Here is a 70,677-nt window from a genome sequence, read left to right on the forward strand (position 1 = left end):
CTCCAGCTTCCTCCAGCTGCTTGTCGTTCCCACATATTCCGCCTTTTTCTTCTTCTCAGAGCCTCTGCCCGTGCGGGTGGAACGGCATCTATGCAGATTGCTAGTCTTTCCTCCGTTATCTGCCCCCCCCCCGCCCCCGCCCCCGCCCCCGCCCCCAGCAACAGGCTTGTGTCTGGGCGCCTGGCTGCCCAGCAGAAAAGCCCTGCTCGGCCTCCCGCAGAGCTGGGAACCATGTGACTAAGTGCTGGCCAATGGGATACGAGCGGAAGGGATGCAGGTCGGGATATTTTTTTCCCCTTCACGTTTTGCTCTTAAAAACTGGGGATGGTGAGAACAAAGCAATTGCCAGCATCGTGCCGTATGAAGGAGACGGCAAGGCCACCTTCCCCGCCGGCGCCACCGCCGTCTGGCCTGCTGAGGGAGAGACCTCCCTCCGCCTGGTTGGAGTCCCTGTATCGGGAGCTCTGTCGTCCCGGCGGCAGCTGAGGCCCTACGCTCACCAGATGCCCTACCGCCATCCGCAGTGCAGCTCTCCCCGAGCGCCAGGCTCCTCTGGGCTCGCTGGCTCGTTAGCACACCGTGAACCAGGGGATGGCCACCGTCTCTCCCGTAAGCCAGCCTGAGGGCCACCTCTCTCCGGTTCATCCATGCTCCGAACCACGGCTGGCTCAGGTGCGAATGCACAGACCCCACCATGCCACCCCCTCGTCCCTGCTTTTGAGTCCAGACCTCTGGGACTCTGGGCTCCTCCCTCCCCTCGGAGATGAAGCCCACATCGTGGAGCCACCTACCCCCGCAGCTGGCTGTCGGGGCTCCTTCCTACCGCCAGCCCTGCCCAGCCCCAGCGTGGCGGGCCTGAAGGAGCTGCTTCCTTGCTGCCTGGAGCCCGTATTGTCCTGCTCCTCATTTGGTACTGAGAACAGGGACCGAAATGGGAGTTTCCCTAATCTTTGTATTCTTCTCAAGTGGCCTGGGAAGTCTCACGGTGCGTAGATCTGTTCCCAAGGCCCTTCTCCCGCCCCACCGGGCCGTATGCTTTGCGAATGGCCCATGCTTACTCCTCTGAACTTCTAGAGGCTGTGACGATCCTAGCGAGGCCCACCCTTCAGCACCCTGGCCCAGGCCTGCAGGCCCATCACAACCGTGGAACACAGTGCATGTGGCCCAGGAACAGCCAGATCTCGGGGACTGCATGGCTATTTTGGGACAGGGAGGATCCTGGGAGGATGCTGGTGAGGTCAGAGTAGGAGGGGAAGGAGGTGGGTTTTCTGCCCATGATTATGTGTCCTGAGCCCTCTGGAGGCCGTCCAGGGGCCCAAGGCTGCCACGAGGAAGAACACACCCAGGACTCCGCCTTAGCCCAGCCAGCCGCAGAGGCGGACTGGGGGCAGGCACGGGCTCAAGATCCTAGGCTTGGATCCCAGCAGCCACAGAAGGCAGGAGGAATGCGTGTTTATGTGTTGTGTCCCAAAAGCAGTGAAAGATCAGCATCAGGCAAGATGAAGGGCAGTGTTGGGGTGGGGTGGGGTGGGGTGTGTGGTGTGTGAAGGAGGGGGAGGTATCAGAAACCAACCAGAGGGCAGATGGAGAACACAGGAAAGAATCTAATCGCTCAGGAAGGGTAATTAATGATCCTTTATTGGAGATGCATTGAGCATCTACTATGTACAGGCATGTTATGAGATGCTGGCAAGACAAAAATGATAATGCTTTGACTTTGTGGGTAGCACTTTCCAGTTGTGTAAGTCCTTCTGCAAATAACAGGAACCTCAAAGTGGTTCCTAAAGTGGTTTATAAACTCTGACCTTAAGGAAATAATCTGAGATGCATCATTTAGGCCCAAGAAGGAGAGAGGCGTTCTACTCTTGAGTTTGGAGGTTTGCAACTATTTTAGAACGTCAAAAACCCACTCTGCCTGTTTGGAGTGTTCTTGGAAAGGTCATCCGTCAATATGAAGTGCTCGGTACTGTTCCTGATCCGTAGCAGGTACTGGGTTAGGGGCTGTGGCGGAAGTGCAATGACTCACGACAGCTTGGCAGCCACCTGGGGGGCAGGCTTCAGTGTGGAGGAAGTAACTTCACCGTCTGGTGAGAACCCCCCGGTTGGGCAGAAGGGGCAGGTGCAGGGACCCACCCAACGGGACCGAGCCCATCCCAGCAGATGCATTTTACTCCGTGGTTCCATTGTCTGAGACGCCTCCTTGCGGCCCTTCCAGTCCCTTCCTGCTGCCTCTCCAAAAAGCTGGGAGAGCATCTTAGTCTTCTTCTGATTTTGCCTCAATTTTAGGTCCTCTGATTAAATTCTCCTGGTGCTACCCACCTGGCTCTGATCTCTCATTTGGGCCAAACTGCCCTTTGGGTGATTCTCGAACACCCAGGACACCCCTCCCAGGAGCCCTGGCTCTCTCCTCCCATCTCCTGCCAGCTGGGTCCCTGCTGGTGGCTCCTCCCCACAGAGGACCAGCGTCAAGCCTTTTTTGCTCCCCACTACGTCCCTCCTTCCCCCCACTTCTGAGTCGTTCACCATGGCTTCGCCACTTCCTCCTCCCTGTCCAAGACCCCCGGGGAGCCCACAGACTCCCAGAAGTGAGGAGAGATGAAACAGCTTTGGAATTTTCCTCCTTCCCACCACATCCCTCCCCAGCCGCCCAGCCTCCCAGGACCACCTGAGCCAGACTCTCCCAAGCACAAAATTGACGCCTATTAGTTAGACACCCACTTGGAGGGTGGGCGGGACACGTGAAGCCCAATCAGGACGGAGAGGGAGAAGGGCAAGCCTCTGCCTTACCATAAATGTGCAACCCACAGCACCCCCTGCACCAGGACACGGTATTTGATGGGATTTCTGTACATCTTTAAGTACAGGAGGAATTGAGGAAATAACAGTAATAGTGCTTCCTACCAATCAGGAACGGTACTAAGTACTTTCCATGATTAGCTCACTGGGTCTCCACCTCCACCGTACACCTGCAAGGTGGCCCTTATCCCCACTTTTCACACCAGGCAACTGAGGCTGAGAGGTTAAATCATTCTCTAAAGGTCACGCCCCTGGTAAATGTCAGGGTTGGACCTCAAGCCTCTATTTTCTGTGGCTCCAAATGTCCTGCCCTTCAGCAGCATTATAGACTTTGAGCGAAAGATGATTGCAATCGACTGAGAGCTACGGGTCAGGCTTATCTGAACGGACAGGCTTATCTGAGGCCCCGGCTGCCTTAGAAATCCCGATGCTACAGGAGCTCTGCCCAGGCCCTGCTTCCCTTCCCTCACCTTCATCCCATCTCATTAACCTTGGCATTCTTCTCCCAGAAGCTTTCCCGGATGCCAGGGCTCAATCTCCTGGGCCCCGAGGGAGGGAGGGAGCTTCCCAGGACTCAGACACCCTTTTAATTAACCTGGGCGACCCTCTCCCGACGGGCCAGCTGAATTCCGTCATGGCCCCACCGTTTCCCAGGGCAGCGCCCTGAACTGTGACTCCCAGCCCAGCTCCCTCACTCTTCTGAGAACGTGGGCCCTCCGTTTCCTATATGCTCACCACCCGTTGGCCTCCATTCCCTGGCCTGGGGCCCCTGGGTGAGGACTACCAAGGCCCCTGAGCTCCTGTGCCCTGTGGGTGTCCTGCCCGTGTCACATGCCCACAGAGAGTGTCAAGGGGCCTACCTAGAGCTGGCAGAGGCCCTCTGTGATTACTCCAAAGTGTCCCCCACCCCAAATCCTTTTTGGAAGTTTCCTCTCTCGCCCCCAAAGAAGGACAGTCCAGTCCAGTTACTTATGGGAACAATGAGACTTGCCCATCTGTCATTCTCATAGCTTAATCATATGGCCAGCAACCTAGAAAAGTCCTCGTGAGCTGTAACTTGTCACCGTTATTAATGGCGGACAGTGCCATTGAGCCCAACATCCATCAGGGCGCCCAGAACAGAGCAGGAGCTCCGGGCGAGACGCGGAAGAAGAGTACTGGAGCGGGCATCCTCACCAATGACCGGAGCCGAGAGGGCCGGTCAACGGCAAGAGCAGACTCTGAGTCCAGCTGACGCCCCGCATCACCTTGCAGCCTTTAGCTTGTGTGCATTAATGCATACAGCCTCGATGCCTCACCCCGAACGCACCTGAGCTGTCTAGCTCGGGCAGGCAAGTCTTACAAGGATGGAGTAATCCATTCATCCGTGTGACACGTTTGTACACCTACTATGTGTCGGGAGTTGGGGGCACAACTGTGAACTGGATGAGCCAGGTCCCTGCCCTCGTGGTAAAGCTTCATGATGTCCTGAACGTGGCCACACCCATCATCGTATCTGATTTCACCACCTGGCGTGCACCCCCATAGAAGAGTTGACGAATGAATGAACGCTTGAATAAATGAAACCCGCAGAGGGAAGGTAAGCCTCACAGATTTTGTCATTCCCGTCTTTCACGTGAAAAGGGACGCTCTGAGCAGGGGCGGCTACAGCACACCCACTAAGAGGGCTTCTGGTGCCTGTCCCCATCCTCGTCCGCTATTCGCAGAGCTCCTTACCTGGTGGACAGTGACACCCTGAAGACGGCTTCGGGAGGGCCTCCCGGCGCCTCCGAGAGTGGAGCTTCCATTTCTGCAAAAGGAGACAGAGGAGAGGAGTCATGGAAATGGAAGGCCAAGCCCTGGGAAGGGTCTGCGGGCTGGTGGGGATGGAGGGGGAGAAAGGGCCGCCTGGGGGCTGGCAGGAGGACTGTTCCGGGATCAAAGACTGGCCATGGGCGTCTGCGTAATAAGAAGCAGATGGAGAAGGTCCCATCTAGGGAATCTCAGTGTCTGATGTCTTAGGAGTGCTCTTAAAGAAATTAACCCCAACCCCAGGGCCCTATAAACCAGCTGTGGCCTTCCTGCACCCCACCATCATGGGCACAATGACCTGCTTTTCTCGGCTCTCTGCTAATTGTTTCCTGTCTAGGTCTGGGCTCCTGATTGATCCCGGTGTCAGGGACAGTGACTGTTTTTCTGGGGTCCCTCACAGCCAGGCCCAGGCAGGCTGGTCAGGGGTAGGGGATAGGGGGCTGAGCAGGCCGCCTGCCCCGCTCTCGAACCTCTTCTTTGCAAATCATTGAACCAATCAGGAAGGCCCCAAGGAAGTGGCAACAAGTAGACCGGGACACCTCCTGCTCCCCAGGAGCTGCCATTTCCACGGTGGCGGACAGACAGGTACACGGCCGCAAGCACCAGGGCCTGGGCTGCCTGCTTTTCAAAGGGCAGCACGCTGAGCCACACAGGGCGGGCCCCACTCGCACAGGGGTTGCAAGCAACGCGTCCAGGAAGAGGCTGCCGAGGTTCATGTGCAGTTGTCAGACCCTGGGCAGATTCGAGTCCCTACGTCACCGGGTTCATGGGCGGACTGGGATGGTCGATGCATGGAAGGGAAGGTGCCTGACACCCGGAGGGCACTTGTGATCCTCGAGTTACAGGGGAGGAACCCAAGGCGCAAGGCGGGGCGGGGGGCAGGGAGACGAGTACGGCCAAGGTCAGAGGTGGACAGCGGCACCGTGCTCTCTGATGCTAGCCTAGCAGCGAGAACCTGGTAGCTCCCAGGCCACGTTGGCCTATAGATGTATTTTATTTGGTTCCTACAGTGGAGGATGTATTTTATTTGGTTCCTACAGTGGTTTGTTTCCCCCCCCCCCCATTGGATCTGTTTCCAGCAGTTTGAAGTGACTGATTTCACATGTAGACCTGGCCACTGGGGGGCCTGTCCCGCGGCTCACAGTTATTGACTATGACCAGAATACTGAAGTCCCTGCCATAGGAATCGGCCACCCTGCCATAAACATTTCTCCATCATTGGCCTCCTCACTGGCAGAGCCTGAATTTCTAGTGACACAGACCCTTGACATTCCCACGGCTTCGTGACAGCCATGAGACTCTAGCACAAGTTAGATGCCATGGTGCACCTTCCAGGCCTCGCCCACTGGCCTCGCTTTTATTCACCGCCACGATCCAGATGAGAGCCCCGCAGGCAGACGGTGTCTCCCTGGCCCATCAGCTCAGCTCGAGGCCCCTGCTTCTCCAGCCTTCCACGCTCCCAGCCCAGCACCTCTCCCCCCACGCCCCTGTCAACGGACGGTCCTGAGAGAAAAGCAAGCAGAAGAGGCCTGCAGAGGCTCCCGCCACCAGGCGACCTGGCCACCTGTGCTGTGACCGCACCTGCCCCTTCTCTCTGCTCCTCCCACGCGAGGCCAAGCGTCCAGCTGCGCACGGGGCCTTCCCCACCCGCCTGCCTCAGCAATGGTCTCTGGACTCCAGCCCTGGCTCGCATCAGGCTCCGTCTTCTCTGTAAAGGGCCAGCGAGTGAATGTTCCGGGCTGTGTGAGGCACACGGTGACACAACTCCTCAGCTCTACTGTTGGAGGTGAGAGGCAGCCACAGAAAACTCGAAAACCAAAGAAGCACAGCTGCGTTCCCATAAAGACATATTTACACAAACAGGCTTCGGGCGGGATGCAGTGGTCACTTACCCACTCCTGACATCATCACTGGGCCAACATGCTGGTGTTCCTCCCACCATGAAAAAGAAAGGAAAAGAAAAATCCTCTCCTGACCAAGCTCTGTCCTGGGCAAACTCCTCCTCTCTCTCTCCTGGAGCACTCCCGCCGGGCTCCTACTCGCCCTCCGCCCGGTACTATCCCCCAGGTCACCGGTGACCTCGGTGCTGCTAAGCCCAGGGGACTGTCCTTCTCATCCCAGCCTGTCACAGTGTTTGCTAGTCCTGCCTTCTCCCTGACACACTTTCCTCACTGGGCAGCAGGATGCCCCTCTCCCAGTTTCCCTCCTGGCACTCTGTGCTCCTTCTATCTCCTCTGCCGGTTGCTTCTCATCTCTGTGGAGGCCGCAGGGTCCAGCCTCACTGCTTTCCTCTCTGCCCTGGCTCCTGGGGACCCTCACCCCGCCTCATGTCTTCAACGCCATCTGTAGGTGACTATGCCACCCTCCCTGCACCTCTAACCCGGATCTTCCTCCAGACCCAGACGCACATATCCAGCTGCCTACTTGACATCTCCATTGATAGGATCTCAAAATGAGCTCTGCAAAACCGGACTCCTCATATTCTGTCCCCACCACCCCCAGGCCTGCCCCTCTGCTGTCTTCCTTGTCATAGGGAATGGCGACTCCATCTTGCCAGACCTTGAGATCATCAGGGATGCCTCCTTCTCTCTCACTCCATGCACATTTGGTCAGCAACTCCGGCTCTCTACTTTCTAGACACATCTAGGATCTGACCCCTTTCCACCACGTCCACACTACACCCAGTTCAAGCCTGGTCATCTCTGGCCTGGTCACGGCGATAACCTTTTGATGAGTCCCCCTGCCTTTGCCCCACAGAGCATTCTCAACACGGCCACCAGGGGGCCACACAGGCTCCTAGATACTCCTGCGCATGCCTGGCTTTCTCCTACCTCAGGGCCTTTGAACTTGCTGGCCTGCCTACCTGGGATGTTCATTTCCTGGCTAACCACCATCTTGCTCTCAGTGAGGCCTCCGCTGCCCCCAGCGCCCTCCTGCAATATACTTGCTATCCTTCTTCCCTGTTTTATCTTTTTCCTCTGGATTTTGTTGTATTGTTGCTTCATTTATCTTGCTTACTGTCTACTGCAATCACTAGAAAGTAAGTTCCAGGGTGCCTGGGTGGCTCAGTTGGTTAAGCGACTGCCTTCGGCTCAGGTCGTGATCCTGGAGTCCCAGGATCGAGTCCCGCGTCGGACTCCCTGCTCAGCGGGGAGTCTGCTTCTCCCTCTGATCCTCCCCCTCTCATGCTCTCTCTCTCTGTCTCATTCTCTCTCTCAAATAAATAAATAAAATCTTAAAAAAAAATAGAAAGTAAGTTCCACAAGGACATGGATATTTTGGTCTGTTTTATTCACTGCCATATCCCCAGTGCCTAGAACAAGGCCTGGCATATGGTAGGTGCTCAATAAATAGCTGTTGCTTACAAATCAGGAGACTTCACATAAAGGTCTGGATTTTTGGTCTCTCTTGTACAGTGGAAGGATCTGGTGATACTGGGCCATGGTGATGACTGGGTGAGGCTGAGTGATAGCTGCCCCTGTTAGGTAGGTGGGTGTGTGCTGCCCAAGTCACCACAGTACCCTCTCCCTGGTCAGCTTCACCTACTTAGCCCACCAGCCTGGCCCCCTTAGGCATCTGAGTTGGAGGCTCCTGGTGGGACATGCCCAGGCTGAGGCTCAGGGTGGGTAGAAAACCTTCTAAGGCCCCGGTGTGGACCCTCAGCCACCCTGGACAGAGCAGCTTTCCCGCTCCACCCCTGCTGGCGGCCAGGGCCTCCTGGAATGCCCTGCATGGCCAGAGCCGAAACAGCACCCGCCTGATCTTTGCAGCTATTAAAATGCCTGTATCAGTATCAAAGGGAAAATGCCAGGCGGCTACTCACTCCCCCCAGAGAATGCGGAGAGGCCTGGCCTTGGGTTTCTCCCTGCGCTCGGTCCCAGGGCTCTTAAAGGGCTCAGGCTCTACCTGGGCCTCCGTAATAGGTGGGCGGCTCCAAGTCTTGGTGTGGAGGATGGAGCCCAGAGCAGGTGACTCTGCACTCCACAGCTGGGACCTTGACCTCTGGGGGAATCTGTAAAATGAGGCTGTTGCCCCCCAGCCAGCCGCCTAAGTGTTGCTGGGGAAAGTGCCTTGGAAACCATAAAGCACTTACCAAGAGGAATTATTAAATACGTTACTATTAATAATAATAGCTACACATATTGAGCAGTATGTATCAGGCACTGTGCTAAGTATTTGGGTGGAAAATGTCATTTAATAGTTAATTTTTGATATTATTAGTGTATGACTCGTATCAGGACCCACCTGCCCTTGGAGGCTGGGGTAGGACTCTATTTGGGGTTAGCACAGACAGCTTCAAACTCTGCTGAAGGATCCACTACACGCAGAGCTGGGCAGTGTTGATATGGGCCTGCGCTACATTTGGGAGTACCAGGACCTTGGGATCTGCTCCCAGCTCTCCTGCTGTGTATTAAGCAAGAGATATAATCCCTCCAGACTTCGATTTCCTCATCTATAAAATGGGGCTAATATCAGTTAACCACTAGACTACAGAGGACGGACGGAGGGATAAAACGAGATGAGATCAAAAAACAAAGAGAGTGTCCAGATGTGAAGAACGGTGAGCACCTGCTCTGCTAGCTTGTTTTCCTTGGTGGCCAGGTGAAGGCCCCTTCTCTCTTGAGCTGGTCCCAGGCCTGTCTCCTCCCATCTGCCACAGTGAGGCTGGCCCGGCCTCAGGCCCTGCTGGGGACATGTGGTCAAGTCTCCTGCCATGCTCCTGTTCCTGGGAAACACCGAACCCCTCTTCCTGGAAGAGGGAGGGAGAGTGAGGGTCCTACCTGCCTGCCACCCTGCCCTTTGAGGACTAGAGGCTGAAAAAAGGAGCTGCCCATTGAAATGACCACATCGAGCAAAGCTCCAGTCCCTGCAGCAGCGTCTGATTACAATGCCTGGCACAGAGTGGTGCTCGATGCCATCTGCTAGAGCCCTTTTCATTACCCCTCACCATACTGCTGAGCCGGCGCCCCGTGGGAGACCAAGCCAGCTTTTTGAGGGCAGGGCCTGGTCTGGTGTTTTGATCCACACTTGAACTGAATGAATCACGTTGAGGTCCGCCCCCTAGCACCCATCCCTGGGGTGCTAGGGGGACGTAGGCTTCGGGAGCATTTGGATGGATGGAGATGGGAGAGGGAGGGCATTCCGGTGAGGAGCAAAGGCTCAGAGGCAGGACAGAAGCTGTTAGGGGCCAGCCCCTGGGCCCAATCGCAGGGACGGCAAGAAGGGGCTGGCCCCACAGACCAGCTTTGTTAAGGGGACAGGCCCATGGGCAGCTGCATGCCCCGGAGCACAGGCAGATCAGCGCAGGAAAATCAAAACGGAGGAAATTGAGACACTCAACCCACATCCGCCCAAACTGGACTCACCCGGTCTGCCCTGGGGGCCGGGAGGGGGTGCCATGGGGTGCGCCTGGGGAACTGTCTTCTTCCTCCCTCCACAATTCTCTTTGTGCCACAGACCTGGCACCCGATCACAGACTCCCAGGGCCATGACACAGGGGCCCGAGGGTCCGCCAGTTGCCACGGGCTGTCTCTGCCCCTGTTTCAGCAGACCCACACAGCCTGTGGCTCCGGGCTCTGCAGATCAGAAGAAGTCGGGGGAAGGAGGTGAATGCCCCTGTGTGAGCTTTCCAACCTTCTTATGAGAAAGTCCTTCCTTTCAGCTAAGCTCCGGCCCTGCTGCTGCCTCGGAGAGTCAGGGAGTGGGGCCCTGGAACGATGTAAATGGGCGTGGGAGCCAGGCTGGCACAGGGCCGGAGACCACAGGTTCAAGGGGCCTGGGGTTTTCTCGCGACCCGGTGCAGGATGAAGCAGAGTCCCGGACACGGAGCAGTGAGGGGCTGGGGTGAGAGTGCTGGAGTGGAAGCCAAGAACCTCTTCCCTCCTTCCCTCCTTGCAGCAAATGGGTGTTGAGCATCTATGTAGATGGGAGCCATGCAAAGTGCCAGGACATGCGGGAGCAGAGCAGACACAGAGGCAGCCCCGGGGCCCTTACTCTCCAGGCAGGGGCACACGGAGTCTACAAACCACACACACCGACCAACTGCCACTGTCATCGAGCTCTGGTGAGCAGGGGTGAGGCTCTCCAGGCTGGTTCATCGTGGGGAAGTGACGGCAAGGTGGAGACGTGAGGGTGACCAGCAGCACACCCAGGGGAGGGCCCAGGCGCAGGGAAAACGGCTGACACCTGACACCATCATGGGCTTCTTATGACACAGGCAGGGCTCCTGCCTAGATGAATCCATTCTGCACTCCCAGCCACCACTCTGAAGGAGGAACTGGAGACAGGGAGGGACGGACTGACTTGCATAGTGACAGGCAGCCGGTGGGGGGTAAGGGGAGTGGGCAGAGGCAGGATCGGAACCAGGAAGCCGGGTTCAGAGCCCAGGTCCCTCCACTGCACACCTGTGATGGGGGGGGTGGTGCGGGGCGGGGGCGGGTTTGACTCTTTCCAGGAGACGGCCATACTGATTACTGGAGGGCCAGACACTGCTCAAAGCACTCATTTTACCTTTTTAAATTCTAAAAACAGCACTCAATAAAAGGGAGATACTCTTCATTATCATCACCCCATTTTTTAGAGGGACAACCCAAAGCACAGAGAGGTTAAACAACTCGTCCAGCATCACACAGCCAGGAACCAGCCGAACTGGACTTGAACCCAGCAGTCTGGCTCTGCAGTCTGTGCTCCTAACTATGCCAGGGTACGGCCACGTGGCTGGACTCTGAAAGCGGGGGAAGGGGAGCTCTGAGGCAAGAGAGGGGGCAAGGGCCCAAGCTCTTCAGGCCTCCTGGACCACATTAAGAAATTTATTTATTTATTTATTTATTTATTTATTAAGATTTTATTTATTTATTTGACAGAGAGAGACACAGTGAGAGAGGGAACACAAGCAGGGGGAGTGGGAGAGGGAGAAGCAGGCTTCCCGCGGAGCAGGGAGCCCGATGCGGGGCTCGATCCCAGGACTCTGGGATCATGACCTGAGCCGAAGGCAGATGCTTAACGGCTGAGCCACCCAGGCGCTCCCACATTAAGAAATTTAGTCTCTGGCCTGAGAACAATAGGAAGTTACTGAAGAGCTGTAATTAGGGGAATGTGGTGACTATTTAGAGCTTTTGAAAGATCACCCATGTTGCTGTGTGGATACTGAAAGGGACAGGGCAGAGTGAACGGGAGCAGGCGAGTTAGGAGGCTCCTGCCACAGCCCAGGAGACTGTGGGTAGCCGGCTGGGGAAGGGCACACAGTGACAGAGAGAAGGGGACAAGTCTGCAGGAGGCTGAATGGTGCAGGCGGCCGGGCCTGGAGTAGGTGGAGCTGGAGATCAGCACCTCTCCAGATGAAGGGGTCTGGGGAGGGGCGGGCTTCCTGTTCAGTTTAGCGTGTTGAGTTTGAGGTGCTTTCAAGACATGCTGGAGGGGTGGGGTGGTAGGTGTCAAGAAGGGTCTGGTGCTCGGGCGCCTGGGTGGCTCAGTTGGTTAAGCGACTGCCTTCGGCTCAGGTCATGATCCTGGAGTCCCGGGATCAAGTCCCACATCGGGCTTCCTGCTCAGCAGGGAGTCTGCTTCTCCCTCTCACCCTCTTCTCTCTCATATGCTCTCTCTCTCTCTCATTCTCGCTCTCTCAAATAAATAAATAAAATCTTTAAAAAAAAAAAAAAAAAAGAAGGGTCTGGTGCTCTGACAAGATGAAGAACATACACTTTATAGCCGGAACAGTCAGCTGCATCGGGTAGTGAGCTCCCTGTCACGGGGGGGGGGGGGGGTGTAAGCCTGAGAACCAGTGATGTTGTGGGAAATTCCTGGTATAGTTCATGGCTCCCTTTCCTCCAACACTCTGATTCTATGGAGTGGGGGAGAGGCTGCAGGTAGCAGGACCATCCTCTGACCTCCCATATCTCTGAGTCTTCCCCTACCCCCAGGAAACCACAAAGGCCAGCTCACAGGGACTAAGGCTCTTCCTGGAAGAGCCCCAGCTAATGCCCCTTTAACCAGCCCCCTTTCTGCATCCTTGTCCCCAGAGGTCCCCCTTCCCATCCTGCCATCCAGGCCACCTTGTCAGAGCATGACCCGATGCAGAACACCTCCCCATGACAGCTTAGTGGCACCTTCCTGGGGCATCTTCAGCGTAATAGGCAAGTCCAGGAGTGGAGTCCCCTGGATGGCAGAACCCCGGGCCCTGCAACAGCTTTCCTGGGGAAGATGTGTCCTCTGGGGCCAGCAAGGCCTCCCCTGTTGTAACTGAACCAACAGAGAGGCGGGAGCCTCGTGGCGGGAGGGCAGGCTGGACAGGGGAAGTCTGAGCAAAGGGCCTGGGGGCACTGAAGAGGCCAGAGGCTGGGGTGGGCAGGGGTGTGGAGGGGAGGAAAAGGGGCTGAAGAGGCAGCAGAGGCCCAGGCTGTGTGGGCTCTAGCCACGCGGGGCTTCAGGAAAGCCCACAATAGGCTCTAAGAGAGGAGACAGGGGCCCCGGGTGCCCCTGGAAGGCTGCGCCCAGCCTCTCAGGCAGGCAGTTCCTCCCCTTTGTGTGTGGCTTGCCCTTGCCCTTTGAAGGGGAGCCCCTGCTGCCAGCAGCCTTATCCCCACCCTTTTGGCCACAAAGAATTTTCTGCAGGGAGGCCCCCACCCAGAGCAGGGGGCATTTGGCATGCAGATGGGAGGTGGGGGCGGGGGGGGGGGGGAGTCAGCCTGGAGCTGCTGCCAGACTCTGCAGGCAGCCAGACAACACCCAGGAGAGCGGGGGACCCCTGTCTGCCCCAGCCTTCCCAGGCCCTTCCCAGATCCCGGCCTCAGTTTCCCGGAGAAGCCTGCTGACGTCCTTTACTCACTGAGGACTCTACAAGCTGCTTCTGAAAGGGGCATAACCCCACTGAAGTAGGTGGGGGGATTCCTGAGGCTTCTGAAACCTTCCTTCTGGATGGCAAACCCTCCGTTGATGTGATTTTTCAAAAACAAAACAGAACAAGCCCCCAGTCAACCCCCTTCTTTAAGCCCCCTCGACTTTCAAACTGTGCAGCGCGTGGTAGCGCTTTTATTGACACCTCTTGTGACCCTCGTGACTGCCAGCCCCGGCCTCTCGGCGCTGCTTGGGACCCGGGGAGGGGTCTGGGTTCAGATGCACAGGATGCCCGGGCATGGGGCCACAGCTAGATTCTGTGTCCTGCCGTCCCCGGGGCTGCCAGCCACGGGGCTTGTTAAACACCTCACTGCAAGACCCTTGCCACGGGGATTCACTTTGGGATTTGGGGCAGGGGGTCAGCCTTGGCGTGTTGTACTGCTCCCCAGGGAGCTGGGCCAGGTCTTTGAAGGTGTGCAGATGTGAAGAAGGGAGAGTAACTTTAAATAGAGTTTAGTTGTTGTAGAGCTTCTACTCCTGTTTTGCTCTAAGGAGGCACTTGGGTGCATGGACAGCCAGCCAGACATGGATTGTACCGTAAGGGAGTTGGGAGGTAAGGGGAACAAAGAGAAAGCAAGGGCAGGGTGATTACCAGGAACTGGGGTTGGGGCTTAGGCAGAAACTTCTGCCAGATGGACTAGCCTCTGCCACGGGGTGAAACCCAGATTTGGTGCTAAGCTTTCAGTGTCCAAGAGACAAGACCGATCCATCCCTCCTGGGAAGCCAAGCATTCTGGAAACCAAGGCTGGACAGGGATTTTCCTAAGGCTCCTCCTCACCGAGGCCTGATGTCACAAATGGTGTCCCCTGCGTCATTTTACAGCAAAGACCGTAATGCAGGCCTGATGCCAAGTCAGTTCGGTCACCACCACCTCTGCGGGAGCTGAACCAGACTGAACGGGTCCCTAGCCCCTGGTCTCTACGACCTGCCTCAGCTGACCTAGTAGGGAATGGACTTCATACAGATGGTGTATACTAGTGGCTTCAGAGTGTCAGCTCTGGGGCCAGACTGCTTGGGTTCAAGGCCTGGCTCTGCTACTTGGAGCTGTGTGACCTTGGGAAAGTCACTTCCCTTCTCTGGGACTCCATTTTTCTCTTCTGTAACAATATAAAATAAAATAGAAAATAGAAAAAAATATCAATATATAACCACTTCAGAGGATCATTTTGAGAATTAAATGAATCAATAGATGGTAGAAATCTTTGAACAGTGCTCAATAGATATTAGGTATTAATAAAAGTTATGGACAAGGTACAACAACCCCATCTTACCTCCTCCTCCAATGCTGAGGGAGGTGGTCATGATTACAGCTGCCATTAACTGAATGATTTCATTTAATTCTGCAACCACCCCGTGAGGAGGATGTTGGCATCCCCATTTTCCAGATCAGGACCCTGAAGCTCAGGTCACATGACCAGCGAGTGGCAGAGGTCCAAGTGACATCACATGCTGTGGGCTTGCCTACTTTACTCTTTTGCCCAAACCAAAAATGTGCCGGGCAGTCTGGGCAGGTGAAGAGGAAGCTCCCGACCGTTGGGCGTAGGGGATGGGAAGGGATGGACGCCCCCAGCTGCTCTGTCCAGTTGGGAACCCAGCCCACTGAGCCATCCCCACTCTCCCAGCCAGCACCAGGGTGCAGCCCTGACTTAGCAGGAGTTCATCCTTTCCTCTCTGCTGGTTGCTGGGAAACACCCACCTCCAGGGGGCGGCCCTGAGCAAACGCTGAGCCTACAGCTGGGTCTGGGGTCAGGGTGTGGGGAGGGCAGCCAAGGGAGATGACTTCACCAGCCTCTAGCAGAGGGACCTTAAACCATCAACGAAGTGGTGAGGGCTGCCTACTACGTGCAAAGTCCTGGGTGAGGCTCAGTAAGGGACCTGGTGACCGTGGGCCCTTCTCTCCCACTGGATTGTGTGTGATCAAATGCAGAGACAAGATATTTAAAGGCAATAGAGAGGAGAACACACTGCACAATGAGCTTAAGGCTGAGCCCTGGATGGCAATTAGATGCACATTGACTCTAACAGGGAGTGGTAGTCTGGAGTCTGTGTTGAGAAGGATTCTGAGGTCCATCTAGGCTCACGGGGAGTGTGTTGAGGGCTTAGGAATGGCTGCTTTGATTCTGGGACGAGAGAAGTCAGCACACACCATGTCTACATTTTCCTTCTCTGAGCTGGATGTTTGGCATGGCCAGCAAGTTCTGCAGGAAGTCAGAGCAGGGAGAGAGCCCATTTAGGGTTGGAGTGGTCTGGGGAAGGTTTTCCAGAGGGTGCTGGCGCAAGTTGAAAATGATTAGGAGTAAGGGGGAAAAGGCATCTTTCTGAGAGTGTCAAACAGTGAGACTATGCTTAAGGCAGATGGCATCTTGTCTCAGATGCTTTGACGTTCCCACCACCTTCCTATGAGGGGTGGCTACTTAATGAGGTCCTCAGTTTGGTTCGGAGCTACCTGCTAGTTTTAAGGCCTTCGGAGAAGCTGTAAAACGTTAACAACTCCCCCTGGCGTTATCTGTAATAAATATTGCTTTGTATTTTTCTTTTAACTGAGAGTCAAGAAATTGCTCTTGATCTTGAACACCAACTCTCACTACTTAGTGATAGCTTCCTGGAGCAGTGTTGAGAAGGATTCTGACACTGTACATAAGCTCAATGGGAAAGTGTGCTGCAATTGATTAGCAATGTCTGCTGAGGCCAGGGAATGGAGTGAAGCACACGCGGCATGCCCAGTCTTTACCACCACTTGACCAGACAACTAACTACATGGGAGGGAGAAGGTGTGGTGTGGAACCTGGTTGCAGAGACTTCAGACCAGTTTTCTTAGAAAACAGAAGAGAGGGGGCTGGGACTGAGGGGCTCTGAGGATCTTCCCTCCATTAACTCCCCACAAGATCACTCATGCACTGATACACGCAGAGTCAGACGCAGTGGAGGCTGGCTTCATGGCTGGCTGCATGCGCAGGTGCTTGGATCCAGGGTCTATCTGATTCCCGAGGCCCAGGTCACACCGCAACAGCACATACATCCCCCGTAAGGCCCCACTGCCATCCCCGTTCCAGCATTTCCATCCTAGGGGACTGAGATAGGACTCCCCCATCTGGAGCCCAGTCTTTCAGACACCGCTTTGATCTTTCCCATGAATGCTCCTCTGGAAAAAAAAAAATCAATAAAAGGCCCCTGTACACACCCTATAAATGGGAGACATTTCTGTTACAGTGGTGGGATTGTTGTTTTTAGGGATGAGAGAGTCTGCCCCAGGTTCCTCAACATTTTAGCCTGGAAGCTTCAACACCCCCCAACCCCCAGGAAATTCCTGGAGGTGGAAAACGCCCTTAACACCCAAAGGATTAGATCATTGATAGCAGGTTGGAGGGTACAGTGACATCAGTCTTCTCATCTGTAAAATGGGATGATGAGAGTGTCCACCCCTTAGGGAGGCTGTGAGGATTGGAAGAGGTATCACGCACAGCATTGGCTGCCGGATGTACCATATAAACGTGAGACACTCCCATCAGGGAAGGCCGTTACTCTTACTGTCAGGGAAGGGGAGTCTGCCGGGCATCCCCCAATGCCCACCTGGAAGGTGGCTGCTGACTCCCATTGCTCCCCCTTGGCCGACAACATGGACTTGGCTATTCTCAGCTCCAGACCCTTCTCTTTCACAGCACACCTGCTGCCCAGCCCTGGGTGACATCTGATTTCCTCCGTTTGGGACATTCCAGTTCCTTTCTTTACAGCAAGCAAACCAAGCAACAGGCAGCTGGAGCGCTCATTAAGGGTCCCAGCCCAGGAGAGAGGCACTGATGGGGGAGGAGTGGGGGCCTGAGGTCTGGAAGCCACACTGCCAGCTCCCCGCAAGCTGGCTCCCCGCCCCCGTCCTCCTCTCCCCGCCCTGACCCTCCCCTCCCAGTGGCCAGGCCGCTCAGATCCAGGCCTTCTGCTCGCATCTGCCTCTGGACTGCCTCCTTCCAGGCTCCTCTCCCACTGGGTCCCCTCGGCCTGGCCTTCCGCCCGCCTCCCAGATTTGGTCTCTGCCCGGCACACTGCTTTCCCCGCTGGGATGGGTGGTGTGCATGTGCCCCTGGGATCCGGCCTCCAGGCCACCGAGTAGGCTGTGGGCTTCCCCAGGACTGCCCTGTCCAATGCCCTTCTTCCGTCCTTCAGGGAGTGGCCCAGGTCCACCTGCTCCAGCATGGCTTGCCTGCCCCAGATCCTGCGGAGCCCTCTGGGAGCACTCCTCCCATCCTGGGCCTGGCCTTCGGTGGTGGCACCTTCTAGTGCATCCTCCTACCTGCCATATCCCGAGAGTCTCACAGCAGCCCCAAGAGAAGGAACCTGAGGTTGGGGGGTGGCATGGCTTGCCGAAGGCCACATGGCTGGCAAAGCCCAGCCAGAACCCTGGTTTGGGACCCCGACACTCCTGGGGTGCCTATGCACCCTTCAGAGAAGGAGCCCTCTGTAAGTCCGTGCCACAGAATCACTCTGTTAACAAAACTGCCTGCCCGGCTCTCCTCGGCCTTTTCTTCTCACTGGCTTTCCTCCGGTCAACCTTCTCTCTTCTCTGACTCTCCGCTTCCTCACCTTTGCTCTTTGCTCCGACTTGGAAGAGCACACGTAGGAAAGAGAAGGCCTAGGGTGGAGGGAGGCCTTGAGTTGCTCCAAGACACCTTTGCTGGCCCAGAAGTGGCTTGCTTCTAGTGCAATGCTGTCCTACAGAACTTTCTACGATCATGCAGATGCTCTCTGCCTGCACTGTCCAACTGGTAGCCACTAGCCTTGGGTGTCTCTTGAGCACTGACCTGAAAGGTGGTCAGTGTGACTGATAAACTTGATTTTAAATTGTACTTGATTTGAATTCATGTAAGGATAATGAGTCACATGTAACTGTATGGGACCGTGCAGCCCTTTGAGCGTCATTTCATGAAGCCCGGACTGTAGGTCCCTGTGCCAGCCTCTCGTTTGGCCTTCCTGCTCTGCCCTGCTCTCCCTCCCATTCTAGAGACACAACTGCCCTCCTCAAGCCCTTCCATGACTCCTCAGTGCTCTCACATAGATCTAACGTCTCCGAGGCCCCTGTTGACTCAGATGCCCTGGCCCTCTCCAGCCGAATCTTCCACCACTCCATTCCCCAAGGCCAACCCCTCCCTCTGGCTTCCAACCTTCAGACTCTGTTCCCTTTGTCCCTTGGAACAAAGCCCCTCCACTCATCCCCTTTGGCCTGGAAGTCTCCGATTCACCCTTTAAGACATCACTCGAAAATCGCTTTCCCAGCAAGCCTCTGCCCTCACGTAGGCTGCATGTTAATACATTCCCCAGACCTCCTCGGCTCCCGTCACCCTAGCATTTTTCACATGACAGGGTCACCGCCTGGGTCTTCTTTGTGCCCTATTTGCCCGTGAGTAGGAGGGCAGAAGTGTGTCCCCTACGATGCCTGATCCACAGCCGGCTCTCAGGAAACACTTGCTGCCTGACTGAATGAAAACGGACAGAGGAAGGAAGCAGGACATAGTGAAGAGCACTGGAAGTGGGGTCAGGAACTTGGGTTCCAGTGCTGGATCTCGCCATGTGACCGGGGTAACCCACAGCCCCTCTGTGGGCCTTCATTTCCCCATCTGTAAGATGGGGGTCAGGTCAGATGCTCTGGCAGATGAGAGGTCTAGAAGTCAGTGGGTGCAGCGGACGCTATGGTTGGCAGACGAGGAATCAGCACGTCCAGTAACACTGTCAGTCCCCAGGCCCTTCGAGCATGAGACTTGACAGGGCTAAGTCTCAAGGGGAGGAAGCAAGGATCTGCGGCATGCCCTGGCCAGCAGCGGGGGCCGGGGAGGGGAGAGGATGGAGAGAGGCACTGAGCGGAGCTCCCGGGTCAAATGCTTGCCCCTCAGCTGCCAGGGCCCCTGAGATTCCTGGGGGAGCCCTCGCTGCCCTGACACCATCTCCACCACCCTGCCAGTCCCACATGCGCTCTCAGACAGCTAGCAGAGGGCGCTGGCTTGCGCTGCTGAGTGCAGACACTTCCCAGGGGACTTGCGGGTGGCCTGGCAGAGTCCTGGATCCCCTGGGTCCTGGCAGGGCATGGGAATGAGCTGCCGGCAGCACTGGGACCACCCTCTCTGCTCTGGTCCTGTGACCTCCCTCTCCTTGACCACACCAGAGAGCCTTTGCCTGGCAGTGCAACCCTAGAGGAGCCCGGCTGCAGGGCACCGGAGCCTCGGGCCAGAATGGCCATAGCGCCCACCACAGTTAGAACTGGGTTCCCATGCTAACCACCATCGCAACCAGTTTGTGAGCTCAGAGGGGTGAGGGTGTCTGCTGCAGGTCGCATAGCTTCTAAGTAGCAGAGTGGGGATAAAAACCTTCTACCTGCTCTTTATTGTTCCACAGCCCCTCGGACGAAGGAAGAGGGCCCCCCCAGTTCTTCCTCAGGGAAACCTTCTTTGGCCAGCCCGTTCTAGAACCTCTTCCCAGACCACTGCAACCCTCGCCAGTGGGTCCTCTCCTTCATTTGGGTCCTGGATCCCTTGTGCTGTCCCGAGTCTCCTGAGTCACTAGGACTCCCATTCGAACTGGCCAGTTCTTCCTCTGGTGGCACCAATAAGGCTGCCTGTCCCTCCTTCCTGGGGGGGGGTGGGGTGGGGAGCTCTCTTCATGTACTCCTAAGATCGCCATGGCTAAGCAACACTAATGGCTTTTAAGCTACTTAGGTTCAAGGACATTTCAGAAGGGGGGAAAGCTCAGCATCCTCTTCCCAGAAAAACACACAAACATAAAATGATGGGGACCATTCGAGGGGACCAGGGATAGGAAATGTGGCTTAGAAACAAGAGGGTATGGGCTTATTCGAGCCCCAGGACAGCAGAATCAGGGAGACCCACACCTGGGCCCTAGCGGTCTGGGGCAGTGGGCAGGGACCAGGACACCACTCCCTGCAAGGACAGCCCCGTCTGTCCCCCTCGACCCCTTGGATGACTCACTCCCTCACTCTCTCTTCCCCGCTGAACATGGCAATAAAAGTCAGGCAACGCTGATCCTCAAGGGATGGATGCGAGGGCCGCGGGGGCCCAGCAAGCCTCCGCCAGGGCCCCCGGGCACACATCCGCCGCGTGGGCGCTGGGCGGCCCTCACACGGCCCTGGCGGGGTGCCGGGCGGGAGAAGCGGGGCCTGGCAGCTTCCGCGCGCCTCGCCTTCCTCCACCTGCCCCGCGCGCCCAGGCGCTCTCAGCGCAGGCCGTGGGGGGCGCCTGCGGGCCGCGGGAGCTCAGGGGTCCCACGCAAGCCGCCGGGGTCCTCGGGGTCCTCCGAGGCCCCGCAGGGCAGCGTCCTTCCCCGCCCCCACGCACCCGCAGACAGCCCCTGCGGGGCCCGGGCGCTCCGCGCCGCCGGGAGGAGAGCAAGCGCCCGCGGGCGCCCGCTGGTCGAAAGTTTGGAGGCTGCGCGAGGGGGCGCCGCGGGGAGGGATAAAAGCCAGCAACAAAGAGCACAGACCTCATCCAGCAGTTGGTTGACTCGTCCCAAAATAGCCGTCTCCATTTGCTGCTCCCCACGCTCCGCTTCCAGGCGCAGCACCCGGGCCTGCAGCTCGGCGGTCCGAAAGTGGGCGAGCAGGCTGAGCGCCAGCGAGCACAGGGCCAGCGCCAGCAGCCCGCACGACCCCGGGCTCGGCAGCCGCGCGCAGCGCTCGGCCGGCGCCGCCGCCAGCGCCACCGCCGCGGGCGCGCCCGGCTCCCCGGGGCCGCGGGCACCGGCGGCTGCCGCTCTGCGGGCGCGCTCCGCTACCATCCCCTCGCGTCTTGAGAACCAATAAATAAATAAATAGAATAAATAAAGGCGAGAGCCGCTTCCCCGAGGCGCGATCCGAGCTGCTGGCAGGGGGAAAATGTCCCTTTCCTTTGCTCCCGGCAGGGGATGGAAAAATTAGCGGCAGGAGGGGGAAAGCCGAAAAAAACACAACCAGCGGTAATCGGGGTGCACCCAGGTGAGAAGAAAGTTACTTCGAAGAACGTTCCAAGTCCAGGAAAGTTAGGGGAATCTGGACGGCTCTCCTTCTCTCCGCCCCGTTTTTCCCTTCAAGTGTCTGCAGAGTCCTGGAGTTGGTTCTGCGCTGTCCGTCCTTCTTGGTGTCTCGCGTCTCCCGGGCGAGCCGGTTTCAGTCCCGGGGCGAAGGGGCGCGCATGGAGGGCCCCATGGGCAGAGGTGGGTCGTGGCCGCTGCCGAGGAGCGTTGGGGCCGATTCCGGCGCCTCTGTAACTTGACACACTAGCTGCGGCTGAACGGATCGGATGAGCAATCCGTGCTACTTCCCAAACTAATCTCTCCCACCCCCCTCCCTCCTCCTCCTCCCCTCTTCTCCTCCACCTCCTGCGGGGCCGACGGTTTGGATTTATTTATTTATGCAAACTCGCCCGGGGTGGGGGGCGTGGTGTGCTGGGCCCGCTGCCCCAACCCGCCGGCCCGAGAGCCCCTCTCCCGCGCTCCCTGTCCCCTTTGAAGTGACACTTGGGGTTATTTATAGGCAGGAAGGGGGTGTGGAGTGGAGCGGGGGCTTTACTTCTCTCCCTTTCTCCGGATTCACACCGAGGGACCTCTGCCTTCCACCAAAGTCACGGGGCCAGGATCACTCTGCTTTCCGAAAAGTTGGCAAAGGCAGCCTTAGGGATCCTCCAAGGAGCGTGGCTGTGTTCTTGTCGGGCACCTGGATGGATTTCTAGATCTTCAGCAGGACGATCTAAATCCCTTCGGCCACCATTGCTCCCACCCCCAGGTGTCTTGGGTCTCATCCCCTCCCTCTCACCCCAAATCAGTTTCACATTGGGCTCCGTACCTCCTGCGCCCTGCAGCCCCAAGCCTTTGGTGGGGGCTCATTCCACCTACTACATCTTTAACATCTTTACTCTGGGGTGAAAAGTCAGCCCTCCAGGGGGCAGCGGAACTGACCTTCTTTTCTCTCTTTCAGGACCAAGACATAACAAGGTACAGGAGAATAAAACTGAGCAGAAAGGTTCATTCCAAGGTATCTGAGAGTCAGGTCCCGATTCCTCTCCTTCCTGCCTGGCGCTGATCTGAGACCCACTCCATCCCTCTGCCATCAGGACAGCCTGCCCAAACAGCCCAGCCATCGAAGGAAGGTGAGCACTTCTTACACGCACTCAGACTCCCTCCCCGTGCAAGAGTCCTTCGCTAACCCCGCTCCCTCCTGCAGTCATTTCTTAGGCTCTGGTCAAGAAAAACTGGTGGCTGGAGGGCATTTTGTAGTTTCCTCTCTTGTCACCTCCCCCACTTTAAGTAACATTGTATCCCAAGACCTTATCTCCCTGCGCCTCTTGACATTCCTGCAAATGAGGTGGTGGGACTGAGTTCCTGGAGAAAGCCCACCTCCCAGGAACAGTGGGCAGGGGATGAAAGGCTGGCCTTTGGGATGTGAACTGCGGGTGGGGGTGACAAGAGTGTTGTGATTCCATTTTAGAATAACAGCTGTGCCAACTTCACATTGTATATATTGACTTGGTGGAGCCCGATCTATGAGAGTATCAGGGCACACCTCACAGTGTGGCACATCTAATAGAGTAACGTGGTAAGGTAGTACTCATATGTAATCCATGCTATAGCCTCGTCCGCTGGGTCAGTCAGCTGCATGGAGGACTACAGGGATAGAAAGTGATGCTGTGGAAAGCGCTGGTGGCCAGGAGTTCCAGGTCAGTGCCAGCTCTAGCATTTCCTTGATGTGGGAAACCCATGTTTCCCCACCTGGGATAGATGTCTCCACTGGGCTGTGCACACAATCCCTGAGAGAACACGCTGGTGTTGGAGACCACCAGGGGGCGCCAGAGAATTTCTGCACTAAGGTTAAGTGCCCGAGATTGGGGGACTTGGATCCTCTACCTCCACCCCCACCCCACCCCCAGACAAGTGGGAATGGAGGGACTGAACCTGGGGGGGGGGCTAGTTTCATTCCTTCCACCTTCCACAGGCTGATCTTTCCCCTTTCAGGACTTAAGGAGCTCTCAGGAATGCTAAGGCAGTGAAAACACTGATTTGGGGCTGGAGCATCCTCCGTGGCTGGAAACAAGGAAGGACGTGCAGTGCTAGCCTGACCCCAGCATCCCAACTGATATGTCTGAGCCTTGGGGGCTTCCAGGGGACTCTAGAGTCAGAGAAACCTGGGTCTAAATCACAGTTGTGTCAAGCTTGGGGAACTTAATGAGGTGATGCCTGCAAAGCTCTCAACGGTGCCTGAAACCGAGCAGGCTCTCAGAAATGGCATCTGCTTCTTCTTTAGGATTCAGGGTTGCTCGTCCCAGCCAAGATGCAGCCACTTCTGGGCTCCCAGTTGTGAAACAGAAAGAAATGTCAGTCCCAAGAGAAAGCAAATGAGTCACAGTCTCCATTTTCCCATGACTGGGGGTAGTAGCTGAGTGGGGGGCCCTATCCCCAGATGTCCCTTCCCTTCTCCCTGTATGTTCTGGGGAATTCCGCCTTCCAGTGAAGCATTGCCTACCACAGGCACAGAGGAACTGGGCTTATGTTGAATGCTCTTTCTGCAGAAGTGGGGGCTGGGACCCAGGGACACAGGGCTGAAAAGACCCTACTTTCCAGGAGCTTGAAATCCAGCGGGGAAGATTGGATATGTGCAAAAACAACGGCCACATGAAGCAGAACAGTGAAAATCCACAAAACAGTGCACAGGCTACAAGAAAGTGCTTTGGGGATTCCCAGGAAGAAAGGCAGGGGTCCCGTAGCTCAGGAAGAATTTCTTGTTTGTACCAAGAAGAAGGCTTTCAACGTTAACCCAAAGACTTTGAACTTGCTCTGTGGCCATGTTTCTACTCCTAGAGAAAAAGAGATATTCTGGGTACCCGGATAGAGAGTTAAGAAAAAAATGCTCCTATGCACATAGGCTGTGCTGTTCATTAAGTATTTTCTGTGTTTTTCTGCTTCCCCATATTTGCTCCTGCTGGACTCTCTGTCAGAACGTCCACCCTTCGCTCATCAGCTCTCTGCACCTGAAAATCCTGTCATTCACCCCAAGCCCAATTTTAGTGCACAAACCCCACTTCTTTTCTCCTTGTTTGGGGCTTTGACAGCGTCGACCTCACACTTCCTGAACCTGTTACCATCCTGGATTCTGAGTGCCCACTGCTTCGTCTACTCCTGTCCCTCCGGCCTGATTTTTAGTCCTTCCTGAAGACTCCTCTTCCTCTCCCTGGGTCAAAATGGGGGTTATGTCTCCTCAGGACAGTCACAGAGACTCTGCTGGGCTGTGCTCCCCACAGCTCTTAATCTGACTGCACATCAGAATCACCCGTAGAGGCCACAGGAGTGCGGGTCCCTGTTGTTTTATCTCCAGAGCCTATTCTCACTTCTCCCCATAACTGTGGCTCAGTTTCCCCTAGGGGACCCCTTACTCCCAGTCCATGTGGCTCTGATGGGACTGACCCCATGCCCAGCTCTTATCTTCTAAGATTGGGAAGGGCTTTTTAAGAGAGTACCAACCAGAGCTGCAGGAGGCATCTTGCCACAATTCATAAAGATCTTACCTGAACATGAAGCGAGCACGGAGGCAAGCAGAGGTGCAGAGAGACTGAGTCCTGAAGATGTTATTTAAACTCCTGGATCAAATTGTGCCTGAAGTTCATCCATGCCTGCACTTTTCAATTACAGGAGTCATTTTTGCTCAAGCTAGTTTGAGTTGGGTGTCTTCTCTAACAAGTAAAAGAACCCAGAGTCACAGATAAGGGCTCCCCACCTTAGAGAGTGAGTCAGAAACTCTTTATGGTCAGAGTAGGGGCACAGGGAATCCCAGTCTCCCATCCTGTTTATAGAAGATCCCTGACACTTTGGGGTGTGCATGCAAGGTAGAAAGTCACTGCACTGAGCACTTCTCCTGGGGTGACCATGTCCCTCCCAAGCTCCAGTTTCTGTCTTGTTGATGATGACTATCCAGTGCGAACCCACAGCCCACGCCCAGCACTCCTCACCCACCTCCAGCTGCTTCCTGGCAACTCCATTAAGGGCTCCTCTCCCCACCAGCTCTCCTCATACTCAGTGTCCTCTGTTCTTCCTCCCTGTCATTCCCCTGGCGGGTGGCATTGGCATCATCCTGCTGCTCAGGCTGGATGGGTGCCTCCTCCTTCACCCTTACATCCTTCATCCATTTGGGACCAAGTCCTGTCGATTCCATCTCCTTAGTTTCTTTCAGATCTGTTCCTCCTCTTGGATTCCTCTCCTCCCACTGCCTGTCCCACGCCTAGGATCTAAGCCGACCCAACTTTCCCGCATAATAGTGAAACCGAGCCCAAGGCGGCCTGGCCCGGGACCTGCCAGAACATTCCCCATGCACTGCACACTCCCTGTTGCTTACTTCTCTCCCAGGCTTTATGATGGCTGGCACAGACAGCGCTTCTCCCAGCTCCGTTTCTGACTTTTGCATGCAGCGAGCAACGAGATAGAAGGGGCCTGGGCCCCCGGTGGCTTTGTGGGATTGAGTTGCCAGACAAGCCTAGACTTCCATGTGAAGGAGAGTAACCTGTCTCATTTGACCCACTGTTATTCTGGTCTGTCTTGTGTCACCTAAACCATGTCCTATGACCTGTGGCTGCCCTCTCCCCTAGGCTGTGAGTTTCTAGAGAGCAGGGGTCAACTGTGGTTATCTCTATATGCTCAGCACTCCGCACAGTGTAGATGCGCAAGAGATGACGTTTGAGTGAATGTGCAAAGAAGTGGATGACAGATAAGCTCTGGTTCCTGCTCTCTCCCAGCCATATTGCTTACCTTGTGCTGCTGCTTCCTCTTTCGTAAGATTTAGGGCAAGGGAGGAAAAGGAGAACTGGGATGGATAAGGCCTTCCCAGCTCAAAAATTCATCCACTCAGTGAATATTTATGGAGTGCTTTCTGTTGCCAGGCCCCCAGCTGGTGCTGGGGACACCCCTGTGCCACATGGGAGGCTCGTGGTGGAGGTGCACAGGGACAGTGCTACAATGCAGGTCATGGGGGCTGCTTGGGGAGTGCAAAAGAGGAGCCCCTCCTAAGCTTGGGGTGTGAGGCCTGAAGGATGAGCTGAGTTAGTCAGATACTGCAGTGTGGGGAGGGCTTGCTCAGCAGAAGGATCTGCCTGTGCAAAGGCCTGGAGGTAAGAAGGAGCATGGCACTGTGGGGAAACTGTGAGTGGCTCACCGTGCTTGAAATACGCAGCGTGGAGGAGTGAGGGCTTAGGGTGAAGAGGCGAGCAAGGCCTGGGCAAGATGAGAGGTTTGGACTCTGTCCTGAGGGCAAAGGGTACCCCTGTGCTGGGTATTGGGAGCTACTGACCCATCTCCCAAAGAGCATGAGCTGAGGTCTGGGTAGAGAAACGGGGAGCAAGACAGTTCTCTTGGGCTCCAGCTGTCAATCCTGCCTTTGCACAAGCTTTGAATGAAACGTCTGCCCCGGCTAGAGTACAGTAGCATGCAGTGTCTCCAGGGAGAGTGCTTTGGGGTTTGGGGGCCAGCCGAGGGCCCCCGCTTGGAGCTGCAGATCAGAAATTTGGAAATGCCTTTTCCTGAGTCTCCACTTCCTTCCCACACAGCCACGCCAATCAGTTCACCGGCTGTGGCTGCAGAGCAGGGGATGGGGGTCAAGGGGCAGGGGCTGCAGATGTGCGGGGGAGGGCCAACCAGCCCAGGGGGCCCTGGGAGCCTTGTTAACTGGGGCCAAAACAAACTCTCTCATTAAGTAGAGAGCGGAGCCAGGTGCGGAGGCTGCACTGATGACATCGCCAGGGGCCCCTTCAAGCCAGCCGCAGGGCTTGGAGGCGTTTGGGCGCACGTGGTTTCGGGCCATGATCGACTGTGTGCATGTCTAGGGGTGGGTGTGACCCCAGCTGCCATCTAGCTAGACTCTCACTGCGTATACTCGCCTTTATCTGCTCTTGTGTTTCGGTGCACGTGACGTCATGCTCATTTCTGCATCCGCGCACGAGAAAGCATGTGCAAGGGAGTGCAAATGCCGTGGCTGACCAGAGCTGCCCAACAGTGCCGGTGGGCTGTCTCCAAGCCACTCCCCCTGTGTGTGTGTGTGTGTGTGTGTGTGTGTGTATGCGAGCATGTGTGCATGTGCCCAGAAAGGGGTGTGTGCTGACCTCGTGTGTATAATCGGCTTTGGTCCAGATGTGCGTACAGGAACACGTGCCTGCTTCTGAGCAGTTGGGATCCCGAACTGTCTTGGAGTGAGTGTGGCTGTGACAAGGACAGTACTGCAGTCCTCTGTAGCTGCATAGCAAACCACCCCGAGACTTAGTGCCCTCAACAGAATGATTTACTGTTTCTCACAATTCTGGGAGTTGATAGGGTTCAGCGGAGTGGTTCTTCTGTCCCATGGAGTCGTGGCTGCGTTGGGGAAGCTTGGCACAGGCTCGTCTGGGGCTGCAACATTCTAGATGGCCTCTCCTTCTCCAGGGGCCACTCTAGGTGGCTTCTCATCATTCCAGAGTCTTTACAGCCTGGTGGCTGTCTTTCAAAGGGAGAATTCCAATAGGACAACCCCAGTGAGCAAGTGCTTATGATGCCTCTGCTTGGATGACACTTGCTCATGTCCAACATGTGGCCCAAACAAGTCACATGGCCAAGGCCAGATTCATGTGGGCGGGGACTACCCAAGAGGCTGATCTGGGAGGTGTGGTCCCTTGGAAGCCACAGATGTAACTGTCTCCCCAGTCTGAGACGAGTGTTTGGTAGGACCTGCTATAAGTTCATTTGACTCGTAAAAGTAGGATTTAGGGCATATTGTGTTTGCAAAGGCCATGCCCAACTGTCCACCCTAGTGCCCAGACCTTTCCCAGACCAGTAACTGGAGGCTCCAAGCAGCCCACAGCCCTCTGGTCTCTGGTGGTCCAAGAATAACTCAGCAGACTTCTCCTACCTGGCATCATTCCATCACCGGGCAGACGCAGTTCTGGGACCCATTTTCTGCTCACTTGGAGGCTGTTCTGAGTGGTTTCGGGAACTGGCTCCACTGTTTACTGACAGTGTGACCTTGGACAAATGATGTCGCCTCTCTGCACCTGGTTTTAAAATCCAAAATCTGGGGAGAACACGTCCTATCTCGTAGGGCCATCATGAGGATTGGATGCAGTGGTCATGCTAAGCACCACGTCAGCACTCAACATGAGACCATCATTGCCACTATAATACTGCAGAGATTTGGGGATGCATGACAAAGACCAAACAAAAGTCCATACCTCCCCTCAAATCCTGTGTTCCTACTGCTGAGAGGAGGGATGGTGGAGGTCACTGACCCATCATTCTGTCCACACCTATTACTGAGCTCCTGGGTGGAAGCAAAACCCAGAGTCAGTGCTCACAGGGTCTGCAATCCCATGGGGCCTCTGTAGGGACCTACATGCCATGCCAGGCAGCATGAGCAGAAGGCCAAAAATACAGACAGATGAGTGACTTGGGATTTGGAGAAGAGGAGATGGATGGAGACTTGGATTTGGGGAGAAGGTGCAGGAAGTGTTCCCGGAGGAGGTGAGTCCTGAGCAGGGTTCTAGAGCATGGAAGGATCCAGATTTTAAAAAAGAGCTGAGAGGATAGAACAGAACTTCCAAACTTTTGTGGTTGATTTTTGCCAGGGATGTATCACGTGATCCCCTGAGCCCCAATAGCCCCAACCATCTGTGTCTTCCATCTCTTTCTTCTCGGGTGGCAGGGGCAGGTCATGTTTGGCATACATACAAACACTCCCATTCCCATACCACGGGCAGACATTACTAATCAATTACAGAACACCACTACACACACACCCCTTAGGCTTCTCAAAGCAGGAAGCTATTATCAACCACTCGAGGTTAGTGCTTGGAGTGAAAACATTCTGCTGACTCAGGTCAAGTTGAAATAAAGCACCACCTTTGAAACCTCGAAACTCTGAGTCCTGGCCTCTCCATGTGCAAACTGCATGGCTTTCAGTGTCTTTACCCCTCTGGATCTCAGCCTCCTGCCGGGGGCAGGGGAATGTTAATTCCTATTCAGAGGAACCTGGGAGCCTCAAATGAGATCATGTGTGCGAGGCTCTAATACAGTACAAAATCCATAAGAGATGATGATGACGATCATGCCGCTGGCAGACGTCAGAAACCATGAGCAAAGGCATCCATTCGGGTCCCATTTGCAGCTTTTTGGAGTAAGAACAATCAGTTGAGGGGTGGGAGTGAGAGGCAGACCCTCTGAGCTGTCAGCTGTGAACACAGGGCTCAGAATCTGGGCCTTGGCACGGGGAGGGTGGAAGGGCATCCCGAACATGTGCTCAGAGGAGCAGCCCAGGATTTGGGCTCTCCCTGATGGGGGGAAGAGCTGTCAGAAAGACAAGCAACTACGGGTGAAGAGACAGATGTTTCTGGTTGATGACAGATGGGTAAGGAAGAGCACAATTAGTTTACTGAAGCCGATCCCTGTTTACCAGCATCTGGGAGCTGCAAGTTATGGTGTCGTGTCTCTGGGTGCCCTCCTGTTCCCCGCCCTCTGCCACCCCCACCAGCCACCCCTGCCACCACCATGACAGTCTTCATCTTGACCGTGGAGCTCAGTCGTCGAGTCTTCCCTTAGGAGCAGCTCTCCTGGTGTGAAGTGGGGAGTATCCCTATGCCTTGCCCAGAAGAAACTTGGTAGATCCCCCAAGCCTCCACGAGCATATGGCACCTGCAGAAACTGCACAGAGAAGTCAGAGTGTGGTCCAAGGTCACACAGCACACTAGTGCAGAGCCAGAGCTGGGCCAGGCCTCTTCTCTACCAGGCATTGCACAGCCCCCAAGTTTAAGCCTATCCCAGTGTCTGCACTGCAGCCAATGGCCAGTAAATCCAGAGGACGCTTTGCCCTCTAGTTCCTTCTCCCGCAGTAGCTGTGAACGCAGAACTGCCTGGAACATTTACTCCTGTGAACCTCATTACGAAGGCCTTTTTTCCTTTCTCTTTTTTCTAAAGGCTGTAGCTTTGTTAAGGTTATTTCTGAAGTTGGAGAGAGAAATGCCCTGTTTGTCTTTCCTACACACCCCACCCTCCGTCAGGAAATGAGGGGTCTTGCTTTCTTTGAGCAATTCATTCCTGACATGAGCTCGCTGCTGACAGTCAGGTCGGCTGTGGTTGTGTTAACTTTTGTCTTCCCTCAGCTTTTTAAGGCTCTGGGACAACATCTGGAAACAGATGTTTGCTTGGAGATGGAGCAGGAGTAGGAGGCACTAGGCCAAAAGCAAGGCCCCGCCCCCAGGGAAGGGGGGCAGATGTGCGGAAGGTTGTGGCAGGCTGTGGGTGCTGGGCGAGGGTGGGAGCCTGGCACATCGGAAAGAGCAGCTCCCCCTTGGGGCTGGACACAAGCGCCTGTCATGCTGGGCCTGCCCAGGGATTAGGGACAGTGCTGCAGAGGTGCTGGACCCAGTTTGCACAACTTCCCTTTTGGTTCCCGTCTTATGGCCAAGGACTAGGAGTACAGCTCCTTGAACATGTCACCTTTCTTGTTTCCCAGAGATGGAAAATTCCTGAAAGTCTGGAGACTTCATCAAATTCAAATTTGTTGAGGTTCCAAATGTGAAGTTCAGGGCTCAGCACCTTATAATTCTCAGGAAAAGAGTAATAATGGTGGTGATGGTGGTGATGGTGGTGATGGTGGTGATGGTGGTGGTGGTGGTGGTAATGGTGGTGATGGTGGTGGTAGAGATGGTGGTGGTGGTGGTGGTGGAGATGGTGATGGTCGTGGTGATGATGGAGATGGTGATGGTAGTGGTGATGATGGTGGTGGTGATGATGGTGGTGGTGATGATGGTGGTAGAGATGGTGGTGGTGGTAATGGTGGTGGTGATGGTGGTGGTGAAGATGGTAGTGGTGATGGTAGTGGTGATGGAATGGTGGTGATGATGGTGGTGGTGGAGATGGTGGTGGTGATGGTGGTGGTGGAGGTGGTAGTGGCGATGATGGTCGTAGAGATGGTGGTGGTGGTAATGGTGGTGATGATGGTGGTGGTGGAGATGGTGGTGGTGATGGTGGTGGTGGAGATGGTGGTGGCGATGATGGTGGTAGAGATGGTGGTGGTGGTAATGGTGGTGGTGATGGTGGTGGTGGTGATGATGGTGGTAGAGATGGTGGTGGTGGTGGTGGTGGTGGTGGTAGAGATGGTGGTGGTGGAGATGGTGGTGGTGGTGATGGTGGTGGTGGTGGAGGTGATGCTGGTGGTGATGGTGGTGGTGATGATAGTAGTGAAGGTGATGGTGGTAGCGGAGGTGGTGATGGTGGCGGCGGTGGTGGTAGTTATGGTGGTCATAGTGGAGGTGATGGTAGTAAATGGGATAGGTGAATGTGTATACAAACTAGGATACCCACCTGCTCACCAAATTTCTCCCAGTTGCCACATCTGTACTCAGCACATGACCAAGCTGGACCGATTGCAAGAACACATGTATCTTGCCATTGTGATTGGTCCAAAGGATGAACAAGTCACACCAATCAGGGACTTTGCTCGGAATTTTCCAATCTGAAGTTGGAAGACAGAAATTCTTTTACTTTTGGGTCACTATGCAGTAAGGATGTAAATCCCTGGCTCACTTGGACAGGGGTCTGTCTGCAGAAGGAGAGAATTAAATGAACAGCAGAGAGAAGCAGGGATAAGAGATGGAGAGAAGGAAAGCATCCTTTTGGCTTTTGGATGTTGAGTGCCCTGGGCATCATTATCCCTGGGATGGTCTTGCCCTTTTGATTTTGGGTGTGTAAACCCTCATCTCTCTGTCTTTTTCTCTCTCTCTTTAAGCTCATTGACTTGGGTTTCTGTCACTTCCTACCAAAGGGCTCCGACGGACCATGAGCAGAAGGTGATCGTGGAGGTGTTAAGATAATCACATGAGAGGAAGCCTAACAGTGATGACAATAGAGATGACAATGAAAATAGCAAAGACAACATCAGTGTTGGAGGTGGCTATGGTGATGAACTGCTGCTCATATCAGAGGTCATGGTGAATGTGGTTTACATCAGATGGTGACATCAATGGGAATGATATTGGTGATGATGGTGGTGGTCATGTGATCGATCATGAGCATCAAGGTGAAGAGGCTAAGGCTTTACCAGCCTAATCTGGGTATATGTCTGAGAAACACAGGTCCAAAAGATCCAAGAAATGACCACAAAGAAATGATGGGTGAAGGAGAACAAATTTTTCCAGAATGTCAAGCGCTGTCCTTTTTCTTAACTCAATAAATCCTAGTTGAACCTGGACCTGGAGAAGAGGGTCACAGATGGTACCCCATAGAACTTCATAGCTATGTTGGAACCTTCTGGAACAGAAAGACCCAGCGTCCCCAACCAGGTCCTTTTGAGAATCCCAGGTTCCTCTAGGGGTTCAGACATCAGGCAAGATGAACTTGGGGTGGGCCAGCAAACATAAGAGATCACTGCATCTTGTGTTTGACCATTTACAGTTTAACTGTGGAGATCTGGGACTATTTGTTCATCATGGTCTACTTGGGGGAAATGAGTTACTTCTGGAGAATAATAGCAACTGATTTTGTTAAGCATTTACTATGTGCCAAGGACTGTTCTAAGTGCTTTATATATATCATCTTGCAGGATGAAATCCTCCCAACTGTACGTATTTCTATTTGCCATGTAACAAATGAGGACACTGAGATGCAGAGAGGTTAAGTAGCTTACCCAAAGCCACATTGTTAAGGAAGGCAGGGTGGGAAGCCAGGCGGTCTGGGCTCTGGATCCCATCCCTTGACTCCTACCCCTCTGGGAAATGTGCTCAGGGGGGGATAGGAGCACCAGGAATGCTTCTGGTCCAGGACCTTCTCCAGTGCCTCCCCTTCTATTCTATTCTACCCAAGAAAGCATTTTCCAGAAGGAGGGTCTAAGGCCAATAAGGACAAAGTATAGTTCTGTGGGTCCCACGGAAAAAGCCACCTGCTTTAGGGGGCTGCCTTGTGCCATTTCCCATGTGGGGAGGAGCTCTGATGGAGGAGAGCTGGGGTATTGGGAAGACACCACCTCTCCCTTGGGGTTTAACTTCTCCTCTCAAATAGAGGGCTCTTGTGAGCAGTAGTGAGCTCTATGTTTCTGCCTCAGGCATAAGACTGTGGCTTTGGGGTCAGACTTTGGGGTATATAATTTTCGCTTCACCAAGTTGGGCTGGTAACTATTTCTCTGAGAATCAATTTTCCCCCTTGTAAGGTGTAGACAGTAATTCCCATTTCCCATGTTGTTGAGAGCATTCAATGTATAAAGGGTCCAGCCCAGTGCCTGGCATACAGGAAGCGCTCAATAAATGTCAGCCAGTTCTTATATTGATATTTCAATTCCCTGGACTTCAGTTTTCTTCTTTCGCATTTTCCTTCTCACTCACGAGCAAGATTTCTGTTCTGCTCTAAGGAGAGAGGCCTAGGAGGGAAGAATCCTGTGGCTCAAGAAACCCAGACCTGACTTTAATACAAGAGGGTCAGTAATGGCCCCAGAGCCATCTCCCTCCCCCAGAAATTACAGATTCCTGTAGCTGTACTTTTACAAATAAACACATGCCATTTCCACAATGGAAAATTTTCCTTCAAAAAATAAAAAAGAAAGTAAAACACTCTCCTGTCTTTTCCCTGGGCCAAGTAGAACTAAGAAAGATAAATGAAGCCTTCTACACAGACGTAGGAGGTTCCAGCTCCGGCCCCCACCCTGACGTGGTTGGAGCTTTGCTGGAGCACCCATCCCCAGTGCCCCTGGGAGGCCTTTGGGGGCTCTGCAAAGGGTATGTCTCTTTTGGGGGAGGAGGAGGAGGCCGCTCCCTTCCTTTTAGTTCTTTTTTTCCTTCTCAGCAATGCCCCCTGCAGGCAGCCAAAGCCACCGCACTCACTAACCCTATTTAATTCAGCAAGGTTGACCACGCGTCCGGCATCCCACACCCAGGCCCTGGTCAAATGAAAATACTCAGTTGGTTGAGCGTCTCCCTTTGGCTCAGGTCATGATCTCAGGGATCGAGCCCCACATCAGGCTCCCTGCTCAGAGGGGAGCCTGTTTCTCCCTCTCCCTCTGCTGTTCTCCCTGTTTGTGCTCTCTCTCTCTCTGTCAAATAAATAAATAAATAAATAAATAAATAAATAAAATCTAAAAGAAAAAAGAAAATATTTGTCCCAGATCACCCAGCCAGTAAATGGCAAAGCCAGAACTAGAAGGAAGGCTCTGATATCCTGGCCTAATTTCCTCCCATACCTGCCACTCTCTGCCCCTTCAAAGCACAAACTCCAGACACACTCTGACATCAATTCGTTGGTCTGGGCCTGATAAGGAGACCTGAATCCAGAGTTAGAAGCCACGGGCTCTGTCCAACTACACTTTCGCCCCAACCCCCCGAGTCCCCCTATAGGCCACTACCAGCCCTGAGTCTCCCTTGTCTTCTCTGCAGAAAGGGGTTGCTGCGTGAAGGTCCCAGTACGTAGCAAGGACTCAGTATATATTTTCAAATGCACACACAAGAAACCATCATTGTTTCGCAAGGAAGGATTTGGGGGATATTGATGAATGGATCTGCCTATTCTGAATTTTCCACTTTTTTGGCAATGAACATACATTGCTTCTCTAAGAAAAAAAAATGTTTTAAATAAAATGCAAACAAGATGTCTGTGCTTTCCCACTACATTTCTTTTCCTAGCACTTTTATATGGACACTTCTGTGGGCTGCCCAGACTTGAAAGCAGCTCAAAAATGTTTGGAGTGAATCAGTTAGAAGGCTTTGGGTTGCAAATAATGTGACCTAGGATTAGCAGAGCAATGCAGCGCCACCTTCTTGGTTTCAGTGATTGGTTCAAGGATAGACACATGACCCAATCTGGGCCAATGACCGCTAGGCCCAGGAGCTTGTTTCCCATACTTAGGGAAGCAGAAGCTCCTCTTTTCTGTTGACTTAGAATCCAGGAGCATGTCTCCTGGAGCTGCTGACAGCCATCTTACCACAACTTGGAGCCTGAAAACAAAGACAATCAGAAAATGGTAAGTCTGAGAAATGGAAGTGGACCACGACTGCTTCTTAGTGATAATTTGAAACCCTGGAACAAGCTGCACCTAAAGCTGGAGCTGTCTTGGATTTTCAGGAATATGTTCCAAAAATTGTCTTTTTGCCCAAGGCTGATGCATTGGGCTTTCTTTCTCTGGCACCCCAAAGTGTCCTAACTGGTAGAGCATGTGTCTCACTTACCCCACCCCCACACACCTTGGGCTAAAAGCCACTGATTTATTTTGTGCAGGACCCAGACTTTCAATGAGGACATGGTTTCCCTGCCAAATGCTTCCTCCTGGGGGTGTTGAAACATGAGGTCTGTTAAGAAGAAAAAAGATTTGTCTATAATGGGTTAAAGTCATGTGGTCAGGCCATCATCACTGTGGTCATTGCTATGAAGTGTTGAAGAAAGAGGTGCTCTAACGGGAGCAGAAGAGAAAGGCAGGCACGGGTCACCCTGACAAAGACATCGCTGGGGCAACTATGGGCCACTCCCTGGGGAAATTAAGCCTGGCTGTTAGGAATGTTTCCCAAGAGAATGTGCCTGGCTTTGCTGCAAATTCCTACACAAGCCCTTCCTCAAATGGCTAAATAATCTGAAGAGCTTTGCTATGTATTTTTCATTCCACACACTATTTGCTTTGCCCGCCTGGCGCAGCCGGCCAAGTTTAACCCGATAGAGACATTCTTCTTGCAGAATTCAAGTTCATGGACTCCCATAACTGGAGGGACTGTGTGTCCATGGTCCCTCTGTGTGGCTTTGATCGTGTCCAACTGAGCCGACGTCACCGAGCATCTTCCCCTGCCAGGTCCTCGGTGAGCACTGATGTGAATTAGATGCAACCCCTTGTGCCTCAGAGAGCTCAGAGCTGGGGGACGGAGGATGTGAGGGCGACAAGCTATTACGCCAGGCTGAAAGAAATAAGGGCACGTGAGGGCTGGGGTTGCAGCATGGGAATGTTGGGAGCAGGGGGAGGGGGGATGCAGGCATGGCAGGACTCAGAGGTTCTGCCTTGGCACTTACCCTGCAATGGTGGGAGAAACTCATGCCAGGGAGAGCGGGGAGGCTCTCCAGGCCAAAGGAACAGTGGAGCAGGGATGCAAATAATACGAAGCCATGTGATCATCTTTCCTCCCATCTTCCTTAGGCTGTGTTTCTGCATCTAAAGCTCAAAGGAGGTCATGAAAATATCATGCTCAAGGGGTTAACTGTCAAAACTGAGACTTCACGGGCATATTATGGCTCCTATCCCTAATTAAGTTCTTGCTTTCTTGGCCAGGACTCTCCTTTCTTTGAGCCAATGCGACAAGCTCAAAGCAAAGCCAAAAATTGTATGTCTTGTAGCATCATGGTGGTTTCTAACCCAGCCTACTGCAGGAGAAACCGCTGGCAAATATCGTGGCTCCAGACTCTATCTGTCACAAATTGGCCACATGAGATCATGAGCTGGTGGTGGTGGTGGTGGTTACCATTGCCACACTGTTGGGGGTTGGCTTTTGAGCACAAAGGATTTGAGAAGGGGGGGCTGAATCTGTTTCCAAAAGGTGATGATGGGGTGGGATGGGAGCATGGACTGAGTGAAGACGTTGCCCAGAGGGGAGAGGGAGAGCTAAGAGGGGTGGGGCAGACACAGGAGCCGGATCTGGGGCCATAGACACTGGCTATTTGCTGGAGTTTACTAGCTCTGCTATGGGGCTTGGGACAACCATTCAGCCTCCCTGCGCCTCCTTTAGGAGAGATAAAAATAATTGGGGGGCGCCCTGGTGGCTCAGTCGGTTGAGTGTCTGACTCTTGGTTTTGGCTCAGGTCGTGATCTTGAGGTCGTGAGATTGAGCCCCATATCCAGCTCCGCGCTCAGCAGGGAGTCTGCTTGGGATTCTCTCTCTCCCTCTCCTTCTGCCCCTCCCCCCATTTGTGTGCATGTGCTCTTTCTCTCTCAAATAAATAAATAAAATCTTTTTAAAAAATAATTAGAACCTCTGATAGTGGGTGATGATGTATCAGTGATCAAATACTGCATAACAAATCATACAAAACGTAGTGGTTTAAAACAGCAAAAAATTGATGATCTCCGATGGTGTCTGTGGTTCAGGAGTTCAGGAGCAGCTTGGCTAGGCAGGTCTAGCTTGGGGTCTCTCGTGAGGTTGCAGTCAGATGTCAGTCGGGGTTGTACTCATCTGAAAGCTTGAGGATCCACTTCCAAGCTGTCAATGGCTTTTGGTGGCAGGACTCAGCTCCCTTCCAGGTGACATCTCCACGAGGCTGCTCGAGTATCCGCATGACATGACTGTTGCCTTCCCCCAGTGTAAGGGATCCAAGTGACCAAGATGGAGACCGCAGTGCCTTTTATGATCTACCCTTGGAAGTCACATACTGTCACTTCTGCTGTGTTCCGTTTGTCACACAAGTCTGTCCTAATTCCATGTGTGTGGGGGTGCCCACCGAAGGAGTCAAGAGGCTAGCTAGCCCAGTGTTCCTGCCAGCCCCCACGATGCATGACCCTCCCACATGCTTCCCAGGCACCCCGAAAACATCAGCTCAAAGTCCAGAATCTCATCATTTAAAGCAAATGCAAATGTGGTTAAGGCTTGTTGGGTATAGTTCTGCATTCAGTTTAGTTGGAGATGAAGGGACTTGAGGAGCCAGGAGGGACCTGGAGTATGATGGGGCAGGGAGCAAAGGATGCGGGAATTATAGTCAAGGCAAGGAGCAAGGTATGGGAGGGGGAAATACCAGAGGTGGGGAAACATTGGTTAATATTCAAAACACTAACCTGAAGTGTTGTCAGGGCTCCCCTGAAATTTGGAGAGGTTTAAGTGACGCTGTAAAGGTAATGTCACTAGTCACAGATCCAATATGAGAATCTGGAACCTCCTTCTGGACGCCAAAATACAGTATTTGGTCATGCTTAGGGATGGTGAGAAAACTTGTGTGTCCACCAGTTTGACTAGACCGACCTGGGAGAGAAAGAACTGAAGTAGTTTCCATCCATTGCCCACGAGCTGCCTGGCATGCTTCTAAGCACTTTGAGCAAGCAGAAAAAAGCTGCTGAGCCAGGTCCCAGCTGATTCTTGAGCAGCATTGTTTTCTTGGAGGAAATCTGGAGAAGTGGGCTCTACTGTCAACTGAAGTTGCTCTTAATTACTCTTAATGTTTTAATGACCCTGATTGACCAATCAAATGGAATTTTTATAATCCTTAACTATCAAACACTGCTCTTCTGGAACTTGCTCCCTTGGCCTCTGTGATATCACCTCATACTTCTTGTTGTCTTCTTTGTCTCTTTCAAGAGCTCTGTGGTAGCCAGTCTCCAAGATGGCCCCCAAGATTCCCACTGCCTGGAGTTTACCTAGTTTACCTAGTTACATAGTCACCTCCCACATTGTAACAGAGTTGGACAGCATGACCAGTAGAATATGGCTGAAGTAATGATACATCACTTCCAAGATTAGGTCATAAAAGACTGTGTGTTTTCCATTTTGGCCTTTCTCTCATTCTCTGTCTTGGCTCACTTACTCTGGGAGAATCCAGCGACCATATATTGAGGACCCTCAGGTAGCCTGTGGAGAGGCCCACTTCTCAAGGAACTGAGGCTTCCAGCCAATAGCCATGAGGAACTGAGGACTCCAACCAATTGCCACATGATCGAGCCTTCTTGGAAGTGAATCCTCTGCCCAAATCAAGGCTTTAGATAATGCAGATCCAGCTAACAGCTTGACTGCAGCCTTATGAGAAACCCTAAGTCAGAGCCACCCAGCTAAGCTGTTCCCAGGTTCCTGACCCTCAGAAACTATGAGAAAATAAATGTTTGTTTCTTTAAGCTACTAAGTTTTAGGGCAACTTGTTACTCAGAAATTAATGAGTCCTTTTCCTTGACCCCATAATGGAGCTCCATGAAATGTTGTTCTGTGGGATTCCACTCTGGATGACCTCATTTCTCCCTCTCGGCCCTGCTGGGGTGGGGCAAACACTATGGGTTGCCTGTCCAGTAGTCATCCCACACCCCCTACTTCTCTCCTGCTGGCAGAATCCACTTCCCATAGTTGGGGCTGAAAATACCAGAGACTTGTTTACTAGCTTCCCTTGCAGCTAGAGTATGGGTACAAGATCCAACCCTGGCCTAGGTACCTGAGGAATAGTCTGCTGTGTGCTCTGAGAAAAGTTTCTCTTCCTAATAAAAGGAGGGAAATTAATGAGAGGCTCTCCTTTTGCCTTGCAGCTTTTAAATGTCATGTGAAGCATAATGCTTGGAGCTATAACATCTGCTATTCTAGGAAGTGGCATTTTTTTTTTCCCCATTATATTCCTTAGTCACATTGACAGAAAGCCCAGGAGAAGGTGCCCTCCTTGGGGGCTGAGCAGTTTTCTCAGCCTGTTTCCTGCCTGCAGAATTTTGCAAGCCCAAGAGTTCAACCTTGAACAGTCATAGACCTTTTAAGTCCAGGACTGTGATTTTTTTTTTTCTCCCAGTACCACTCATTTAAAGATGTAGCAGTCTTCTTATTTGATTCTGCACAACTTCATGTACCATTAACTACATCGTAAGTTTTTATTCTAGATATTCATTTTAAATTGGCTGAATTTCTTTCCTCTCTTGTCCCCGTTGGCCCCACTTCCTTGAAGCCACTAAGTTTGTGGGCAATTTATCACAGGTTAAGTTGAGTCTGGCAGACTTAGATAGGAGAGCCCTCCTTCCAGTTTCTTTCCCCTAAGTCAATTTGTCCAATTGAAAAGTTGGCTTCTTAGTCTCTTCAGAGTTTCAACAATGGATATGCAGCCATGCCATCCATCTGATAGTTGCCAAGGCTAAGATTTTTCTCTGGCTGCATTTAAGGGGATTTTTGCTTTGTGACTGGTTTCAGCAATTTGATTATAATGTGTCTTGGTGTGGTTTTCTTTGTGTTTATCCTGATTGAAATTCATCGAGTTTCTTGAATCTATGGGTTTATATTTTTCATCAAAGTTGGAAACTAGTTGGTCATTATTTTTTTCAAATACCCACACTCTTTTCCTGGGACTCTCATTACATGTGTGTATGACCATTTGTCCATCAGGTCAGTGAAGCTCTGTTAATGTTTTTCTCTGATTTTTTTTTTTCCTCTCTGTGTGCTTCAGTTTTTCCTGTCTTCAGGTTTCATTGATCTTTTTTCTGTCATGTCTAATTTGCTCTGTAGGCCATCCAGTGAATTTTTCATTTCATATATTGTATGTGTTAGTTACGATTCTCCAGAGAGACAGCACCAAACAGAATCTATCTCTATCTCTATATCCATCTATCAAGAATGAGATTTATTAAAAGGAATTGGCTCACACAATTATGGACGCTGACAAGTCCCATGATTTGCCATGTGCAAGTTGGGAAAAACCAGTGGCCTGAGAACCAGGAGTGCTGATAATAGAAGCCTCGGCCCAAGGGCGGGAGAAGACCAATGTCTTAGCTTGAGTAGTCAGGTGGAGAGAAAATTCAATGATTTTTCATCTTTTTGCTCTATTGGGGGACTCTCAATGGATTGGATGATGCCCACCCACATTGGAGAGGGCAATCTGCTTTACTCAGTTCGTGAATTCAAACACTAATTTCTTCTGGAAACACCCACACTAACATACACATAAATAATGTTTAGTGAGACATCTGCCTCAGTGAAGGCCATTCTGGCCTCAGTGAAGTTGACACATAAAATTTATCCTAACCCTGTATTTTTCAGTTCTAAAGTTGCATTTGGTGCATCTTAAAAGTATGTTCATTTATTTTCTCATTATTTTCATATTTTCCTTTACATAATTGAATCTACTTATAATGGCTGTTTGAAATTCTTGTCTGCGAATTCTATCACATCTCTCATGGCTGAGTTGATTTCTTTGGACTGATTTTTTTCTTTTTTCTTTTGGTTGTAAGTATCATTTCTTTGCCTCTCATATCTGGTGATTTTTGATTGGAAGATGGACATTTTGAATATTACATCTTCTTGAAGGCTGAATTTTGCTATCATTATTTAAAAAGTGTTGAGTTTTATTCTGGCAATTTACTCAGAGGTCAGCTCGATCCTTTCAAAGCTCATCTGTACGCTTTGTTAGGATGGGTCTGTAATAGTCTTCACTCTAGGACTTGCTAGTTTAGCTTTATTCCTTAGGTGTGGCCTTTTGGAAGTTTCCACTAAATACTCTGGGTGCTTAATGAGGTTTCTCCACCTTGGCTGGCCTGAACCTGAACATCTCCCAACTCTGTTTGAGCCCAGAGAGTGGTTTGGTTTACAACACCCAGTGGTTACTCTGTCTCCGATATTTGTTCTTGTCCAACCTCATGGAGACTCACAGTACATGTGCACAGTGTGGTTATTAACCAAAGGCTCCAAAGGAGTCCTATGCAGCCTTCTGAAGCTCTTTCTCTGCATAGCTCCCTCATCTCCAATACTCTGCTCTGCAAATTCCAGCTGCATCTGTTCTCTGAATTCTGATCTCTTGTCTTCCCAAAACAGTGAGACTTCTGTGCTCCACTCGGGCTTCCCCTCCCAGGCCCTGGTCTGGTAAATGCCTCTAGGCAGAAAGATTGATCCGTGAGTTCATCTTATTTGTTTTCCTTCCCTCAGGGAACACAGTCTTGTTCTGCTGGTTATCCAGGGTCTGAAAACAGATGTTTTGTGTATTTTATCCAGTTCTCTACTTGTTTATGGTGGTCAGGGGCTAGCCCAGTATCTGTGACTCCATCATAGCCCAAAGCAGAAGTCCACACAAGATAAGTTTTCCTCAGCCTTGCTGACTGAAAGCATTTCTCAATTTTACATTTTACCATTTGGGGTTGAGCAGCAGTTGTCTCTTCCAACCCCACAAGCACTAATTAGGGGACATTTAATTCTCTCTCATTCCTGCTAGTCAACCAGCCGGTTCTTTCCTGACCCTATCCCTTTCTGTCTCTTGCCAAGCGCAGCCAAAGGCAGCACCATAGCTACTAACTAGAGTTTTCTAGTGTTTTCTGTTCCTGGGGTTACAAGTCCTTTGGATCCTTCATCTGTCATCATGTTATTGCAGGGCATACAGTTAGACATGATGGAGGTGGCAGAGCTAAAGATCTGGGTCCTTGATAACATCAAGATGACAAAGGAGCCCAGGACCTATCTCCAAACTTATTAAGTGAAATAAATAAATGCCTTTATTTGTTTTAGGCACCTTTAGATGTGCATTCTATTCCCCAAAGCCTAGAGCTTCCTGATGGACACAGGGTGGTCCCACCTCCTTCTATGGTTTCTAAGCTCATGCCCCTCAGGTCACTGTCACCAGTGCAGATCTTCCCCCTCAGGGGCAAGCTCAGACATCCACCTGCCTGCAGTCCTCGCCACAGGATGTCCTGCCCTGTGCTTCAAACGCATCATCCAAAATCGATCTTATTTTCCCCTCCTAAACTGCCTTCCCTCAGGATTCTCAATCTCAGTTGAAAGTACCACCATCTGCTTTGTAACCCAAATTGTAAGCCTGGCTGTCATTCTGGAATTCCCCTTTCGCTCTCCTATTGATATCCATAAATCACCACGTCCTACTAATTTTGTCCCCTAAGCATTTCTCAGATACATCCCCTCCTTCTCGTTTTTCCTACTGCTAATGAGGACAGGCCCCTGGCGCCTCTCTCCTGGGCTACTCACAGCCACTCCCCTCCTTCCAATGCATCCTCTGCCCTGCATCTATCTTTCCGAAACTCAAATTTATCTGTCTCACTCCCCTGCTTAGGACATTTTAATGCCCCTGCCCTTGTTTATATGATGAAATCCAAACCCTTACCAAGGCTCCAGGTTCTGGCCTCTGCTGACTTCTTCTGCCCCAACTCTTGCCAATCCCTGTCTTCATGTTACATCCCAGTAACACTAATTTGTGGCTGCTCTCCTTAGTCACCCTGCTTCTTCTCCTCTCTGAGCCTTTGTGAATGCTGTGCCCGCCCTGAGATGCCCCCTGCCAACTCTACCCCATCCCCCACTTTTTCCCTGCAAGCATCTATATATCCTACCAAGTAGAGGGTCACCTTTTCCTTCATCTAGAATCTTCCATGGTGACACCAACCTCCAATCTTGTACAGTTATCCTTTTCTGTGCCCCAGTAATCTTCATACACATCACTCCTACCATGCCTACCACTTCGCTTTGCAAGCATGGTTGTGTGTCTTTCTCCTCCTCCAGACTGAGTGCCTTGAGGGCAGACACTGGGACTTACTTAGTCTTGAGTCCCAGGCTGTGGCCTATAGTAGTTGTGCAATGAATATTTAACAACTAAATGAATCACCCAATAAATCCCTTAGAGCACGTCTCCTACAGACCATCTCTGGAATGCTTAGTGGTTAGCTCACTCGAGTAAGTAGATTAACTTAAAAATAATAAAACTGTGTTTCCTTAAAATCATTTTCCCACCAGCACTTTCCTTTAATTAGTACAATCAGGGACAAGAGTGTATTTGTGGTGAAGTTTCCATAGCACTTCTCTTGGAAGGGGTATTATGTTTCCAGAAGCAAAGAATCATGGCTTAGGAAGAAAAAATGTGAACAGAGCATGGCATGGATCTGAGAAGTTGCTGGAAAATTTTCTAGGCCATGGAAATCAGGATGTGCCTTGAGCATCCATAAGGGGCGTGACTGTGGATGTGGGCAACTTGGGGGGTGTCGGACTGTCCCTTTCTGCCAGTTGCCACTCTTACCAAAATTCCACCATTAGATAGTCACCCCTTTTGACTATCCATCATCCTCTCCTGTGGAACTCTTACAAGCCAAATTTCCTGTGGAAGGAAGTCCCTCTCTCCTTCCAGAAATTGCTTTCTTCTGCCTGGAAAGTGTTCACCTCCTCCTCTGTCTACCCCAATTTTTCCTATTCTTCAAAATGTAGATTCAATCCCTTCCCTCCCACAAAGCCTCTCCAGATCTTTCTTTTAGGATTGTGAATGCCTCAAGAGCAGAAACCATTCAACATTGTCTCCTGGGTACCTGTTACAGAGCCTAGCACATGGTAGATGTTGAATAGATGAAGGGTGAACTGTCCTGAACTCATTCATACAGTCATTTTCCCATCCTTGTGCTTATACCCTGGGGACTTCTGTCGATGCTGGTTCTCTGGTACTCTGGTGATCACTTACGCCTTGTCGAAGGTCTTCTGTCCTCTAACGAGATGTTCTTTTTGAAGTGGCTTTTTAAAAATAACACTTATGGGCGCCTGGGTGGCTTAGTCGTTAAGCGTCTGCCTTCGGCTCAGGTCATGATCTCAGGGTCCTGGGATCGAGCCCCACATCGGGCTCTCTGCTCCGCGGGAAGCCTGCTTCTCCCTCTCCCACTCCCCCGCTTGTGTTCCCTCTCTCGCTGTGGGTCTCTCTCTGTCAAATAAATAAAATCTTTTAAAAAAAAGTAAAATAAAAAATAAAAATAAAAATAAAAATAACACTTCCTGGGGCGTCTGGGTGGCTCAGTTGGTTAAGCGTCTGCCTTCGGCTCAGGTCATGATCCCAGGGTCCTGGGATCAAGCCCCGCATCGGGCTCCCTGCTCAGCGGGGAGCCTGCTTCTCCCTCTGCCTGCAGCTCCCCCTGCTTGTGTTCTCTCTCTCTCTGTTAAATAAATAAATAAAATCTTAAAAAAAAATAACACTTCCTGAATATAGGCTAGTTTTCTCACCAGGGCTCTCCCTGTGGGTGGGTACCGGGGGGCACCTCGTGGACAGATGCTTCCCAGCTTGGAGACGATGGTGAGGAGAACACTTCTGGCATATAGTATGTGGGACACCATTTGTAGTTTTATTCTGGACCCCCAAAATGATGGGGCACCTGCTTGTGGGTACCCTGGGGAGGGTAGTGAGAATTTTCATACAGGGTCATCAGACAGGGGCTCAGAAAAGTTTGGTGGCCTGGGTGGCTATTTCTTTCTGGCCTGATGATTAAACTGAAGTCATGGGTCAAGTAGTATCGGCCTATGCACACGTGGTGGGAATTTCTTGCTCTTGGGTTGGCAGGTGAAGACTCAGAGCCCTTGTGGCCCCTGTGCCCTCAAACGTGACTCTTCCATGAGGGTCTCTCGCCAGGGTGGCTCACTTGACTCTTCTTGGGCACCATTCCCACACTCTGGTCCCCATGCCTCCCCTCGTCTATACCTTTCCCTTCACCCTATCCCAGACTCTGGAGACCCTCTTCCAACATCACCCTGGTCTTAGACCTTATTTCCTTCAGGTTCTTTCACCTAAGGACCCGTTCAGCCTCCCAGCAACTGAGAGACCAGCTTCCTTTGCCTGATGATAGACAAATCTCCAATCCTCAAAATCTCCAATCCTCAAACGAGGAAGTAAGAGGAAATATTTGTACCCAACCTTTTCCGGTGTGATGGAGAATGGGGGAAAAAAAGAACAGTTCAACTTCCAAATTAAAGAGAGCCCTGGTGAGAAAACTAGCCTATATTCAGGAAGTGTTATTTTTTTAAAAGATTTTATTTATTTATTTGACAGAGAGAGAGAGAGAGAGAGCACAAGCAGGGGAAGCTGCAGGCAGAGGGAGAAGCAGGCTCCCCACTGAGCAGGGAGCCCAATGCGGGGCTCGATCCCAGGACCCTGGGATCATGACCTGAGCCGAAGGCAGACACTTAACCAACTGAGCCACCCAAGTGCCCCAGGAAGTGTTATTTTTAAAAAGCCACTTCAAAAAGAACATCTTGTTAGAGGACAGAAGACCTTCGACAAGGCGTAAGTGATCACCAGAGTACCAGAGAACCAGCATCGACAGAAGTCCCCAGGGTATAAGCGCAAGGATGGGAAAATGACTGTATGAATGAATCTTGGTACAACTACTGTGGAAAACAGTATAGAGGCTCCTCAAAGAATTAAAAATAGAACTATTATGTGATCCAGGAATCCTGCTTCTGCGCATATATCTGAAGGAAACAAAAACACGATGTGGAAGAGATATCTTCACCCCCACTTCACTGCACACCCCCAGTGCACTGCAGCATTATCTGCAATAGCCAACATGGGGAAGCAGCCACGTGTCCACCAATAGATGAAGGATAAAGAGGTGGTATATATGTACAATGAAATATCATTCAGCCACGAAAAAGGAAACCCTGCTATTTGTAACAACATGGATGGACCCCGAGGGCATTATGCTAAGTGAAATAAGTCAGACAGAGAAAGACAAATATTGTATGATCTGACTTATTTGTGGAATCTAAAAAAAACCCCAAACATACAAAAACAAAACTCATAGAAAAAGAGATCAGATTTGTGGGACCAGAGGCAGGGGGTTGGGGGAAGGGAATTGGAGGAAGGTGGTCAAAAGGTACAAACTTCCAGCTATAAGATAAATAAATACTAGGGATACAATGTACAATGTGATGACTATAGTTAAAAAAAAAGGCTAAATCATTCTTGTGTTGGATTGGATGACAAGCTTCCTTTCTTCACCCCTCTTGGCAGCCATGCCTTGTCATGGCCCCATTACGGTGGAGCATTTTTCTCTGCCTCTTTCCTCTGGGCAAGGCCATATGACAATGGCCTAGAGCAGAAGTGAAAATGCACCTGCTCCTTAGGAGGCTGCCTGTGTTTCTGCTTCCCTCTTACACTTCTGTCACTGCCATGAGGGGAACATGCGCTGGCCACCCCCTTGTCCTGGGAGGAGAAGAGAGACAAGGAGTAGAACCCCTCCAACTAACCCACAGACCTGTGATGGGAAGTAGTGCAAGGTAGAGCCCTTGGTCAAGACCAGCCTGGATCAGTTGAGTCTCAGCCAATCTCCCTGAGAATAAGGGATTATTGTGCTAAGTCACTGAGCCTTGGGGTCATTTGTTATGCAGCATTATGGTGGCGGTAGCTCACTGATATAGCTCTTCTGCTAGACGGCCAGGGTAGAGCAGTGAGCACTTAGTTGGTGCACAGCACACAATGAGTGCTTCATATTTGGTTATCAGGCGAGCCTTGCGGGCAGGCATCAGAAAAGAATATGAGACTATCAGACCTGGAAGAGCCATTAAAGGAGTTCTGGATGGAGAAACAAGATCGAGTGGACCTGTGACTTGCCCAAGATCACACAGGGAATTGTGGCTCATCTTGGACCAGCACCCAGGGCTGGAGCTCCCCAACACAGTGAGCTGACTTCCCCGCTTCCTGTGGGCCAGCCCGATGGGAGCCATGGCTTCATCCTGCTCCTCCCTTGGCCTCACGGGGGAGCTTCATGTCATTGGGCTGGGATTTTGATGAATGGGAAGTGGTGGTGAGGGAGGAGAGGCAGGAAGAAGGTCCAGCCAGACAAGACTCCGGATGAAAGCAAGGATGTTACATCTGCACCCCTGTCTCCCTTTGGTGCCAAATGCCCTATGATGGACCCCAGCACAGCCCCCAGGCTGTGGGCCAGCTTTCATGGCCTCGTCTCGGGAGGGGCACTTGTGCTCAGGTGCTAGAGGCCAGATGACTGGCTCACCTGTCATCACTAACCTCTGGCCCCCCAAAACCCCCTGGGAACCCAGTACAGACAGCCATGAAGATGGGCCAGAGAGAGTCTGGGAAGGAGTGGGAACCACTCAAGGAGGAGTCTGCTGCTCCTTGCTGTTTGTGTCCCTTTGCACACCTCAGGCCCTGTGGCGCAGAGTGGAACCAGCTTCTGAGACTCTTGCTGGGGGAAGCCCATCAGTCTCCCCGTGAGCAGAGCTGGAGAAAAAGGGAGCCCTGGGTAGACATTTCAGGGACTTCCTTGAGTTCACTCCACTAGAAAAGCAGAGCAAAAGAGAGTGGAAAGGACACCAAGTGGGGAGTCAGAGACTGGGGTTTGGGCCCCAGCCTTGCATCTTATTGGAAACCTATGTGACCTTAAGCAAGTCACTTCTCATATCTGGGCCTCAGTCGTCCATTCTGTCAAATGGCCCTTTTGGGAGAACTGGCTTAGATAGAGGGTGCCCTCAGCCCTAATATCCTGTGATAGTGTTGGGGTTAGAGGCGTTCCTCAGTTCCTATGGAATAACAATAATAAGAACTCATATTCATCTGGTCCTCGATAAGTGCAAGACACTGAACCAAACACTTGCACAGGGTAGCTCAGTTCAGGCTCACAATGATCCTAGGAGGCAGGTACTCTTACTGTCTCCATTTTACAGATGAGGAAACTGAGGCTCATCAAGGCTCAGTCACTCACTTATGTCCACTCTGCTCATCCACGTGGAGCTTCGAACCTGGGCTACCCCACCCCAGAGCCTTGCTTCCAGCCTCCGTGCTGCGTCTCTGCTGATGGACTTAACTCTTCCCCTGGTCTTTCCCTCCAGGATCCCCTCCTCCTTCCAAGACCTTCTCCTTGTACACTTCCACAGTCAGAGAACTCCGGGCTTCAGGCTGGAAGACCCCAGGACGCCTGAAAAAAAATCCCTTCAATCACAGGGATGGATGCAATTTAACCATCACCGTCTCCGTGCTGCCTCTGCCACGAGGCCAGCCCTGTCCTGGGGCGGGTGCCCGGGGGCATCGGCGGGCCCTGTCACTGGGAGGAGGTACCGAGGCTGGCTAGGGACCTAAGATTGACCCTGAGCAGCCTGCTGCCTTCTTCCTCCCTGGACCGCGGGGGCCTCACACAGTGCCTGACGTGTGGAGATGCAGTGAGTGCTTGCTGGTCGCATGTTGGGGTGATGGAGTCAGCAGTATGGGCTACAGCAGAGACTCGGCTGCTCTGTTCCTGTCTCTGAGCTCCCATAACTCAGGAGGCAGGGAGGCACCAAGACCCCGGAGATGAAATGCCTCTGGGCAACCAGCTCACTGGTGTTTAGCCACAAATGTGCGGGGGTGGGGAGGACGATTCTACCCACCGGCACGCGCCCTCTCTGGAAAGTCCTCCACTTGCCTCTCCCTTGAGGCCACAGGCCCCTTGCACCGACAGCCCCTTAATGAGCCAACCACAGAGTCTGAAAGTCTAGTGCAACACTAAAATGACTGCTCGGGAAGGGAGGCACAACATGGAGATGCTCACAGGTCTCTTGAGTCTTGCATCCTGAAACCCCCTGTGATTCCATGGGCCATGCTTGGTGGGTTTGGTGCGGGGACCAGCCACTGCTCGGTGTGATGGCCTGAATGGGGGGCTGAGTCACAGCATCAGCTCCACTGCTGATGAGATGAATAGGCTCTCAGAGCTGCAGTGACAGATGGGGACAGTAGGCCAGGCCCCCTCATCACTCCCAGGGAGGCTCCCAACGGGCACGTGACAAAACGTGGGAAGGCGCTTGGGGAAGTCACGGGCTGCAGAAAGGCTGAAGAGCATGGTGAGGGTTCTGAGGAGGGTTTCCCTGAGAATCCTAATTCCTTGGGCAACCCATGGAGCCTCCCTAGACCTCAGTTCCCATTCATTCACTCATTCATTCATTCACCAATTCAGGGTCATCAGTGACGCTGGTACCCAAGCAGGCTGCAGGGCTGCCCAAGGCTGACACTCGGCCGTGTGATCTTGGTCAGGTCATTTCCCACCTCTAAGCCTCAGGGCCTCCTGCCTTGCAGGTCAGTAACAGCTGGAGCCCGGGAATGGGCCCAGCCAGACTGCACATGGCCTGCTGCAGGGGGCTGCGGGATGCGCAGGAAAGGCGAGCCTCCTAGAAACTGGTCGATGTCATTCCACCCCCAGCTGCCCCTGCTCCAGTTGCTTCTCTAAGTCTCTACTTCCTGGCTGCGTGGGATGGGTCGTCCTGGCCTCACAAGGGTGTCGTGAGGGTGACGTGAGGTGCTGTAGCCGCAGCACTCGGCCTGTGCCTGGGAACAGGTGCTTGGTCAGAGTGAGCTCTGCCTTTCTCAACATTCACCAGCCAGGAGAAAACAGACTTTCTGGAACTCTGGTTTATCATGACCTTGCAAAGCCTTCATTTTATTCAGGGAGGTGTTGGCCCCACCTGGAGGTATGAAGTCTGAGAATACTTTGTCCAGCAACTCCCCTGCCTTTTCTGGGTCTTTCCCTGTCCCATGACCCCTGGCCCCCATGAAAGTCATGTCCTTTCTCTTTGAAACCCAGCATTTTCATGCTCTTTCCCCTCTTTCTATCCAAACCCTGCCCTTGGAAATGGGCCAGACTACTTATTTATATTAAAGTGTAAATGACTGGCACGGCTGGGGTTTTGCCTCTTGTTGGGGGTAGGTGCATTCGGAGGGAAACAAAGCCATCTGTGGGCTGAGTGATTAGAAGGTCCTCGGGGCATCAATGTACACATGAAAGAGTTACTTGTGGGTTGGAAGGACCTCCCCGGAGGGGGCCCAGGATTCTCCTAACACCAAGATTCTTCCTGTTCTTTGAGCAAATCGGCTCCACAGGGCACCCAGGCTCCCGGGAACTCAGCCCGCCCCTGGGGATTTCAACCCTCCTTTTGGGAGCACATCTGGACCCCAAGAGGCAGCTGTTTCAGGGACTCCCAAGGAGTCCCACAGACTGCACCCTGACTCCAAGCCCTGCCCTTGCCCCCGTTGGCCTTGCAGCTCCTTTGTCCCTCTGCTCAGATCCCAGCTTCTGGGGAAACACACCCGTCCTGGGGTTTGGGAACAAGACGGCCTGATTCATGCCAGGCCTCTTGTGTTTACATTCCTCTGGTCTTTCTCCTCTTTGAAAAAGAAAGAAAAGAAAAGAACAGAAAAGAAAGGAAAGGAAAGGAAAAAGAAAAGAAAAGAAAGAAGGAAGGAAGGAAAGGAAGTGAGGGAGGGAAGTAAAGGAGGGAGAGAGGAAGGAAAAGACTTGAGCTTTGGCCAGAAGAGTTTAAAATGGAGTTTTGCCTCTTTCTTTCTTCTTCCTTTTCTCCCCCAACAGCAAATTACCAGGCTCTGAAAGGAAAAGGTAGGGACGCCCCTGGGTGTTAGAAGAGAGCCGGAGGCCAGCCCTGCCTGGGCTCAGGAAGGGGCCTGAGCCTCCTGCGCTGTCCCAGGGAGTGGGAAGCGACTGGTTTGGAGGCGCCCCCCCACCCCCAGCATTTTCAGAACCTTGCTACCACCCCTCATTTGTCATCCCTGCTGCCCTAAAATCAGGGGAGGGCAAGGACAGCGAGCTCCACTCCCCCCGCACGGCCCCAGGCACGGGGCCATGTTCTTCCTGTCGTGCGCTGTTCTCCAGCTCATCTTGTTGGCAGACCCATGTGTCGCCACGCGCACCGGGAGTTGCACGAAAGAAGAAATGGGTCTTTCTCGTTCACACTGTCACCACAGCACCCAGAACAGCACCTGCAAGACAGGAGGAGAGGGGAGGAGGCCAGCTCAGCCCACGACCCTCGGCTTGTTGCTGCCAACACCTACCCTCGCAAGTCCGGGTCTCCAGACCCTTCCCCACACGTGTTCACACACACATGCTCACACACACACTCAGGTGAGCACACACACAAGCACACATCCATGCACACACCTATGCGCCAGCATGGAGAGGGTCTCCCTTCTTCAGAACCTCTGAGCTGGGGAGGGGGCGGCGGGTTTCTCAGCACCTTGGGAATGACCCTGAGGCCAAAGCCCCCCGTTCCGTTCCGGACCTTTGCCTGAGGAAGATGAAGGCAACTCCATTGTGCCCCCCTCGGGGTCCCTTAGCTCAAGGACAAAGGTGCAGAGCCACCTGAGCTGCTGAGAGTCTGAGCAGCCGAAGGCCGAGAACGTGCTGGGGATGCATAACTCCATCCCTGCCTCACAGACGGCAAAGCTTTGGCGGGGAGACTGAGGGATGTACCCAGGCAAGGGCAGGCAGGAGCCAGGAAGTCTCCGTGGCGCCGTCAGCTCCCTGGCCCACCTCCTGCTGCCCTTGGCTGGAAGAATGACATTGTTCAGGGAAGAAAGCAGGGTCTCTGCCAGAGCTCATCTGGCCTAGGCCCCCCGGGAGCACCCAGCCAAGAGGGGTCTGAGAAGCTGCCAGCTTTCACCACCAGGGCACTGGGGAGACCGGACAAGTCCTGCCCCCTGCTCCCTGTCCCTCTTCCCAGCCGGCCTCTGGACAGACCAAGCTTCCGTCCCCAGGCTGAGCCGACCACACCCCACCGTCCGTGGTCCAGGGGCTCCCTGAGTGTCCACTGCAGCAGGGAGATTTTCGAATCCCCCCGGTAGGAATGTAGAACATGCGTTGCTTTACAGATAGCGAAGCTGAGGCTTAGGGATGTTATGTCGAGTCCAGGGAGGCACAGCTAGTGAATGATGGGGTCAGGAGGCAAGCCTAAGTTGGTGATGCCCCTCGGTCCGTTCTTCTCTGGTATAAATGCCTCCTCCCCTGGGGGATTTCACACCCGACCCTAAACTAAGACCTCACCAGCCTTCCTCGGCACAAGCTCATGGCCCTCATGCCCCATTCCAGCCCCACCGGGCCCAGCAAACATCTGCAACCTGTCTTTCATCCAACCAGACACCAAGGTCCAGAGAGATAATCCTTTCCTCCTATGTCTACAAAACATACATTGCCTCTTAAGTTTTTACACCCAGAAAAAAACCATTGTTTAGGCAAACAGATTGTGGCACACCCAGCCCACCATCCCAGTCTCGTTCCCGCTGGAGGCCACAAACGCCCTCCTCATAGGGCTTACGGCACATGCCCCGTGGAAGGCTTCTAAGGCTTGGCTCTGGATAAGTCAGTGAATCCCCACGTCATCATTGGATGGCAAGGTGGCACAGTGGAAAGAAGGCCAAGCTTCCAACCCCAGCTTTCTCTGTCACGGGCTGGGTCTCAGTTTCCCCACTTTTGAAGTGACGCAGGTTCGTCAGATGCTCCTGAACGCCCGTTCGGTTCTACGCTTCCGTGTGCTCTGAGCTGCCCAAGGCCTGCCCCTCCTAGATGACATGTATTCCAGGCCCTGCGAGCGAGCATCTGGTTTCCCACGTCAATGTTTTCCAGACACGCTTTTCTCATCTCCACAAAGCCCGGGGGGAGGCAGGGACCAGGAGTTCCTGAGGACAAACAAAACAGACAGATGCCCAGAGAGGTTATGTGACCTGCCCAAAATCACACAGCAGACTCAACACCAGGACCCGGCTTCCTTTTATTGCCTTCCAAGGGACACAGTGGCTCCTTTCAAACTGAGCCACAGGAGAGGGCACCCTGGGGAGAGGAGAGCAAGGGAGCTGGAGAATGGGAGCAATGTTGGAGGGCCGAGCACATTCCTGTCCCCTCTGTCCGCAAGGCTTACCAGCTCTTTGAAGTAATGAGGGATAGGCGGGCAGCAGGAGAAGCCCCCGAGTCTGCAACCCAGCTCTCCCCGCAAACAGTGAGCAGAGAGTGCCTAATGACTCCAAGCTGTGCTGGAACCTTCTCTGGGCCCCAGGGAGCTGCCTTGGAGTCTGGCTGCTGTGTGCGGCTGCTGTGTGAACTGCTTGCCGGCAGCAAGCCTGGCCACCAGCAGCCACCAGCGGCCACAGCCATGGGGCCACTGGCAGGGGGCGGGGGGCGGGGGAGGGGCAGCTGCCTCTGTCCTCAGCACGGATCTCCAGAGTCAGCTGGCTTAGCAAGGAGCAGGGCTCCGTGGCCAAGGGGGCTTCGGCTCCTGCTGTCCCTCCTTTCCTGCAGCTGATGGAATGGACCCAGCCTGGGGGGTCAGAAGGGCACTCAGGGCACGTCTCCCATCCCTGCCAGGCAGTGCCCAGGGGCCAGGCAAGAACAGCTCGGGCTACGATGAGCCAAAGGCTCTAGTGTGTGAATGCCCGTACCACCCCGCCCTCCCACCAGCGGCTGAGCGCTTAGCCCTCGGTGCTAACCCAAGCTCTGTCACTTATGGGCTGTGGGTCCTTGGGCAAGTGACTTAACCACTCTGGGCAGGTCACTTAACCTCTGAGGCAAATACCTCTCTCATAGGGTTATTGTGAGGGTAACTAAGTAACACAGCTCTGGGCACTGGATAAATGGCTCTTGTTGGTATTAGTCCCACCGTCACCTACTCCCTGCTCTCCTCTGCTTCAGCCCACCCTGGTCTTGTCCCACCCAGCCCAACTCACACTCTCCTGGTGTCACAGAACGGGCAAGACCGGGGCCTGAGTGATTCAGTCAGGAGAGACAACAAACCACTTTTTGAATCAGACGGTTTATTACTCCCATAGACAGCAAATGGAAGGGCGGTCAGAGGTGCCAGCTCCCCGGGGTCCTTGTCCCACACACTAGAGGATGACACCAAAACAAAGGGGGCCCGATGAGTGCAGTGCGAGCTGTGACATGCCCCGCTGCCGAGGAGCCCGCTCTACACTGCCCCTGAGCCGTTTTACACTGTGCAGCTCTCCCCGGAGGGTGTGGGACGGAAACCCTGGATCTCACCAGAACCCAGGCGGCAGTGAGAAATGTCTCACGGCAGCCGCCCAGGGGAGACAGGGAGGTGAGCGGGAAATGGCCTCGCAGTGGCTCCTACCAGGGGAGGGTTCCGGGAGGATCGCAAGGTGTTCCTCTGACACTTGGGTGACAGGTTCGACCTTGGCTGAGTGGCCCGCTGTCTCCCTCTCCTCTCTGCGGCGGTGGGTCCCCAGGCGTTCATGGCGACGATGATGACAGCCAGCATTCGTTGGTGGCACTCTGTCAAGCCTTGGGCTGAGCGTTTTGCATGTCTTGATTGAAATGGACTCAAACCACCCCCGAGATGCTACTACTTTCATCATCTCCTCATTCCCATTTTATAGAGGAGGAAACTGAGCCCCAGAAACACGAAGTAACTTGCTCAAAACTAGTGGTAGACCTGGGATTCCGACGGGCCGTCTGACCCCAGAGCCTTGAACTTTTCCTTCGGCTCATTTATACTGGTATCCGTTCCGTAGTATTTCATGAATATCTGTCTCCCCCGTGAGGGGACGAGGGCCTTGCCCGGGGAGACCTGCTCTCCCTCCTTCACTCCTGGGTCTCCAGGAGCCTGGTGCGTGCAGGGGCTTCTGGTGGATGCTGCTAGTGCCCCCCCAACCCCGGGAGCTCCCCCTGCCTTCCAGCGCCTGTGTCTCTTTGCCCAGGGCTTCTCTCTGGCTCCTGGAGTCCGCCCTGCCTGGAAGGAGCCCTCAACCACTGACCGACAGGAGCTGTCAGATGAACACCCCAGGTCCCTTGCCCTTTGGGGGAGATGACTCTGTGTCACGGGCTGTACACCGGCTCCCAGAGTCCCCCAGCAAGATGGAGCCCCCATTGCCCATCGTGGTGCCCTGCTGGAAACATACATTTTCCTGGCTTCTTCCATTACCCATCTTACTTCCCCATTCAACTACCAACTCATCCCAAATAAACCTCACACATAAGTTACTTGTATTACATCCTTATGTCAGAGTCAGCTTCTAGGGGAGCCCAGACAGAGACAGTGTTTTGTGTTTGTAGAAGAGACACTGTGGGGTTATAGAGAGGTAAACCGCTAGCCTCACAGTCCTCTACAATTTTCATTGTTATGATAAACATTTATTTCTTTGGCCATTACATTAAAAATACATTTATTTAGGGGTGCCCAGCTGGCTCAGTCACTAGAGCATGTGACTCTTGATCTCAGAGTTGTAGGTTCGAGCCCCACGTTGGGTGTAGAGATTACTTAAAAATAAAAAATACAATAAAATAAATATGTTTATTTAGAACACTGTAAACCCCACATTGGAAAGACAAGCTCCAGCCAAAGGGGAGGAGAAGCATGCCCTGGATCCCCCGGACAGGAAGGCCATGAGTGCGTGCAGGGGAAAGAGGATAGCACGAAGGCCTGGGAGTGGCAGGAGTGGTCAGGGAGGGCTTCCTGGAGGAGGGAGCAAGGGAGCTGGGCCTTGAGGAAGGTTTGGAATGAAATAGATGGTGAGTGGAGCTGTCAGGTGTTATTGAGAGTGTGAGCTCCCTCTCCAGGAGGGGGCAAAGGAGGGATGAGGGTTGCTTGTGGGGTGCTGGGAAGCCCAGCTCTGCTGTTCACTAGCTGGTGATCCTGGGCAATAACTCAGCCTCTCTGAGCCTCCCCTCCTCATCTGTACAGGGCATCACAAGCGTGCCTACCTGAGGGGGTGGCTTCGACGATCAGACAAGGTGATGTGGGCAAAGAGCCTGACACGGAGCGTGGGACCAGGGCCTAAACACTACCGGCGCGGGGGCACTGAGGGTTCCTGCCTGACTCACGGTCTGCAACCAGACAGCCCGGGAGGTTCGAGGACGACATCCAGAGAGGCACGGTGCCGGCTCCTCTCACTTCTGGCCTCTGCAGTTAAGCCCTCAGGTAATCTCATGCAAAATGAGATTTGCATCTCAGCTCCACTTGCCTCCAACGCGCGAGGGCGGAACTGGGTGAAGGGACAGAGGGGAACACGGTTTATAAACTGTTAAGTAACTGTACTTTGGAGAGATTAGAGTGATGGCACCAGGGACTCAAATTCAAGATGGGACTCCTCGTAGCAGAGATTTTATTACAGGGCAGGAAGTCCTGGAAGTTTCAAGCTGGGAATGTTTCTAGATAGAGTAATCTAGTTCAACACCCCCACATGTTGCATTTTAAGAGGCTCAAACCAGCCCAGGAAAGGAGGACAATTTACCCAAGGCCAGACACGGCGGTGTCAAGACAAGGAACAGGGTAAGGACTTGAAGCAAGGACTCTGGTGGCCGGCCGGTCCAGGACACCTTGCTCCCCACCGAGCTTGCCAGGAACAAGGCCACCTTCGAAGCAACCCCCCTCCGCCCCACTTCCGTCCTCTGCTTCCCCTTTCCAGGCTGTGCCATCTGTCTGGCTTTGCCCTCCCCTGCCACCTCCTGCCCCCACCTTCCACCCACCCGAGCTCCGCATCCGCACCACTCCCTCCGCTCCCCCCTGGCGACTTGGCTCTGGGTGTTAATCTTGGAGAAGCAGCATTGGCATGGGTCTGTGTTTGTAAGATTCCCCACCTCTGTTTATTGGTGTTTATCCAGTCGTGTCCTGTCTGCCCTTCTAGCCTGGAAGCCAGCGCTGCTCATCCTGCCTCCTGGTACCATCACTCACTCCCTGTGGGCTCTGACCTCTGTCCACAGTGGGCACCAAGAGACGGCCACCAGCTGGCCGACATGGTGCCCAGCCCTGGGCAGGTTGCAGTGGCTGGCACAGGTGGGGATGTGAGGATCCCCCAGAGAAAAGGGGGCTGTGTTTCTCTAAGCATAGGAACAATCATAAGTTTTTAAATGCCAGTTTCCATTTATTGCCACGTGCTCTATGCAGGGACTATGCTAAGTCCTTTTCCACGTGCCATCTTGCCGAAGCCTTACACCACCTCTCTGTCAGATGTAGTTATCTATTGCTCTTATTTTTCAGATGGAAAGGTTTAGAGAAGTTATATTTAGCTGCAGATTGCACAATGCGTGGGTGGTGGAGCCAGGATTCAAACCCAAGTCCTCTTGGCTCCCAGTCCACAGCTGGTCATCACTACACTATACTGCTTGACCCACCTACAGCTGGAGTCGGCCCCCGCACACTGCTGCAGAGGAGGGAGTTTCCACGATGCCTGGAGGCTCCTCCAGAGGCGAAACAGGTCCCAGCCATCTCAGAGCCACCCGCCAGGAAACCTGGGACCCAGACAGCCGGGGCAGGGCCGGGGGCGGGGGGACCACTACCTCAGAGTCAGATATACGACTAGAGTCTAAATGGATTCAGCCTTTTAGAGGACAATTTGGCAGAAGCTAGCAAAATTAAAACATGCTCCACTCTCTGACACAGCAATTCCTCTTCTAGAAACAAATCACCTGTAGGCACAATGGTACCCAGACACGGCTGTTCATCACAGAAGACCTACGGGCATGGTGGCACCTATCCACAGATGTTCACTGCAGATGACCTATGAGTTCCTCAGTGGGGGGTGGGTGTGCAAGCTGCCGGGTGGCTGTGAGGCAGCCGTTAAAATGAATGGGGCAGACATATAAGAACTGATGTGGGAAGATCTCCAAGACATCTGGGAAGCAGGAGAAAACAAACTGCAGAACACTGTGAGGTGGGTATTTAAAAAGCCCAAACAGATCCAGTGATATGTAAGTGCAAATAAACGCTAAGAAAATGGGCTGCAATGATACATAATAAACTGTAAACACGAGTGACTCCAGGGAGAGAATAGGTTTGAGAGGGTGGACGTAAAGCAGAAAAAGTAGAATTGTTACCGTTTGCTCCGAGCACTTGTGCATTTTTTTCCTAATGAGGAGGCGTTCATGAGCCACTTGTGTGACTAAAATCCAAAGCCAAAGCCCAGATGCAGGCAGATCTCCGTGGGGCCGCTCAGGGCTGGGAGCACCAGACGCCGGCCTCCCTGGCCCTCTCTCCATCTCCCAGGTCCCGGGGATGATAGTAATGCAACTGTAACAGAGAAGGGTTTTCACCCTATGTGCGTGTTTCCATTTCAGCCAAACGACCGAGATATTTCCTGGCATCTGGGTCCCCCGTTGCAGGCAGAGGGCGGTGCTGGTGGCGGTGGAGGAGGAAGAGGGAGAAAGCAAAGGCTGAGGCTTCCCAGCTCCACTGTGGCTGAGCCCGGAGCGGCGCGGTGCCCTCTCCCGGTGGGGTCACTGCAGCCAAGACCGGCCCAATGATGCGGATAACCGGGGTGGTGGGGGCACTGCGTACCCGGAGGCAGGGTGCCATCGGAGGCTGGGCTGGTCTGCACGGGATGGTCGGCTCAAGCAGAGGGCTGATTTTTCGGCAGAGGCAGCTGGATACTGTAGAGTCTCCTGGGAGGTAGACGGAACCATCCGTGCGATGAATCCTCCCTGTGAGCCTTTTGGCCTCGGGAGAGTGTGCTCGGGTCCCCCTCTGGGGCCTGGGCAGCCTGACCCGCCAGACCTGCACTCCCCATGGGAAGGTCCGGGAGGCTCGGACACCAAGACTGGATTAAAAGCACTGGTTTTGTCCCAAGGGCAGCCGAACCTGTACCCGACGCCTGCCGCACACAGCACCCCCCACCCCGCCGCCCCCAACATGCAGAGCAGCAGCGGCTCAGCTCATTCTGGGAGATTGTGTCTCCCTTGCTTTACTCTAAACTATGAGCTGGTGACCCCTGACCAAGGTCTTTACTAACCCAAGTCCAGCCTGCCTCCCAGGCCCACCCACATGCGCTCTGGCACACGGGGGCCGCTGGTGTGGCATGGTCTCTAGATTCACGGGCTCCGAAGTTCCGGGCCTGATTGTGGTATGCCCTGCTGTGCACTTGAAGTTACCCAACTTCTCTGCGCCTCAGTTTCCTTGTCTACAAAGTGGGCGTGCTAATGGCACCCTCTCACAGGCTTGTGGGAGCTAACCGAGCTCATTTACAGTAAATTCTCTGTAATCAGAGAAGCCAAAGATGAACTTCTGAGAATCAACGGGACATTCTCCCTCACTGTGCAGACGAGACTCCCTGAGATCCAGACAGGGGAGGCAAATCTGTTAGTGACGGAGCAGGGACAAGGTCCAGGCCTTCTTCTCAGGCCTGCCCTGCTCCCTCTCGCTCACCTCTGGCTTGAGTCTGTTCCATGCCTCCCAGAAGGCAGGTGCTTCGCCATCCCATGGAGCAGAGCTTACCTGCCGTTAAGTGAAAGCAAACAAACAAACAAGTCTCTCTGAAAAAGTGGTACTATCTTTGAAAAAATATATGGATGTTACTTATGTCTGCACATGCTTAGTAAAAAAAGTCTGGAAGGAAATAAACCCAATTTAGCAGGGAATGAGTACTCATGTTTAATTTTATATTTTTTTGTCATGATAAATCTTTCCTTCTGCTTGGGCCAGCTTTGTAAGATAGATGAGTAGATGGATGATAGATGATAGATAGATGATGGATAGATAGATGATAGATAGATAGATGATAGATAGATAGATGATAGATAGATGATAGATAGATGATAGATATAGATAGATGATAGATGATATAGATAGATAGATGATAGATAGATAGATAGATAGTTAGATAGATAGATGATAGATAGATAGAATGCAATCCTTTAGAAAAGCTTCAGGTGGCTGTTCACAGAGGGCCCAGCTTATAAGCATGGCCCAGGGGCCCCATGCCTACATTCAGGATCACTAGGATCAGAGAGGTGGTGAAGGTGGACACGACTTGGCAGGGGTAAGCCCAGGAGAGGAAAGGCGATGTCTAGGTGAGGAACTCCTGAGCCCCTGGAGCAGCATGAGCCGGTGTCCCGGCCTTTGGCTGCCAGCCGATCAGGTGTATCTGCAGGGCTGACTTAACTAGGGACATTCCAGAGCCTGTTCACCTCGGGGTACAGATGTCACGTGTTCCCACAACAGGGTTTGGAAGGCAGAACTAGACCAGGAGGAGCTGGTGAGGGGGTCCCTGTCCCTTGCCATTCTACTTTGTGGTTGTCTTAAATTATCTTTAGTTGTCTTCTTTTTTTGTTTTTTAATTACTGCTTTATTGAGTTATAATGCATGCACTGTATAATTCACTCACTTAAAGTGTGCAATTTGATGATGTTTAGTATCTTCACAGAGTTGTGGAACCATCACCACAATCAGCTTTAGAATATGTTCATCACACCAAACAGAAACCTCATACCCAGGCACTCCTAATCTCCACCCACCTGCCCCCCTAGCTACTTTCCGTCTCTATAGATTTGCCTCTTTTGGACCTTTTATATAAAAGGAATCACACAATATGTGCCTTTTGTGACAGGCTTCTTTCACACAGCAGAATGTCCTCAAAGTTCATCCACGTTGTAGCAGATGAATTCTTTATTACCAAATCACATACCCTTGTGTGGATAGACCACATTGTGTTCGTCCATTCGTCGCTTGACACAAATTTAAGTCCGTCTCTACTCTTTGGCTCTTACAAATGATGCTACTATGCACATTCATGTACAAGTATTTGTGTGGATGTCCATGTTTGTTTCTCTTGGGTATATCCCTAGCAGTGGAATTGTTGGCTCATATGGTAACTCTGTGTTTAACCTTTTGAGGAATTGACAGACTGTTTTTAAAAGTGGCTGCACCATTTTCCATACCCACCAAGAGTGTATGAGGGGTTCCAAGTTCTCCACCTCTTGGCTAATACTTGTTATTATCTGTCTCTTTGAGTATAACCATCCTAGTCATAGATGTAAAGTAGTCATTTATTGTGATTTTTATTTACATTTCTTTGATGGCTAATGATGTTCAGCATCTTTTCATGGGCCTATTGGCCATTTACATAGCTTTTTAGAGACATGTCTGTTGATATCCTTTAACTGGGTTATTTGGGTTTTTTTTAAATTGAATTATAACAGTTGTTTTATATTCTAGGTTCAAGTCCCTTAATAGACATGGGATTTGCAAATAATTTCTCCCATTCTATGGGTTGTCTTTTCACTTTCTTGATGGTGTCCTTTGAAGCACAAAAGTATTTAATTTTGATGAAGTCCAATTTATCTGGGTTTTTTTTCCTTTGGTTGCTTGTGCTTTTGATGTGATATATTAAGAAACCATTGCCTAATCCAAAGTCACAAAGATTTACAGTCATGTTTTCTTCTCAAAGTTTTACAGTTTCTAGTTCTTTAGGTCTTTGATCCATTTTGAATTAAGTGTTGTATATGGTGTGAGGTAGGGGTCCAACTTTCTCTATTTGCACGTAGATATCCAGTTGTCCCATCTTTTGATGTCCCATCTTAGATATAATGTGTTTATAATATTTTATTTTAAAATTAGTATGTTTGGGATATTAACAAATCCTTCCATACTCCACAAGATCAGAGAGATATTCACTTATATTTTCACTTAAAAGTGAAATTTTACATTTCATTCATGTAAAATGTATTTTTGACATTTACATTTTTAAGCTTTTCATTTGAGTACAAGGTGGGGACTACAGATGGTTCCCCACCTTCCCCCATCACCACCCAGTTACTCTGCAGCATGTAGAGAAACACCACGCCCTCCCCCACTGTCCAGCTGTGCCACCTGCACCATGTACCAGCAGGACCCTGGGGGTGGAGTCAAATCATGCAGGTTCAATTCTCACTCCAGCTACATGCCTGGCGGCAATCTTTGAACCTCTCCGGGCCTTGGCTTTTCCCAACCTGTAGATGGAAGCAATCATCTCTGCTTGTCTGCTTCACTGGACTGTTGGAGACAAAAGTCATTAAGAAGTTGTAAAAAGCAAAACCATGATAGTGTGATGACGCCAATAACAAAGAAGATTCTGAGTGGTCAGACATGGGATTCCCCCATTCTTGGCATTCGGGGGAATGATTGCTTCCAATTGGCTCACTCAGTGGAGCCTAGGGAGCCCCTGGGGTTATACAGAGTGGGGTAGGCTCTATAGGGAGGGGGCTCCAGAGTACAAATGCCACAGTGAGTAAAGACTAGACTGGGTGGAGAGTCCTGGGAGTCAGGGCAGTAGGGTCCTGGTGCTCAGGCTGGGGCAGAGGACCTGGAGTGGGCAAGAGGACCCACCCTGAATGTTTGGGTGGGCCATAGAGAGGGAGAGTTAAGGCCAGCTCATGGGAGTCTGGGAGGAGCCCAGAGGCTGACTGGGTAGCTCTCTCATCCTCCGAAGGCCTCACGCGAAGCTGGCTGATGGACAGGCCTGACAGCTTCTGTCACAGCGCCTGAGTGAGAACTGATCTGCTCAGATTGTACTGCTCTGTAGTACCGGGAGTTTTTATGTAAGTCGGGCTCTCCCGCCAGCCTGGGAGCTTCCAGAGGGCAGGATGTATAAAGCCTGACACACAGTAGGTGTTCAATAAATGCCTATGAGTGAAAGAAAGAAAAAAAATGAATGAATAACTGTGCTTAAGCAACATGCATAGGGATTCTGCTAAGTCAGGCTCCCTGGGCCCCAGAACGATCCATCCTGGTCTGAGGGGAGGTTTGCTCCTTCCCTGAAACACACGCCATCTCCAGGCTTTCTCTCCTGCTGTTCCCATGGCACCACCTTCCCCAAACCCTTTTTCTCCTCAAATCTTGGTATCCAGCCTCCCAGAACCTGTTCTCTGAAACTGTCCTCTCCCCTTCTTCCTTCTCATCCAGAACCTCAGACTCCTTTCTCCAGAAGCTTCTCAGTTCTCCCAGAATCTCCTCTCCCTCCTTCCCAGAGTTCCCCGGAACAAACCCATTTAGCAGTCACTTATATGCTGAGCTGTGAGTTTGGCCAAAAGTCAGATCCTTTGGTTTCCCTTTGTGGGGGTGTCATTTGCTCACTGACCTTTGTTTTGTAGAAAGAAGAAAGCCTGAAATCCTCCTGCAAATCCCCACCCAAACCCTGCTCTTACAGTACGCACAACCCAGAACTCTTTGCAACACACTGTGTCTGGAAAAATCTGAGCAGCCCCCACATAAGGCCAGCGTTCCAAACTGGGAAAAACAATTTCCATCCTGATGAGCCACAAACCACCCCCGGTGCACCCACCACGCACACGGCACACAGAGACCAGAGCCAAGGGCATGGCCCGGCCCAGGATACACTCCCACCTTGGCCTGGTGGAAGCAGAGGAGGATGGAGTGGAGAAGAGGGGGAGATTGGGGGTGACAGAGCCAGGACGGGTGGAGCAAGAGAGAAATGGAGAAACACACTGTGGCCCAAACTTGCAAATATCAAAACCCTGTCCTCACTCCCTCAGCTTCCACTCCCACTCTCCGAGGAGACTGGCTCTGTAACGCAGATTCCCCCAACATGGTAAGAAGTCCCAGAGGACTTCTCTTTTTTTCTAGGAGCTGGGTCATGCAACACGCGTCTGCTAGGTGCTGCAAAGTTATTTTACAGGGCACCTCTGATGGGCCATGGCTTCCTGTTCATAGATGGACCCCTGAAATGTAGAAACACAATTAAGGGAAATATGCTTCTGTTTTAGTGTTAATTCAGAAACTGGTTCTAAGTACAAAAATCGAAAGAGATACTTTCTAGAATATTCCATGGGACCCTTCTCCCTGATTCCTCCAGGCAGCCACACATTCTGTTCATTTCCTCGTCGGGTCACCTGTGCCACCTCGGGAACCACAGCTTGGGGACCTCCACCCGCTTTCACTTAGGGGACCCCTGGATCACACCGATTGATTCAGCAGCTACCAGCGTGCCCTGAAATGCAAACCAGAAAGCTGAGAAACACAGTGATGTCTGCGGCTGTAGGAAATTGAGGGAAGAGGTTTATGAGCCTAGTGTTCTGCTCAATTAAGCTGCCGCTGGGTGTTTCAAAACTGTAGGGGCCAAACACAGAAACACACCTGTAATCACTTTGTGTTAATTCCTGGCCACTTGCTTTCCATATTCCCATTATTAAACAGGAAAATATTTTCCCCTTTAATATACAATTCAGCTTTCCTTTTAAAAAATGTCATTTCATTACATCTTGGAGTCAAAATTTTCCCTCCAGAGGAATCCATCTCCAATGTAACAATTAAAGTCAATGAAAAATTAGGATTCAATACAGGCAACTAATTTTGCATTATTTTCCCTCCCTGCTACATCTGTTGCAATCCTCCCTTCTCCCATCCATTCTCCAAGCCTTGTGGCTTTTAGGGCCCCTTGCAGTTGCTTTCTGTAGCTCTAACAGACAACCATGAAATCCTGAGCTTAACCCCTGAGAGAAGAATGGTCTGGGAAGGAGATCAGAGTCCATGATGCTTAAATACAGCCAGATCCCCAAACGTCGGCTCACGGGAACTGCAGTTATCGGCTCAGAGCTGGGACGGTCCTGGGAGCTCATCCACCTCCAAATTGACAATGATCTGTTTTCCAGAACCACCCTCTCTCCTCTTTTTGAAGTTCTCCAGAGGTAGACACTCCATAGGCACCTGTTCTAGAGTTTTGTGGCCCATAAGTCCTCTCTCTATACCTTACTGCTGTCTCACCAGCTCTGGCCACTGGCGAGGGTTGACAGATGTAGTCAAAACAAAAACATCACAACAGGAAACTTTGTTCAGTTTTAATTTCAGAAAAAAGGATGGGTAATTTTTTAGGATAAGTATATCTCAGACAATCTGTGGGATGTACTTGTACTAAAAATAGTTTGTCATTTATTTGAAATTCAAAGTTAGTTGGAAACCCTTGGGTTTTATGCAGCAGCTCTTGACATGACTATATCTCAGGCTGATGTTGACCACGGACTGTGAGTGTCGAACCCGTTCCCAACTGGAGACTGGCCTTGAAGCTCTGACTTCCCACTGCAACCTGAGCAGATCCGCCTTGTCCCGTAGGAGAGAAGGTGCCTTGGATACCAACCCCTAGGCTGGAGCACAGTCCACATTGGGGTCTGTGTGTTGAATTCAGTGTGAAAGGCCATGATGTCTGATGATTGATTGCCATCCTGTGTCAGGAAGGATGGGAGAGGGTGCCCCCACCCACTGGCCAGGTCCCAGCAGCCAGATTGGGACACGAGGCAGGGCCCTCCTTACCTGCGTTGGTGAGGAAATGCCACACAGAATGCACTGACAGGCCTGCGGAAGCCAGAGCAGAGGCTGCTGAGAGAGAGGGCCAGGTAGGAAGCGGTAGCCAAGGGACAGATCCCAAATAGGGTGGAGGGAAAGGAAGCAGAGAAGAAGGCGGGGAGACGGGGAGGAGGTGCAGAACCAGAGCAGAGCACGGACTTGAGCAGCTTGGTGAGTGGAAGGAATTTGCCAGGCAGAGCTGAGAAGCTGCCTGGTTGAAAAGGCCCAAGCAGACTGCAGGCCTGGAGGGCTCCCAGAGGAGGAGAGGAGGCCAGCTGTGGCAGATTGGGCCAGAGCTGGGCGGGTTGGGGCCCACTTAGGAAATCGATGTCCTACTAGCCATGGGCAGTTTGTGTTCCTCTTCCCTTCTGGTCTGGCCAGGATGGGTTCTGGGACAGGTGAGGCCAGCCCTGCCCCAGCCCGCGGGTGCAAAGGGTCTCAGGAGGCCATGAGAGTGTGGGGCACCACCCAGAAAGGCAGGGAGGTTGTGGGCAGAGCAGGAGAGGCAGAAGCAGGAGGGGGCCTCCTCAAGCCCCAAAGAGAGAACGTCCTTTTTCTTTTTTTTTTTCTTAAACACTTTCTATGTTCTGGCCACTGATGTACTCAGCATCCTCAGCTGCCAATAGAAGAAACTCAAGTCAAGCTGGCTTAAACCATCAAGAGAATTCACTGGCTTTAAGAGGCTGGGAGCAGAGGTTGCTTTATGTCTATCTGGACTGAGAGGCCCAAGCAATGTCAGCAAGCTGTCTCTTCCTCTTGTTTCCTGGATCTCTTTTTCAGCATGTTGGCTCATCACACGATGTTCCCTGTGGCTCTGGGCTTCCATCAGCCGCGGTGCTGGCAATGACCCCAGCCTCAGCCCCCTCGGTCTGGCTCGGTTCACACGCTCACTCCTGAAGTATCACTAGGCCAGGAGGAGAGAAGTCCCTGATGTAGCAGGCCTGGGTCAAGGGTGTGAGTCTGGGGGTGGGAGTGGGGGGTCTGCATGCCCATGTTGGGGACTGACTGAGAAAGAGGTTGTCCCTCAATGGAAAATTGGAGACCGTTAGCAGAAAAGGTGAGCGGTAAGACCTGGATGCCGGTCAGATTAAAAAAAATCACTGAGATCCAATCAACGCTGATTTCATTTGCTCCTTGCAGTTGAGGGTGCTGGATTAGCAGCTTATTTTATGGAGAGGGAAACTGAGGCTCAGAGGCCTTGTGACTTGTCCAATGTCATGGAGCAAGGTGCAAACTCAGGTTTCCTGGTCCTGACATGACCTCACCAAGAGAGCTGGCCTGGGCCGCTGCTTTCCCAGTGGAAACATGGGGCCTGGCGCCTCACCCCCAAGGGCTGGGCCAGCCAGAGCCAGACCACACCCAGCACCGGAGAAGACAGCATCCAAATCCCATATAAAGGAAGGAGAGTTTCTTCCGACTCAGCCCCAGTATATGTGCAAAGGGGGAAAAAGAGCCAGCCAGGGGCCTCAGAGAGAAGTGGGGTGACTACAGCTGGGTATTTACAGTAGCAGGAATGTTTACCAGAAGCAGCAAAGGAATGGGGCCCCCCTAGCTGGGGACCCAAGGAGCAGGGCTGGGTAAACAAGCAGCCCAAATGTGGGAACCGGCAGGAAGAGCTTCCCGTGACCCCTGCAGCCCCAGGAGGACCCAGCCCAGAGAGGCAGCTTGACCCGCGGCTCCGGGCTCGTCCTGGAGCTTCTGGCACACCCCCCAGCCCACAGTGCGACACTGAGCACGTTACCCCCGGGCCTCAGTCTTCCCATCTGTGAAATGAAGCGTGCAGATCGAATCAGTGGCTTTCCTTTTTTTTTTTTTTTTTTTGAGCTGTATCCAGAGTAAGAAATGCCTTGCTCCTGACTCAGTAAAAACACCCACAGATAAATTTCATGAAACAATACTGACCCTTACGACAAGCAGGACACTCCAAGATCTTCTAGTTTGTTTATTTCATTTTTTCAAAGCTGGTTTTGATCTGCCCACTCTTGAAAAACCATACTGGCCTAGGTGGCCTCCAAGGACCTTCTTAGAGGTCAAGTCTCTTGGGCAGGGGCTTTCGGCTTGGGATGTCTCTGAGGCGCCCCAGGGCACAGGGAGGAAACTGAGGCCTTGGAGGAAGGAGCCCTTGCTTGCGGATTCCCCCACCCCCAGTGCTCTCATTTGCTTCTCCAGCTTCCCTGGGGGCCCCTAACTGCGGTGCCTCTGAGATTGTCTGTACTGTGTGAACTTAGGCAGTTCCCTTCCCTGGAGCTTGATCTGTGAAAGGAGACAATAGAAGTAGAAGGGTAGACAGGGCCCTGAGCAAAGACAGCTCTGCACGCTGCCCCATGTGGATCTGGAACACTGCGGGCAGACCCAGTGACTCCAAGTTCCCCCAGCTCCCTCCTTGCTCCACTGAGGCTGCGGAACCAGCATTCTGTCCATAGGTCTGTCTGTAGGTCTGTCCCACCCCCTGTGCCCCAGAGCAACTCACGAGCAGATTTAAGGACAACAGCTGCATCTGTCTGGGTTTGACAGGCAGTTGAATCAGAGCCTGCAGTTTCTGTTTGAAGAGCACGGGGAGACTCCGGAGGGAGGCCTGGAGAATGTGCAAGGAGATACCTACCAACGGCGGCGGGTTGACTTGCTGTCTGTCAAACACAGCCCCGCTGACAGGGCTTCGAAGCCTTAAGTGGTCAGTTCCCAACTGTTTCCGTGGAGCTGAGTCACTCAGACAATTTCCTCCTCCTTCTCCGGTTCGGTGCTGAGTTGAACTCTTTGGAGTATCGGGCCCGGTGACCGCTGGGCTTTCAGAGTGTCGGCCTCGGGCCAAATGTGGGGGTGCCAAATCTGGCCACCGATAGGATTTTTAGAAACTGACTTCTAAGTACACAAATGATAAATGAATACAGCTTCCTTTTTTTTTTTTTAGCCTCCCTTTTAAAAATTAAAGAACTGTGGGTAAAACCAAAGGCCCCGTTGAGCACCCCATCCCAATGCATTCCTTACTCCCAATCCCTCCCGCAGAACCCCCCCCCCCCAAAGATATGTGTTTGGTACAAAGATAGGCAATGTTGGACACAGGGATGTGTTTTCTGTTCTATAGATTGTGTCTGTGTCAGAGACTGTCCACCACCTACCCAATAACCAATGGCACCCCTTTCTTCCCTGCTAACAGAACCTGATATATTCAAGTAGTGGACAGAAATCTCTTGAGATCAGGAAGAATATATTCCTACCCGCCCCCCGCCCCCAGAGAATGAATCATGATTGCTCTAAACAATTTTTGATAACCTCATCCCTTTAACCAGAAAGGTCTAAAGGTTGGCAGGTGCCCCAGTTCTTCCTAATTAGATATAAAGGGAATTCTACTGTGGTGGGGAAGAAAAAGACAAAACTTTGTGAAGAAAAACCCTTTCACTTCTCCCTTCTTCCTGCCTTGAGTACAAATGTGATGTTTGGAGCCACAGTAGCCATTTCATGACCATGAGGCAATGAGCAGAAGAGAAAGCCAAAAGGATCTCGAAGGATGTATTGCTGAGCAGCTGACCTGCCTCCAGCAATTGCTACTTCTGGACTCCTTGTTATGTGAGAAAAAATAGACTCCTCTTCCTTTAAGCGATAGGAGAGTGGGTGCTTGGTTACTTAATGCAAAAATGGAAACCTGATTCAGAAGTACACTGTCTATGTCAATCTATGGCTTGCTATTTTCCCATTCAACAATAATTCTGAGATCCATCCATGTAAGTGCATAGGGATCATCTTTCCACTAGTAAGTTGTGTTCCCTTGGGGAGGAAACCATTATTTCAGTTAGCTATTCCCGAATGGGATTATTTTGTTTCCTTCTCATTTTTGTTTCACCATCAATGCTGGAACAAACATCCTGTCCATGTGCTACTGTTTCTTCAGGTAGGTTCCCTGAAGTGTGATGGCTGGGTCATAGGTGATGCACATTTTCAGGGTTAATTTTGGCTGAATTTCTATGGAAAGCGATTGTAGCAATTTATACTTCCATCCTGGTACAGACGGGTCCTAGCGCCACCCCCTTGTCTACTTTTCTTGGACCATAATAATGCTTGCGGTTTTGCCACTCTGATGATAAAACTGTCATTGTGTTTTAATTTCTCTGATTCCTAATGAGGGTGAGCATGCGTGCGCGTATGCATCAATCATTTGCGTTTCTTTTGTAAGATGTCTGTTCAAAGTATTTGCCGTCACTTTTCCATTGTGTCATTTGTCAATGTTCTGTTTGTAGCATGGTATAACAAACATTGGTCTGTAAACAAAACATGACGGGTTTGTAACCATTCCTGATATATTATGGATTCTGACCCTTTCTGGGCTGTGTCTGTTTCACGTCTTTTCCACCAGTGAGTTGCTCGTCTTCACCCCAGCCCTGCGGCAGCCAGACTGTTGCGGTGAGTCCCGGGACACAGAGTATGCGGTGGCGGAGCAAGGACTCGAGACCAGGTCACTTAACGTGAAGGAGAGTGTCATTTTTCTTCTTTCGGTCCTGCTGCCCCCCTGGTGTTCAAGGATAACAAGCTGCTTCTCCTCCTCCCACCACCTCCCTGGCTGTTCCCTCCTCCACTTTTGTCTGAAGTTTCCACCCTAGGGTCACTGCTCTGGGTAAAACATCAAAGAAAGGACATCATTTCTGAGATAACCTTGGGTTCCCCAGAAGAGGAGGAAAAAGCACATGAAGGGGTATATTTGGGGGGCGTCCTCTCTCTCTAGAGTCACAAGGATCTGGGGGGAGCCACGTGGTCTACCTCCCACGGTCCAGTGAAGATGGCAACTCCATGTCATCCCAGGTCCTTGACTGCAGTTCCCAGGACCACTGTTCCGGATGTCCACTCCTCCTGCCTCCCACAGCCTTCCCGTCAGAGATCCTTGGGGACTCTCAAGGGCCCTGCATGGGGCTGGGCTCTGGTCTCCATAGCCTCAGGTCCCTCACATACCCTTCTCTGCCCAGCCCGCAGGGCAGGGCGGTCTCTCCGAAGCTCC

The 70,677-nt window shown here is 52.5% G+C and overlaps 1 protein-coding gene across 1 annotated transcript; it reads right to left on the minus strand.

Annotated features, from left to right (window-relative positions):
* Positions 1–4,446: 4,446 nt before the first annotated feature.
* LOC144382568 (collagen alpha-1(XIII) chain-like) lies at positions 4,447–21,734 on the minus strand. Its single transcript, XM_078077637.1, has 2 exons — positions 20,959–21,734; positions 4,447–4,585 (listed from the first exon to the last, which is right to left on the minus strand). The coding sequence occupies exons 1-2, from the start codon at positions 21,250–21,252 to the stop codon at positions 4,493–4,495; spliced, it is 387 nt and encodes a 128-aa protein (XP_077933763.1). The 5' UTR covers positions 21,253–21,734; the 3' UTR covers positions 4,447–4,492.
* Between the last annotated feature and the right edge of the window lie 48,943 nt (positions 21,735–70,677).

This window comes from Halichoerus grypus, chromosome 7 (assembly GCF_964656455.1).
Source record: "Halichoerus grypus chromosome 7, mHalGry1.hap1.1, whole genome shotgun sequence".
NCBI lineage: Eukaryota > Metazoa > Chordata > Mammalia > Carnivora > Phocidae > Halichoerus > Halichoerus grypus.

Bases quoted from the DNA above. Each gene is read 5' to 3' on its own strand.
- LOC144382568 (XM_078077637.1), bottom strand. From the start codon at position 21,252: ATGGTAGCGGAGCGCGCCCGCAGAGCGGCAGCCGCCGGTGCCCGCGGC. The intron at 4,586-20,958 runs GTCTGTGCTCTT...CTCCTTTTGCAG, and splicing joins TCAACCAACTGCTGGATGAG to AAATGGAAGCTCCACTCTCG.